The sequence below is a fragment of the Nerophis ophidion genome, linkage group LG18, assembly GCF_033978795.1.
Source record: "Nerophis ophidion isolate RoL-2023_Sa linkage group LG18, RoL_Noph_v1.0, whole genome shotgun sequence".
Lineage (NCBI taxonomy): Eukaryota > Metazoa > Chordata > Actinopteri > Syngnathiformes > Syngnathidae > Nerophis > Nerophis ophidion.
This window is the reverse complement of record NC_084628.1, coordinates 33,405,977-33,478,065: the sequence shown is the minus strand read 5'-3', so window position 1 is coordinate 33,478,065 and position 72,089 is coordinate 33,405,977. Positions and strand designations below refer to the sequence as shown.

At 41.0% G+C, this 72,089-nt stretch overlaps 2 protein-coding genes, 5 non-coding genes and 1 pseudogene across 7 annotated transcripts; all 8 read left to right on the top strand.

The window, feature by feature from the left end:
* Positions 1 to 33,854: 33,854 nt before the first annotated feature.
* Positions 33,855 to 38,069, top strand: LOC133537388 (E3 SUMO-protein ligase ZBED1-like). Its single transcript, XM_061878401.1, has 2 exons — positions 33,855 to 33,913; positions 36,046 to 38,069. Exon 2 carries the CDS (start codon positions 36,090 to 36,092, stop codon positions 37,569 to 37,571), a length of 1,482 nt encoding a protein of 493 aa, XP_061734385.1. The 5' UTR covers positions 33,855 to 33,913; positions 36,046 to 36,089; the 3' UTR covers positions 37,572 to 38,069.
* zgc:112970 (uncharacterized protein LOC541543 homolog) lies at positions 38,004 to 42,133 on the top strand. The gene is made up of 7 exons (XM_061878444.1): positions 38,004 to 38,011; positions 38,269 to 38,471; positions 38,598 to 38,694; positions 39,882 to 40,044; positions 40,315 to 40,449; positions 40,552 to 40,680; positions 40,968 to 42,133. The coding sequence occupies exons 1-7, from the start codon at positions 38,004 to 38,006 to the stop codon at positions 41,307 to 41,309; spliced, it is 1,077 nt and encodes a 358-aa protein (XP_061734428.1). The 3' UTR covers positions 41,310 to 42,133.
* Positions 42,134 to 47,059: 4,926 nt separating this feature from the next.
* On the top strand, positions 47,060 to 47,223 carry LOC133537620 (U1 spliceosomal RNA). Its single transcript, XR_009802742.1, has one exon. It is a non-coding gene; the product is annotated as a U1 spliceosomal RNA (small nuclear RNA).
* A 1,261-nt stretch (positions 47,224 to 48,484) lies between these two features.
* LOC133537624 (U2 spliceosomal RNA) lies at positions 48,485 to 48,675 on the top strand. The gene has a single exon (XR_009802747.1). It is a non-coding gene; the product is annotated as a U2 spliceosomal RNA (small nuclear RNA).
* A 2,626-nt stretch (positions 48,676 to 51,301) lies between these two features.
* LOC133537619 (U1 spliceosomal RNA) lies at positions 51,302 to 51,465 on the top strand. Its single transcript, XR_009802741.1, has one exon. It is a non-coding gene; the product is annotated as a U1 spliceosomal RNA (small nuclear RNA).
* Positions 51,466 to 52,352: 887 nt separating this feature from the next.
* LOC133537623 (U2 spliceosomal RNA) lies at positions 52,353 to 52,543 on the top strand. The gene has a single exon (XR_009802746.1). It is a non-coding gene; the product is annotated as a U2 spliceosomal RNA (small nuclear RNA).
* Positions 52,544 to 55,163: 2,620 nt separating this feature from the next.
* Positions 55,164 to 55,327, top strand: LOC133537621 (U1 spliceosomal RNA). The gene has a single exon (XR_009802744.1). It is a non-coding gene; the product is annotated as a U1 spliceosomal RNA (small nuclear RNA).
* An 890-nt stretch (positions 55,328 to 56,217) lies between these two features.
* Positions 56,218 to 56,398, top strand: LOC133537625 (U2 spliceosomal RNA; annotated as a pseudogene).
* The last annotated feature ends 15,691 nt before the right edge of the window (positions 56,399 to 72,089 follow it).

Genomic DNA, 72,089 nt, shown 5'->3' with positions numbered 1-72,089 from the left:
GTAAGTCTAAGGTTAAGTTTATCATTGGATATTAGTGTGACCTCTCCACCCTGGATGGGCAATATGTGCACTCATATAGTTAGGAAGAGATGCCTCATTAGGTGGTAAAAATTCCTCGGGTTTTAGCCAAGTTTTGCTGAGACCAATGACCGTATCTGTAGTACTGATATTGATAACATTAAAGTTTATTTTATGTACTGTGCCTTAAATAATTTCGATCACATCTCGGAATTGATATGATGGGGATCTTGAGATTATTTGCTTGGTACTGCTATGTGTGTAAAAATTTTCCAGCCTGGCACTGGTTAGTTCTAGCTTAACTGACTCCTCATCTGGACTAACAGACAATGTCATTGCCTGTGTCCGAGCTTGCTCTCGTGTAGTTATTCAAATTTGATTCAAATAATAGTCTATATTTCTGGAAAGAATGATGGCACTTTCCCGGTTAGGGTGAAGGCCGTCTCTCCTCAGCAAGCCTGGTTTGCCCCAGAAGGAGGGCCAATTATCAATGTTAGTCCCTGTTCTCTACAAAGACTAGTCAGCCATTTTTTAAGCGAGATTAATCTGCTATCTTTCTATTCACTACCTCTCGCAGGCAGGAGGCCAGACACAAGTACTAGATGTCGAGACATCTTTTTAGGGGATTACAAGTCTGAGCTATGTTCATCTTTGTATACTCCAACTGTCTCATCCTGGTGTCATTAGAGCCGACGTGTACAACTATGTTTGTGTAGCCAGTGGTGCGATTAACCTGTCGTACGTGTTTACTATGCCTGATGCAAGTCAGCTCCCTAAGACTAGCTTAAATGTCGGGTGATCTGGGCCTGGGAATACACTTAATTACGGCTGGTTTACTAAGCTGTATGTTTCGGGTGATGGAGTCCCCCATGACCAAGGTGTGGTGTCCGGTAGATTGGGGTGTAGGACTAACTAAAAGGCCAAATATTTTATGCGTCTCAGCCAGTTCACCATGGCTTGCAGGCCACTTAGGGCTGCTAGTCAACTCGCTGCAGCTAACACTAGTAAACGTGTATGCGGCGTCTAAAGTTACAAAATTACTCTGCTCTAACTGGCAGACACGGTCCTCAACCTTTTTTCAGTGATGAACCCCCTGTGGATTTTTTTTTTTCATTCAAGTACCCCCTAATCAGAGCAAAGCATTTTTGGTTGAAAAAAAGAGATAAAGAAGTAAAATACAGCACTATGTCATCAGTTTTTGATTTATTAAATTGTATAACAGTGCAAAACATTGCTCATTTGTAGTGGTCTTTCTTGAACTATTTGGAAAAAAAGATATAAAAATAACTAAAAACTTGTTGAAAAAAAAAACGAGTGATTCAATTAATAAATACATATTTCTACACATAGAAGTAATCATCAACTTAAAGTGCCCTCTTTGGGGATTGTAATAGAGATCCATCTGGATTCATTAACTTATTTCTAAACATTTCTTCACAAAAAAAGGAATCTTTAACATCAATGTTTATGGAACATGTCCACAAAAAATCTAGCTGTCAACACTGAATATTGCATTGTTGCATTTCTTTTCACAGTTTATGAACCTACATTCATATTTTGTTGAAGTATTATTCAATAAATATATTTATTAAGGATTTTTGAATCGTTGCTATGTTTAGAATATTTTAAAAAAATCTCACGTACCCCTTGGCATACCTTCAAATACCCCCAGCCGTACGCGTACCCCCATTTGAGAACCACTGCTCTAGTAGAGCCAACCTATCCATGAGAAAGATGCACGAAGAGCAGGGAGCCATACTCACGTTATTTATTTCAGCGAGTTGAGTCCTTTCTGTCTTCGGCGCTATAGGCGAAGAGTAGCAGCAGCGTGAAGGATCAGATTCTTTCAGAGCATAGTTGCTTGGACCGCGACTAGCTTAGCTTCTTAAGCTAACTAGCTAGCTGAGAGAGAGGTGGTGAAACAGAGAGTGGGTGTTTTGTAAGTTTGAATAGACAACTAGACTGGAGGAGGTGCGGATGAGGGGACAGGGCTGCGGAGCTAGCACTGAGCGCTGGGACGGAGAGGCTTCGCGGTGTCTCGACTGGGTGAGCAGGTGTCGGACACCTCAGTCACCTTGGACGTATCCTCGCTCATCCATGCGGACTGGACACTGGCCGAGAGTGGAGTCGGCTGTCTTGGTTGCTTTGTTGGGTCTGCTCCTGTCTCTGGCCATGCTCCCTCCTCCCCAGCGGACGATGGCGTGGAACACCGCAGAGGCCACCACAGTGTATATGTTTATTTTACTTTTTATTCATAGCTGTATGTAGAAGTGTCTGGTTGTATCTGCTGCTTTAATTTCTTTAATGTCCTCTGTGTTCTTTGATGTTTGATGTTTCCCTCTTACACACATGTAAGAGGGATGTGTACTATGGCTATGAGTTGTTTTTTTTGGTTTTTTTCCCTTGGCCTCAGTTTGCACCCCCACTCCAGGACCCAGGCTAAAAACGATGTTTTTAATTTTATTTTAATCTTCTATTCTTTTCTCCCCCCCCCTTGTTTACCTGTATGTCATCTTTTTTGTAAGGGGCGCTGGAAGCCGGCAGACCCGTCAGCGATCCTGTTCTGTCTCCCTGTAATGTTTGTCTGATCTTGAATGGGATTGTGCTGAAAATTGCAATTTTCCTGAAGGAACTCTTCTGACGGAATAAATAAAGTACTATCTATCTAATCTAATCTAAATATGTCTGAGAAGAAATAACTTTCTTATGTGGAAACTTCAACATTGACCTCTCAAACCCTAACAACCAAAAGTCCATTGATTACTTTATTGACACAACGTATAGCCTGAGTTTATATCCTAAAATCACAAGGCCAAGTAGAATCTCAGGACACAGTGCCACGCTTATTTATAATATTCTTACTAATTTTGAGTGGTCTGCTAATATCTAACATCAGTGATCATCTGCCAGTTTTTATAATCTATGACGGAAACTACAAGAAGAGGAACATGGATGACGAAAAGACATTTTGAAGAATATGTACAGAACAAAGTATGACAGTTTATAAGAATGATCTGGGAAATCAAAGTTTGGACAATGTATAAAGTGAAAATGAAGTAGATGACGCATTTGGTATTTTCTTTAATACTTTTGCGATTTTATGACAAACATTGTCCATTGAAACAATTCAGTAAGAAGCAAAATAAAAACAATCAACCATGAATGACAAAAGTACTGACAAATGCTTTCAACAAGAAAAATACATTAAATAGAATATTTATACCACAAAGATCTACAGAAAACAAGTACAAAACGTTTAAGAACAAGCTCACTGGCATACTACGAACACGTAGGAAAGCATATTACAATCAATTATTGGACCGGAATAAAAAAGATATGAGAGCAACATGGGGCATCCTAAAAAGCATTAGTAAACATGGTGCTAAAAAGGATGAACCTAAATATTTCTCAAATGGAAATGTAAAAAATGACAAAATCAACAAAGAAGTTGAAAGTACTTTGTGAACATTGGACCAAATCTGGAGGGAAATGTTCCAGATCCCGAATCAGTTGAGGACTTGAATGACACTGTTTCAGCTTGTTCTGTCTTTCAATGACTATGCAAACTGGACGGTTGAGCATTACCCTACTCACAAGGAACTTTTATGCAACAGTTGCCATTCATCAATACGACACACTTCTCCCGGTGCGTCTCTCTAAACCAGGGGTCTCAAACTGAATTTACCTGGTGGCAGCCACGTCGCCAGACAGATTTCACTGGGGCACGTGCCCTAGTATTGATCTGCAGTGCCCCAGTAAAAATTTCACCAATAAAAAAAAAAACGCTTCAGAGTTTCAAGTCTACATAACATAGACTACAGCGCTCATAATACTTAGTATGGTAATTGATTGCTACCGTATTCACTCCAAGTAACAATGTGCACATGGCTAATTAATTTGGTAACTTATTCACGTGTGGAGACTTCAGGAGAGAGAGAGAGAGAGAGAGAGAGAGAGAGAGAGAGAGAGAGAGGATGAGAATCACTGTGTGAAGTAGGTAACGTTAGCCAACAACAATTTGTTAATTATATTATTTTGATTTTGATTTGACTCAATCTGTAATTCCTAGATGGATTTAAGAAAGTTATTCGCCCACAGCAGGGAAGAAGCAACGAGGAATGGGAGATGTAAGTGAAGTCCTAGCTAGCTAGGCAACATAATTATCTTAAGTTCATGCTAAATTAGCTAACGTTATTCCTTGTATCAAGACAAACATATTCATTTGCTGTACGAGCTGTCGGGGGAATTTCCAATGAACATGAAACATAATGTTGGTTATTGTCTGCTGGTTCTGCTCAGGACCTCTGCATCAATGATGATTTGGAGTAAGCATGTGTGAGGTGAGTACTTCTCAAATGGTTTATCTTCAGGAAGAAAAACATTTTTCCATATCATCAAGTCATGAGCCAAATTTTTAAATCATTCAAGTTTATTTCACAGAAAAATAGCACAGTAGACTTGTCTTGTTAATCGGAGTGTCTTTGACTCAAATAATTTTGTTTTGTCACCAGAAAAATGGCTACAGCTAAAGCATTTGGTTTTGTTTCCAGAAAAAATAGTAACATTTCTGTATTTGTTACCAGAAAGATGACTGAAAATATCGGGTTTTGTTGCCCCATTTGGATTTTTTAAAAATATATTTCCATGTCTGTCTTGAGTCCTCCTCCAACTTGTTAGTCAGTTTGCCTTTTGCTAAAATACTCACTAATAGTCACTAGAAAAATGACTAAACATATCTGGTTTTGTTGCCACAATTTGATTTTTTTCTCCCTAAACTTTTTTTTTTTTCATGCACATATCTGACTGCGACTGCGCAGTTGTGAACGGACGTTCAGTGTGCTGAGACGGCTCCACACTTGGCTGAGAAGCACAATGGGGCAGGATAGGCTTCACCATCTTGCCATCATGTCAGTTGAGAGGGAAGAACTTTCCAAGTTAAGTCAGACTGAAGTTATTGACCACTTTGCAAAAATGAAAACGAGACCTTACAGTTGATTCTCAGAAAAGTATTCCCTGAACAGACACACAACAGTTGTTCATTTATTGTACTACTGTGGCTTTTTTGTTTTGTGTATATTTTATAGTTTTGTGTATCTGAAATAGGATGAGCCACATCGCCATAAAGGGAAATTAAATAAAATAAAAGAACCCAGAGTTGTAGGGGTGCTTAATTTTTTGTTTTACATTTGTAGATGTTAAATTTCCCGATGATTACTGCAATAAATGTTTCAAAAATATTAATTGCTCTTCCTTTTTGCTTTTACCAGTAGCAGTTTAGAAGTCTGGAGTAAAAAAGTGCACAAGTAGGCCAAATGCATTAGTTAATTTCAGGTGGTTAATCAAAGATCCATACAACATAATCTGATATGATCTCATAGTTTAAAGCACTATTTATGTATTTTTTATGATAAATAAGTGCTAAAAATGTTTTTGCTTGCGCGCTTTGCACACTCACATGAATTATTTGTGCCCCAGGTGTGCCCCAGTACAGTATTAGGTCTAGTGAAGCCCCTGCCTGGGGGCCACTGGATGCAGAGTCTGGGTGAGGCTTGGCCACAAGAAAACATTGTACATTACCAACACATTGTCAGAGTCCTCCAGTTTCCCATCTGAATTCAGCAGGTTGATTGGAATGACGTTGCAAGTAGCCCCGCAGTCAATCTGGAAGTTCACAATGTTTTCCTTAATCTTCATCCACGCAAACAGTTGCTCTGTTGTGCCGTTTTGTTTCTCTATTTGGTTCACTTCTGCTGCTTTTGTTGTTACTGCTGTGACTGTCATTATCTCTTCACATGAATCTGAATCAGTCTCTGGTATTGTGTGAACGTTTTTCTTGTTGTATTATTTTATACCTGTACTGCTTCTGCATGCCACTGCAAAATGATTGTCTTTGCCGCATTTCTTAGATTTTTTTCCCAAATGCTGGGCACTTTTGCTTTTGTGTTTTTCCACGGTATTTGCAAGATATTTCATTAATCCTGACTTTTCTTGTTGCATGTTTCACTGCATGTAAATCTTCTGCGCCATGTCTTTTGCTGTACTCTCGTGAAATATCCATTGACCTGTAAATTAATAAACATTTGTCCAGATCTAACTTGTTCTCTCTGAAATCTCTTTCTCTTCAACTTGAACTGTGCGTGCCGCAAACAATCCTGTCTCTTATTAGTGAATGTTTTAATTGCCCAAAGTTGCAGGAACTTGCCAGCGATCTCAAGTCGGTCACATACGTGTCGATTGATTCTCCCGTAGCTTTGTTTCGTGCAAAAAATCTGTATCTTTCTACGATTTCATTCACTTTGTGGCTGCAATGTCCATCTAGCTTAGTGATCAAACTGGAAACATTCACTCTTGTGTCCGAGCCTATCAGCGTTTCACATAGCTCTTTGCCCCGTTCTCCAACGAGGTAGTAAAAAAGTTTTACACACGCGGTTTCTTCTGCATCTGGCATTGCTAGCTCGATATACAGCATACATTCTTCTTTCCAGGTCTTCCTTAACTTGGCAAGATTCACAGAGTCCATACACCATTGTTGAGGGGGATTTAATCCATCCATCCTCGTACCTCTTGAGCTTGTATCTTCTGCCTGCTCAGTGGTCATGTCGCGTAGCTCACTCTCACCTTCAGTCTAACAGCACTTACCTTCGTTTAGCTTCAGTCTAAAAAAATCAGTTTTTTCGGTACCGGCACTCGCTCAAGTCTTTACCCACCTTTCCCTCCTGTCTTCCCCGCACCAGTCAAGATACTCACAGGGACCATTAGCGGATTAATTTGAGAATACATAGAGTTGAGAGACAGTTGTGATAGCCAATGAGATCACAAGTTATTGACAGTAGCCTATATAGGTAGCTTGTTGTTAAGATCGGATACGCACTTGCCATTCCAAAGTAAGTATCCATTCGCTAATTTCAATTTAGCAGAAAGCAGGAAGTGTTGCTCCGTAGCCAGACCGGGATAGCAGAGAAGGAGAACAAAACGTTGATTAGGTGGCAGATATATATTTTCAAGAAGGATATTTAAAGAGAAACTACATCTTGTGAGACCAACCCCGGAAGCTAACTCAGCTGTTCTGGCGATGAAATGGTGAAATGCCCGCCATTTCCACTCGAATAATCCGACGACGAGGGTACCACTGGCTTATACGGCGTCAAATAGGTCCTAAAAATTGTGAGTTCAAATATTTTATATTTTCCACTTTGAATATGCTTTTTGCAATTTTAATTTAGACAGTATCATTTTTAGCCATTTATTGAATTGGTAATCTCTTCCGTTATTTTGATTAATGCCATTGATGTTAAGATGTTGGCTGTGATTGTTTAATTTTTATTCATGAATTTGTCCAATCTGTTTAACTGTTTTTCAATAATTTAAGAAAATTGTGGAAGTAGAGAAACAGGTCTGTAGTTTGTAAACTGGTGTTTTTCTCCAGTCTTATACATTAGTACGACTTTTGCTACTTCATTTTATCTGGTAATTTGAAATGATAGGTGTCAGGATGGGTATAACTGGTGGACCCAAATGCAGAAATGACAGGCAAAATCAAAGTTCAAGGGTTTTTTTGAAAAACCAAGAGAAAAAGGAGGGAGCTTGTAGTTCTTGGCTTTTGTGGTCCAGGAGAGCAGGCTGATGCAGGCACACACTGTAGGTAGAGTATTGAAACAGGGGTAAGTCGAGGAGCAAAAAACACAAAAACATCAAATCAGCAAGATCATCAAAAATGTTCTATTTCTAGGAAAACTGGCAGAAGCGTTCCCACGTGTAGAACTGTGAACAATCGGGCAATCACGCTGAAACATATAAAGGCTGCAGGTGATGAGTTCATGGCAGGCAGGTAAGTTGAATAGGGGACTGGGATCAGACAGAGTTGGAGCCAAGCCTACGCCCAAAACACAGCCACTTTCACATAGACAGACTCTGACAATAGGTTGCCGATATATGTTAAAGGTTCTGAAATCTCTACAATAACCTTTTTTATTGTTTCCATATAAATTTTGTTACAATCAGTTGAGGTCTTGGATTTACATTTTTTCACAATAATGATTATTTCCTCTTTTGTCACACCTTCAAGGAACATTAATTGGGGATTTCTGTCTCTAGTTTCTGTAGGGACGGCGTGGCGAAGTTGGGAGAGTGGCCGTGCCAGCAATCTGAGGGTTACTGGTTGAATCCCCACCTTCTACCATCCTAGTCACGTCCGTTGTGTCCTTGAGCAAGGCACTTCACCCTTGCTCCTAATGGGTCCTGGTTAGCGCCTTGCATGGCAGCTCCCACCATCAGTGTGTGAATGGGTGAAAGTGGAAATACTGTCAAAGCGCTTTGGGCTACTTAAAAAGGGGTAGAAAAGCACTATACAAGTACAACCCATTTACCATTTACCATGTAGCAATAGGAATTGCTTGTATCTGTGGTGTCCCTACCCAGAGGGTTTAGACTTAGAGAGACGCACCAGGAGAACTGTGCCGTATATGATGAATGGCAACTGTTCAATAAAAGTTCCCTGTGAGTAGGGTACTGCTCAACTGTCCAGTTTGTATAGTCATTGAAAGACAGAACAGGCTGAAACATGGTGGCAGCGGATCGTTTTGACCGGTACCGAGATAGTTGAAGACATGTTATTTATGTTTGTTTCATTAAAGTTGTCATTGATTTACCATCTTGTCATCAGCCTTTTAACTGTACTTTTAACAATAGTTCACGTCCATTCAAAAACATCACAATCGGGTGTGATTTGTAACTTCAGTCAAGATGTTGGTCGACAATACCCGTCCGGAGAACATGGAAGAGTTGGCAGGTTTACCAAAGTGCTCCCATACAGCAGACTAGTGTGGTCCCGATACCAATATTTTGGTACCAGTACCAAAATTATTTCGATACTTTTTGGTATTTTTCTAAATAAAGGGCACCACAAAAAATTGCATTATTGGCTTTATTTTAACAAAAAAATCTTACTGTACATTAAACCTGTTTATTACTGCAAATTTGTTCTTAAATAAAATAGTGAACATACAAGACAACTTGTCTTTTAGTAGTAAGTAAACAAACAAAGGGTCTTAATTAGTCTGCTGACATATGCAGTAACATATTGTGTCATTTATCATTCTATTACTTTGTCAAAATTATTAAGGACAAGTGGTAGAAAATTAATTATTAATCTACGTGTTCATTTACTGTTAAAATCTGCTTACATTCTCTTTTAACATGTTAGATCGATAGATAGATAGTACTTCATTGATTCTTTCAGGAGAGTTCCTTCAGGAAAAGGAATCAATAAAGTGCTATCTATCTATCAATCTAACATGTTAAAATGTTCTATCTATATGTCTGTTAAAATGTAATCACTTATTCTTCTGTTGTTTGATACTTTTGGAGATACAACAAATTTGGCAGACCATTACTTTTCAGAGGCGGTATAGTACCGACTATGATTCATTAGTATCGCCGCACTATACTAATACCGGTATACCGTATAACCCTACAGCAGACCTATGCTAGTCAATGCTACGTACGCATTCTCATTTTTATGTCTTTTCCTTTCACAGTGTCTACCATAGGAACACCGCCACAACTAAATATGTTAGTTCGCCTCAAATTGCACAAGGTGCATGCGTATGAACTGAGTCATGTCAACCGAACAATTCAGATATTTGTCATAAACCATTCAATCCCTGATTCCTTTTATGCTAGACCTCTGCTGGCCCACACTGGCCTGCTCTAAAATTGACGCGCCATCATTTGTGCACTGATGTTCTACTACACGGACTCTGTGGAATTTTATTTGAAGTCATTCTGTTTGTTTTCTTTGAGTATTCTCATTTCTTTATACTATCAAACATGGCTGTTATCAGTAAGTATTGGAACATTCCAGTCATTATCTTACATATTCAATCGTACTAAAGAAGAGTGTACCGAACTTAAAGGGTCAGATCACCCCCACGAGGAAAACATGTCAGACTAAAGCCACCTTGTATCCTTTCCAGAGAATGATCCACCACCAGTGGTCATGACCTTGACTTTGTTGTGGCTCCCTTCGCAGAGTTCTGAGGTTTGTTTTTTAACAACGCAGTAAGGCTAGTGTCCATTTTGAAAGAGTTTTACCATTTCCAAAAATCTGTAAGACCCTGAAAGTGAACTGTGCAAGTTCTGACTCGTGATTGGATGCATGTGACAAAGGCAAGGGAAGGGGAGGGAAAAGTGTGTGTTTTTGTATTTCTACGAAAACACGGCGTGGCGAAATTGGGAGAGTGGCCGTGCCAGCAATCTGAGGGTTACTGGTTCAATCCCCACCTTCTACCATCCTAGTCACGTCCGTTGTGTCCTTGAGACAAGGCACTTCACCCTTGCTCCTGATGGGCCCTGGTTAGCACCTTGCATGGCAGCTCCCACCATCAGTGTGGGAATGTATGTGTAAATGGGTGAAAGTGGAAATACTGTCAAAGCGCTTTGGGCTCCTTAAAAAGGGGTAGAAAAACGCTATACAAGTACAACCATTTACCATTTACCATTATACCCTTCTTGAGACATCAACAAGTAAAATTGCCTTCCATATGAGGACCGGTGAACAAGTTAGGACATAAATCATGGTCCCGATATGGAAAACCATTGCATATAATAGAAAATGTCTCACTGCATCCCGGATGGTGAAATCTATCAAAATTAGGGTGGTCCCAAAAAGCAGGGATTTTTCAAAAGGACTGTGTGTCGATTTTAAAAGTGCTCCCCCTAAGTGCTCACCCAAAATGAATGAAAACAAAATATATGTAGACACATACTGTAATAACTTGAAGTAAATAATGAATATTAAAAAACAATTACAAACCAAAAAAAAAAAAAAATAGAAATTACTAAAAGTTTTCCATTTTTATATATGCATCGTATGTATTAATGTAGTAAATGCAAATCTGTATACACCTAGAAAGGGTGGTCCTAAAGAGGAAGGCATTTTTAGGAGGTCCCAAGAAGGTCACAAATACAAGAATGTGTGTGTATGTGCGTGTTGATTGATTGATTTAAACTTTTATTAGTAGATTGCACAGTACAGTACATATTCAGTACAATTTACCACTAAATGGTAACACCCGAATAAGTTTTTAAACTTGTTTAAGTCGGGGTCCACGTTAATCAATTCATGGTAATGATGAATGGTGTGAAGCATGAAGTGACTGTTGGCTTTGTAAAGAGAGAAAAACTCCAACAGAAAATACGGTTTAGTTATGCATAAAACATTTCCTTAGTCTTTACTACAAATGACGCTGGCTTATCTGTGTAACTGGTGTGTGGCCAGAAATAGGCAAACAAAAAACATTTTTAGCTCTGATGGGCTCCAGCGACCCCGAGCGAGACAAGCAGTACGAAATGGATGGATGAATGGCAAGTCTACTGACGGATATATAGTTAACGAAACTGTACGCTAAGGTTGTACGGTATTCCAGTACTGGTATAGTAATGGGATACTAATGAATCACATTCGGTACTATGCCGTCTCTAAAAAGTACCGGTTCCCACCCCCCTTTTTGTAACGAGCATGACGGCGCATGGTCGTCACGTCGTGTCATTGCTGGTTTACTAGCAAAGGAGCATGTTCGGCAGCGCACAGCCACAGAGTACTTATAAGCAGACGCAGTGTGTAGACAGAAAAGGGAGAACGGACGTATTTTGTCTTAAAAACTAAAGATAAAGGAGAAGTTATAACGCTGAAACACCCACAGGAAGAAGTGCTTTAAAACATGGCTAGCTAGCTAGCGACTAACGTCCAGCCGCAGTTGGCAGTGTTTTAGCTACTTCTTAATCACTATTCCTCACCTCCATGGCGACAAATAAAGTAAGTTTCGTACAAGTATCATCCCTGCAGGACAAGGAATAGCTAAACATGTTTCAGTACACACCATAGTTCTCCGGCATCACAATGTAAACAAACAAACGGTGGATCTACACCTGACATCCACTGTAATGATACCAAGTACAGGCGCTTATCGAGTCGGTACTATTATGATTCATCAATATTTTTTATCGTCACTAAATCTTTTTTTCCTTTTTACAATTTATATTATATTTATAAACTCAGGAAATATGTCCCTTGGACACATGAGGACTTCGAATATGACCAGTGTACCAACTACTCGGTATCGGATCAATACCTAAATTTGTGGTATCATCCAAAACTAATGTAAAGTTTCAAACAATCACAAAAATGATTTCTGAGCGTGGCCACCGCTGCTGCTCACTGCTTCCCTCACCTCCCAGGGGGTGAACATGGGGATGGTCAAATGCAGAGGATAATTTCACCACACTTAGAGTGTGTGACTTTTTTTGTGAGTTTAACTTTAACTTAACAGAAGTGGAGATAGAACATGTTAAAAGAGAAAGTAAACTAATATTAACAGTAAATGAACAAGTGGATTAATAATCACTTCTTACAGTTCGTCCCTCATAATGTTGAAAAAATAACAGAATGGAAAATGACACAATATGTCAGCAGACCAATTAGGAGCCTCTGTTTACTTACTACTAAAAGGCAAGTTGTCTAGTACGTTCACTATTTTATTTAAGGACACGATTGCAATTATAAACAAATGTTTAATATACCGTAAGATTTGTTGTTAAAATAAAGGCAATAATGCAATTTTTTGTGGTCCCATTTATTTAGGAAAGTACCAAAAGTACCAAAAAGTATTGAAACACAAATTTGGTACCGATAATGGTATCAGGACAGTGTACGCTACTTTTTATTAGAAATGGCAAAAGCGGAGGACGCATGTGCATTTATGAGCCAGTCTGCCCAAAACAAGACGACAGAGAAAAAGTAGAAGCTTACTGACGACAGTGGTGAACTCGTGCAAAGCTCTCTGGGTAAAACTTTATGATATATGTACAGTATATATCCGCTAATCCGAAAAAACCTCACAAATGGGGCAAATTCGAAGCGGCTCATTCGGAAAAAGTATGAAGGGAGGCAAGATTGTTATATATCTCTGCCACGCATCCATATTTTCATTTAAAATTTTCAAGACTTACGCAGGTCCCAAATACGCAAAAACAGGTACCAATAGGTAATAAAAGTTGGTTTCGCATAAGTGGATGAGATCATAAGCGGAATCTGAGCAGCATGAATCAGCTCAATTGCGCACCTTTCTTCAGTTAAGCACCTGGGAGAATAGGGCCTCATGTGCAGACTGAAGGGGCAATCAGCAGTTAATTTGCAGCCAGCAGGTGGTACTAGAATTTTCAATGAGCCCATGATGTTTTGCTATTAAAAAAGTGCTGACAGCTGCAGGTCGAGCAGGTCAAAGTGATTACTGCCACATTCGTTTTGACTTCATTGCGATGATTATGTCCAGGCTTAATTTGTTTATGTCGTTTCCTCAGTCGAACCCAGACCTGGGCAAATTAAGGCGTTTCGATTTGGCCCGCCGGACGTTCCCGAATAATTTTTTTTAGATCTTTAAGATGGAAACTGTAGCTGCCATTATGATGTGCAGTGATGTTTTCTAATGACCGTAAGTCTTGAACTATACAACGTATTTCAGTGGTTGGAATCTGCCCTTTTGGATTAGATTAGATTAGATAGTACTTTATTTATTCCGTCAGGAGAGTTCCTTCAGGAAAATTACAGTTTTCAGCACAATCCCATTCAAGATCAGACAAACATTACAGGGAGACAGAACAGGATCGCTGACGGGTCTGCCGGCTTCCAGCGCCCCTTACAAAAAAGATGACATACAGGTAAACAAGGGGGGGGGGAATAGAAGATTAAAATACAATTTAAAAATCGGTCTTAGCCTAGGCCCTGGAGTGGGGGTGCAGACTGAGGCGAAGGGGAAAAAAAAAAAAAATAAAAAAAAAATAAAAATAAATAAACAACAACAACTCATAGCCATAGTACACATCCCTCTTCCATGTGTGTAAGAGGGAAACATCAAAGAACACATAGGAAATTAAAGACATTAAAGCAGCAGATACAACCAGACACTTCTGCATACAGCTATGAATAAAAAGTAAAATAAACATATCCACTGTGGTGGCCTCTGCGGTGTTCCACGCCATCGTCTGCTGGGGTGGAGGGAGCATGGCCAAAGACAGAAGCAGATCCAACAAGGCAACCAAGAGAGCCGACTCTACTCTCAGCCAGTGTCCAGTCCGCATGGATGAGCGAGGATACGTCCAAGGTGACTGAGGTGTCCGACACCTGCTCACCCAGTCAAGACACCGCGAAGACTCTCCGTCCCAGTAGCTTCACAGTCCTGTCCCCTCATCCGCATCTCCTCCAGTCCCTCCAAACAGACTCTGGTGTAGCAGAGACCCTGCAGCTGGTCTCCATGGCCAAAAGGCTCCCGGGAGGCAGATCCAGAAGTCCACAAAAAAAGCACCACAGAGGTCACGAAAGTGCCACCCCTTGTCACACAGTCCCAAAGGGTCCCGGACCAAAATGCAAAAAAATATAATAACACATGAAAACAAGAGGGAAACACAAAAGGATGACACAAGAGCACAGAGCTCCTGCCTACAGCAGCCACTACAGCAGCGCCATCTTGGAAAAAAAGCATGATATACTAGTTACTATGGTAATCTAATTAGTTACTATGGTCATCTATGTCACAGCAGCTCAGACTAGGCACCAAGCAGTGTGGGTGGGGAGCGTTTCCACACAGTGTTTTTGGAGAGGCCAGCCTGAAATATGGGTGTCAGTGACAGACGCAAAGGGAGAATTTTACAACAAAGTTCTAAAGTTTACTGATCTATCAGATTGTAGGTGGGTTTTTTTCTCCGTGTTCATATTTCGCTGTTTGTTGCATTTTTGTTGCATTTCACTTGATTGTAAAATATGTCAATGGAGAGGGGGTGTGACATTCATGTGTTGTCAATATTCCGTGTTTTGTCATTCATAGTTATTATTGTAAATCCCGCATTTTTTATTTTCATGTATGTACATTCTGGGTGTCTCATTCACTAAAAATTTTTAAAAATTCCATCCGTTTTTAAGGCGGTCCGTCATAATGTTTTTAGCATTCAATCTGACATTATTGTGATGTTTTGTATTAGTGTTCCTGAAAATAGATATATCGGCCCCCAGACACATTTGTTTCTCTAAATTTTACCCCTCAAGGCAAAATGATTGCCCAGGCCTTGTTTAACCATATATTATATATAATCCAGATTACAATTAAATACTTTTCGTCCGTACGTGATATTTGTGCCAACGATGGTGAGTGAAAGTTTGAGTTAATTTATTTTTGTTCTGCTTTAAAATCCAAAATGTCCCTGTGGAGAGACGGAGCCGACAGCGGGATAGGACAAACGCCGGTCCTACCCGAGATGGCGTCCAGGAGGCGGGGCGTGTGGTGGAGAGAAGAGGCAGGACGCACTCGGAGCGACGATGCAGCCAGCCAAGTCAGGTGCGTACACGACACACCTGCGCTCAATCTCTCTATCTTTTCCTGCAGTATGAAAGGAGAGAGGGAGGAACGATCGGCCCAGAAGTAGGCGAGGAAACCATGGCTACAAAAGACCACGAGCACGACAAGTGAGACCCAGAGCGAGATGAGCCCCCACAACAGACGCATCCAGCGGACACCGAAAGGTGTGCCGCGACTCAGAAGCCGGACACTGAAAGGTGTGCCGCGATCAGCAGGAAGAGCCCGCGCGCTGGAAAGTGGCGCGACCGAATGGCCAGAGGACATGTTTGTTGAAAGAATAAACATAAGTCAAATCTGCTACGATGCGTCATGTATCGAGTGTCACAGCAACCCACACGACGACGGCTGGAGTCCCTTTACAGTCCCTTTCTCTGTGAAAGCAATAATATTAATCATAAACGATCCTCAGAAGTACTTCTATTGCTCTAAAATTGTCTATTTCACTTTCATCACAATTTTAGTTAGCAGGATGAGGCAATAACTATCTTTTATGGAGGTGGAGGCCAAGGGAGATCTCATCAAATTCCAGAGTCGAATTGTTTGGCTGCTTTTCTGAAACATGTTGTACACTTCCCTCACATTCTTAGTGGGTAGCACAGGGATTCCGATGACAACATTCAGCCACATGCTCGTGCATGGGAGGTGTGCAATTTGTCATTCTCTTTTCTCTACTTCTTCCTCTTTCAACGTTAGGTTCAAGAAAGGGAGCCTGTGATGTCTGGTAAAAAGAAGCTGAGCGACATTTACTCTTCCCCATGTGGCAGAGCACACTTGCTATTTTTAGTAGAAAGGAGGATTTTTCTTTGACAGCAGCCAAACGGCTCATTTCTTTTGCAGCTGGATGGGGGCAGGTTTAAAAACATTTAAATTGTGACTTGTTAAGATGTCGGATGCTGGCTTTGGATGTCCAGTCGTGGTCAAAAGTTTACATACACTTGTAAAGGACATACATTGCTGTCTTGAGTTTCCAATAATTTCTATAACTCTTATTTTTTTGTGATAGAGTTATTGAAGCACATACAAACCCCATTTCCATATGAGTTGGGAAATTGTGTTAGATGTAAATATAAACGGAATACAATGATTTGCAAATCATTTTCAACCCATATTCAGTTGAATATGCGACAAAGACAACATATTTGATGTTCAAACTGATAAACTTTTTTTTTTGTCCAAATAATCATTAACTTTAGAATTCGATGCCAGCAACACGTGACAAAGAAGTTGGGAAAGGTGGCACTAAATACTGATAAAGTTGAGGAATGCTCATCAAAACACTTATTAGGAACATCCCACAGGTGTGCAGGCTAATTGGGAACAGGTAGGTGGGTGCCATGATTGGGTATAAAAACAGCTTCCAAAAAAGGCTCAGTCTTTCACAAGAAAGGATGGGGCGAGGTACACCTCTTTGTCCACAACTGCATGAGCAAATAGTCAAACAGTTTAAGAACATCGTTTCTCAAAGTACAATTGCAAGAAATTTAGGGATTTCAACATCTACGGTCCATAATATCATCAAAAGGTTCAGAGAATCTGGAGAAATCACTCCACGTAAGCGGCATAGCCGGAAACCAACATTGAATGACCGTGACCTTCGATCCCTCAGACGGCACTGTATAAAAAAACGACATCAATCTCTAAAGGATATCACCACATGGGCTCAGGAACAATTCAGAAAACCACTGTCACTAAATACAGTTCGCCGCTACATCTGTAAGTGCAAGTTAAAGCTCTACTATGCAAAGCGAAAGCCATTTATCAATATCATCCAGAAACGCCGCCGGCTTCTCTGGGCCCGAGATCATCTAAGATGGACTGATGCAAAGTGGAAATGTTTTCTGTGGTCTGACAAGTCCACATTTCAAATTGTTTTGGGAAATATTCGACATTGTGTCATCCGGACCAAATGGGAAGCGAACGATCCAGACTGTTATCCATGCAAAGTTCAAAAGCCAGCATCTGTGATGGTATGGGGGTGCATTAGTGCCCAAGGCATGGGTAACTTACACATCTGTGAAGGCACCATTAATGCTGAAAGGTACATACAGGTTTTGGAACAACATATGCTGCCATCCATGCGCCGTCTTTTTATGGATGCCCCTGCTTATTTCAGCAAGACAATGTCAAGTCACGTTCAGCACGTGTTACAACAGCATGGCTTCGTAAAAAAAAAGTGCGGGTAATTTCCTGGCCCGCCTACAGTCCAGACCTGTCTCCCATCGAACAAGTGTGGCGCATTATGAAGCGTAAAACACGACAGCGGAGACCCCGGACTGTTGAACGACTGAAGCTCTACATAAAACAAGTATGGGAAAGAATTCCACTTTCAAAGCTTTAAAAAATTAGTTTCCTCAGTTTCCAAACGTTTATTGAGTGTTGATAAAAGAAAAGGTGATGTAACACAATGGTGAACATGCCCTTTCCCAACTAGTTTGGCACGTGTTGCAGCCATGAAATTGTAATTTAATAATTATTTGCAAAAAAAAAATACGTTTATGAGTTTGAACATCAAATATCTTGTCTTTGTAGTGCATTCAATTGAATATGGGTTGAAAAGGATTTGCAAATCATTGTATTCCGTTTATATTTACATCTAATACAATTTCCCAACTCATATGGAAACAGGGTTTGTACTTATTGGTCACAAAAAACATTCATGAAGTTTGGTTCTTTTAAGAATTTATTATGGGTCTACTGAAAATGTGACCAAATATGCTGGGTCAAAAGTATACATACAGCAATGTTAATATTTGGTTACATGTCCCTTGGCATGTTTCACTGCAATGAGGTGCTTTTGGTAGCCATCCACAAGCTTCTGGCTGGATTTTTGACCACTCATCTTGACAAAATTGGTGCAGTTCATTTGTTGGTTTTCTGACATTGACTTGTTTCTTCAGCATTGTCTACCATGCTTGATGGTAAAAATGGTGTTCATGGGATAAAAGGCCTCACCTCTGACCGCAGAACTTTACTCCAAGAGGTCTTGTCTTCGTCCATGTGATGTCAGATGAAACAAAAATTGAGCTGTTTGGCCACAATACCCAGTAATATGTTTGGAGGAGAAAAGGTGAGGCCTTTAATCTCAGGAACACCATTCCAACCGTCAAGCATGTTGGTGGTAGTATTGTGCTCTGGGCCTGTTTTGATGCCAGTGGAACTGGTGCCTTACAGAGAGTACATGGGACAATGAAAAAGGAGGATTACCTCCAAATTCTTCAGGACAAGCTAAAATTATCAGCCCGGAGCTTGGGTCTTGGGCGCAGTTGGGTGTTCCAACAGGACAATGACCCCAAACACATGTCAAAAGTCATAAAGGAATGGCTAAATCAGGCTAGAATTAAGGTTTTAGAATGGCTTTCCCAAAGTCCTGACTTAAACCCCATTGAGAACATTTGGACAATGCTGAAGAAACAAGTCAGAAAACCAACAAATTTAGCTGAACTGCACCAATTTTGTCAAGGAGTGGTCAACAATTCAGCCAGAAGCTTCACAGAAGCTTGTGGATGGCTACCAAAAGCGCCTTATTGCAGTGAAACTTGCCAAGGGACAAATATTAACATTGCTGTATGTATACTTTTGACTCTGCAGATTTGGTCACATTTTTCAGTAGACCCATAATAAATTCATAAAAGAACCAAACTTCATGAAAGTTTGTAAATTAAGTGCTCCAAATACGCTATCACAAAAAAATAAGAGTTGTAGAAAATATTGTAAACTCAAGACAGCCATGACATTATGTTCTTTACAAGAGTATGTAATCTTTTGCCAAGAAACCAATTAATCAATGTAATATTTGTCTCTGATGTTTGTATGTAGAATCCTAACATGTTGATCACATGGCACTGGCTCATGAGAAATAATATAATTTATACACAGTTTTGGTGAGCTAATAAGTCTTCTATTCCAGAACTGCAGTACACATAAGACTGAACATTTGTCAAAACACGCACCCCTGTTGTGTTGCTTGTGATATAATCAGACAAATACACCCCATGGAGGTGCTGTTATAAAACCCGAAAGTTTGACCCCGTAAGTCGGGTTGACTTGAAATTTCCCACACGGCTGAATGTGCTCTACAAAACAAACCACCCACTTTAACTTTACAGCTTCTCCGACTCTCTACAAAACTAGAGACTGAAAAGCACAAAAAAATGTTGCAAAACTGGATGAAAAAACCATCTGCCATTAAGAAAATGTCTTTGCAACCTATCATCCATTTGTCTGATGGTTATTAAAACTTTGTTGTAGAATTGATGTGATCAGAATTTGCCAGGAATTGATTGATTGATTGATTGAAACTTTTATTAGCAGATTGCACAGTACAGTACATATTCCGTACAAATGACCACTAAATGGTAGCACCCAAATACGTTTTTCAACTTGTTTAAGTCGGGGTCCGCGTTAATCAATTCATGGTAAGACACGGGAGTCAAGAATAGAATGGATATAATCACGTTTGTGGTTCTATGACGGAGCTCTTAACTGTAAACACATGAAAACACATAAAAGCATACAATCATTTTACCGTATTTTTGGACTATATAGCGCACTTAAAATCCTTTGATTTTCTCGAAAATCGACAGTGCGCCTTATAACTCGGTGCACCTATTGTACGGAATAAATCTGTTGTGCTTACTGATCTTGAAGCAATTTTATTTGGTACTTAGTGTAATAATTTTGGCCGTCACAAAAAGGAGATATGTGTAGACTGCAATATGACGCCAGTAAACAACACCAAAAGTTTAAATGTTCTATTTAAAATAAAGATCATTACACACGGCGCTCAAAAATCTGTAATATATATATATATACATATATATATATATATATATATATGTATATATATATATATATATATATATATATATATATATATATATATATATATATATGTGTACACATGTACATATATATATATATATACACATGTACATATGAAGAGTTCATATGCAAAAGCAGATAAATCCATTTTGACTGATTCTGTATATTAACGATTTTCTGCCTGCTGGTGTTGCCAGTACATGTACAAGCGTACAATGGTTTATTTAATATCAACATAAGCAAGTCATGAAAGCCTAAACTTTTAAGAAATGCTGATGTAATGAATGGCTTTCAAGTAAGAGTGGTTGATGTGGTTTTACGTCAAAAGCAGATATATCCAAATTATGATATGTCGCAAAAACAGATATCTCCAAAATCGTTTTCTTTGCGGTCGTTATTTCGCATAATATTCAAGATAAAGATAGAGAGAAAAACAGAACGTGAAATTTATCGAAAGCCACATTTCAACGTAACAACTGTTCACATTTATTTACTTCATTATTTAACAGTTTCGATCCCTTGGTACGTATAAATCTAGCTGTCCTTGCGAACATTGTTTTTTCGTACTTGCTAACCGGACATGCTTTTTTGGAACTGTGACCTCACATATTGTGCTTTTCAGCACAAAATGAAAAAACAGAAAAAACAGTGTTGCAATGAAGACAATGTTTTATTAATAAAACAACCACAAATGCTCAACCTGGTTTGCCTATCAAAAACACTCCTGTGCAGATAACAGCTCACTCGTCATCGCTATCGACATTAGCTCCATGCTCGACAACATCGTTTAACGCAGCGGTGTAAAACTCACGGACACGCGTGCTAGCGCCAACATCAAATAATAACTTCAACACGTCAGTTTTTTTCGCTGGCTTAACAGTGTTCACAGGAGAAGCTTCCAAATTATTCATGCGTGGATAACAACACTGAGTGACTCCGTGCGCGCCATTTTGTTTGTCACGTGATCCCGTACTGCAGCGCTGGTTGGGCAAACGGATATATCGGCTTTTGTGGTAGATGATCCATGGCGCTTATCGGCCGTTGCAATAAATCGCTGAACTAAATGACGTTAAAAGCGGCATTTGTCCGCATTTGCAAACAAATTGATTTTGGTATACCACAATAGAAGTGTCGGACAATATATTACCGAGGCTGGGCTAAACTTTATCAAAATGGCGTTTATCAGTTTTTGCGTATGAACTCTTCATATATACATACACACAGTACAGGCCAAAAGTTTGGACACACCTTCTCATTCACAACACAACTGATGGTCCCAGCCCCATTGATAAAGCAATAAATTCCACTAATCCACCCTAATAAGGCACACCTATGAACTGAAAACAATTCTAGGTGACTACCTCTGGAAGCTTATCAAGAAAATGCCAAGAGTCTTTTTTCCCAATATGGCTGCTGGTGGAAGGAGCTCTGTTCTCTTGTGTCATACTTTTGTGGTCCTGATGTTTCCCTCTTGTTTTCATGTGGGATTTTTTTTGCCTTTTGGTTCGGGACCCTTTGGGACAGTGTGACAAGGGGTGGCACTTACGTGACTTCTGCGTTGCTATTTTGTGGGCTTCTGGATCTGCCTCAAGGGAGCCTTTTGGCCATGGAGACTAGCTACTGGATCTATGCCACACCGGAGTCCGTTTGGAGAGACTGGAGGTGATTTGGATGAAGAGACAGGGCTGCGGAGCTGGCGCTGATAACCGGGACGGACAAGCTTCACAGTGTTTTGGCTGAATGAGCAGGGATCGGACACCTCGGTCTCCTTAGACATATCCTCACTCATCCATGCGGACTGGACACTGGCCGAGAGTTGGTTTTCCTCTTACACACGTTTATGTGTGCTATGGCTATGAGGTTATTTCTCCCCTTGTCTCAGTCTGGAACCCCTATCCAGGGGCTTAGACTTGTTTTTTTTTGTTTTTCACCCATTAACTTTTTTCTCACCTTTATTGTAAGGGCCGCCGGAAGTTGGCAGACCCGTCAGCGATCCTGTTCTGTCTCCATGTAATATTTTTCTGTCTTGAATGGGATTGTGCTGAAAATCTTAATTTCACCTCGGGGATTATTAAAGTATTTCTGCTTCTGAGTGTGCAAATCAGTAATCAGATTAAATAGATGCTAGTTTGAAGAAACTATAATATAAAACATGTTTTCAGTCATTTCACCTTTAATTGTTAAGTATATTACTCCACATGTATTCATTCATAGTTTTGGTGCCATCAGTGACAATCTACAATGAAAATAAAGAGAAAGCATTAAATGAGAAGGTGTCTTTTAATTTTTGGCCTATACTGAGTATGTATGTATACATATATATATATATATATATATATATATATATATATATATATATATATGTTACTTTACATGCAGTCAGCTTTCGGCCCTTGATCAACAATTTTTAGCCCAATGCGGCCCCCAAGGCATAAACGTTTGGACACCCCTTTTTCGTAAACCAAAAAGGATGCAAATAGAAGCGTCTGTAAAGTCAAAGTTCCACTGTATCTCCTTCCAGCTGCATCTCTGTCAAACACACAACATGAGCAGCTTCTCTATATTTTCATCTATACATGTCCACTGTTTAGCTATTGTTTTAACCCCTTGCGTTACTCATTCTGATTCAGTACGGTGCAGACCAACGGTGATACAACCGTGCCGCTTCGCCACATTGGCGACACACTCTGAAATACTTTTGATGATTTCTTTCTTTAATTTATTGAATATTTCTTCCTCACTTCTTCTCAGCACTGTCCTTCACACTCACTTTCTTCCTTCCCACGGTCGGAAAACAAAGTTATACCAGTCTCTAGCTTTAAGCTAACGCTAGAGAGTGACAAACATTTTTGCTTGCAGAGAGAAGGCTCTCATCTCAAAACACTCTTAAATTGAGATAGCAGATGAAATATTTAACTCAGCTGAGGGTCCTGTCCCTTCATCTCAGTGAATGTTTCAGGAAGAGCAACACAAATTGTATACCTGGATTTGGTTGGTGGGCATATTTTCTGGTACCAATCGAGCTCCTTTCTGAAATCTTCTTTTTTATTGTAAAACAAGAACTAGTATCTATTATTATCATAATTTTTTTACCTTGTTGCGATACCAATGTTCTTGTGAATCTATGTGTATGTTTTAATTAGTGTGGTGTGGGCATTAACAGGGTATTAATTGTACCGTATTTTCCGGACCAAGGCACACTGCCGATGAATGGTCTATTTTGGATCTTTGTTCGGTACACTTCCTTGTGGTCTACGTAACATGTGATGATGGTTCTTAGGTCAAAATGTTGCATAGATGATGTTTTACAGATCATCTTCAAGCTAGTCTGAAAGTCGCTTCAGGATGCGCCGTTTTGTGGCTCACCTTCGACAGCGTCTTCTCTCCGTCATCTTTGTTGTAGCGGTGTAGCGTGCAAGGACGAGAGTGACAGAAGTGTCACAAGATGGAGCTAACTGTTTGAATGACATTCCGACTTTACTTCAATCAATAACGGAGCAGTTTCTCCTCACCTGTGGCTCACTAGTGCAATAACTATGACTACTAATAAAAACGTGTCCCGTGCAAAAGCGTTCGACCTGAACTTTCTAATAACTAAAGTTCTTTGGGTGAATAATGTAAATTCACTACACTGGTATATTTTAGCGCATTCATTGCGAGTTTACTGACATTTATAAGTAAGAACTTTACACTACTTTATATTAGAAATGGCAACAGTGGAGGATGAATGTCCCGTAACAAGAAGATAGAGGAAAAAGAAGAAGCTTATCAACAACGTAGTCTCCACGGACTACAAAGGACGACGCGCAAACATTTTCAAATACAGATCAGCAGGTACCAGAAGGTAAGAAAGGTTGCTTTTGCATTATGTTGCGAAACAAAACGCCAGATAATATGTCTTACGTTATACACACAACATAATAATACTCGTATGTTGAAGCACAGTCCAATCCATTAAGCGGTGCGGTGTCATTGCTTACCAAAGTAGTACAAAAACATTTTGATAGATTTTGAGCGCCGTGTGTTATGTTCTATATTTTCATTGGAACATATAAAATGTTGGTGTTGTTTACTTGAGTCATACTGCAGTCTACATGTATCTCTTATGTTAGACTGACATCTACTGATCACACTTGTCATTACACCATGTACCAAACAAAATAGCGTTGAGGTCGATAAGCATAACCATAATTATGTCGTACATTAGGCGTTAGAAGGCGTACTGTCGAGTTTTGAGGGGGAACAACAATATTTTATATGCGCCTTATAGTCCGTACGGTAACTTGTTCCTCCAATTTATTGAGAAAGACGTGTACTGATAATTCCTCACTGAAGACCTGTTTAATGCTGCCGTGCTCTATATGCCGCATGATGTATTATCAAGCAGTGTCACAAGTCATTATAACTACCACTTAAACTGTTCATGAATCAGAAATGTCCCGAGTTACTTGTATTTTAGCATGTCTCCTAATTTGTCCCAAAGCACAATCGGTCAGAGTAGTTTTAAACAAGTACATTCTGTGGAGGCTTAATGATCATCTCCATCCCGCATCTTAGTGTACAGTAGAAGTATCAACCCCGCTAGGGAAAACAGACGCCCCAATGGGTTTGCTCACATGACCTCTGTGTTGTGCTTTCCTTTCATCACCTCCATGTTAGTGTTGCTTACCACAAGCTGGCGAGGAAACCAAATGCTGGGGTCGCCATGGTAACCCGCTACACAGCACGCTTGGTTGCCAGCAACTTTTAAGTCAGACTGGCTGTGGATGATGATGATGGGATGTTGGGAACTGTCTCTTCAACCTGTGAGCAGGTTCATGATGCTCATGGTGGAAAGGTTAAGGCAGGAAGTACTCCTGCAAATTACATTTATTACTGTTGAGTTTTTTGTTCAAAGTTAGCCAAAATCATATCACACTGTGAGCTGTTTCTTTCATTTTGCTAAAGAAGTAGGTCAAAATTTTAGAAGCAGCTTTCAGAATCATCCATCTACCCATTTTCTACCGCTTGTCCCTTTTTTGGGTCACGGGGGGTGCTGGAGCCTATCTCAACTGCACATGGGCGGAAGGCGGCGTACACCCTGGACAAGTCGCCACCTCATCACAGGGCCAAAACAGATAGACAGACAACATTCACACTCACATTCACACACTAGGGCCAATTTTAGTGTTGCCAATCAACAATATCCCCAGGTGCATGTCTTTGGAGGTGGGAAGAAGCCGGAGTACCCACGCAGTCACAGGGAGAAAATGTAAACTCCACACAGAAAGATCCCGAGCCCAGGATTGAATAGGTGATCTTTAAAGGGGTTGTAACAAGATATATATATTTTTCTACATTTAAAACATTACCTTGTGGTCGATTTTACGGTTCTTTGTTTAAAAGTTTGCATGGATTATATTTTACAAACCATCTTCAAGGAACTTTCTCGCCGTCAGCCATGTTGCACTGTGGGTTTTTCCTCTTCAATATCGAATCTACTGACAGATATGAGTTTCAACTACACGCCACTGTGTTAGTAAAATGGCAACAGTGGATGGTGCATGTGCATGTACGAGCCAGTCTGCCCCACAACAAGAGAAAAAGAAGGAATTTATTACTTACAACGTGAGACTACAGTGGCGAACTCGGGAAAATCTCTACCATATATGAAGAGATCCGCTGACGTCACATTTGGAATAAACGTCACAAATTGTGAAAATTCCAAATGGCAAGTTTAGAGGAAGTACAAAACCCAAACCCAGTGAAGTTGGCACATTGTGTAAATTGTAAATAAAAACAGAATACAATAATTTGCTAATCCTTTTCAACTTATATTCAATTGAATAAACTGCAGAGACAAGATATTTAATGTTCGAACTGGAAAACTTTATTTTTTTGCAAATATTAGCTCATTTGAAATTTAATGCCTGCAACATGCTTAAAAAAAGCTAGCACAAGTGGCAGAAAAGACTGAGAAAGTTGAAAAATGCTCATCAAACACTTATTTGGAACATCCCACAGGTGAACAGGCTAATTGGGAACAGGTGGGTCCCATGATTGGGTATAAATGCAGCTTCCATGAAATGCTCAGTCATTCATTAACAAGGATGGGACGAGGGTCGCCACTTTGTGAACAAATAGGTGAGCAAATTGTTAAACAGTTTAAAAACCACATGTCTCAACGAGCTATGGCAAGGAATTTAGTGATTTCACCATTTACGGTCTGTAATATCATCAAAAGGTTTAGAGAATCTGGAGAAGTCCCTGCACGTAAGCGATGATATTACAGACCTTCGATCCCTCAGGCAGTACTGCTTCAAAAAACAACATCAGGATACCACCACATGGGCTCAGGAACACTTAAGAAAACCACTGTCAGTAACTACAGTTTGTTGCTACATCTGTAAGTGCAAGTTAAAACTCTACTATGCAAAGCAAAAGCCATTTGACAACAACACCCAGAAACGCTGCCGACTTTACTGGGCTCATCTAAGATGGACTGATGCAAAGTGGATAAGTCTTCTGTGGTCTGACGAGTTCACATTTCAAATTGGAAACTGTGGACATCGTGACCTCCGGAACAAAGAGGAAAAGAACCATGTGGATTGTTATGGGCGCAAAGTTCAAAAGCCAGCATCTGTGATGGTATGGGGGTGTATTAGTGCCCAAGGCATGGGTAACTTACACATCTGTGAAGGCATCATTAATGCTGAAAAGGTACATACAGGTTTTGGAGCAACATATGTTGCCATCCAAGCAACGTTATCATGGACGCCCCTGCTTATTTCAGCAAGACAACACCAAGCCAAGTGTTACAACAGCGTGGCTTCATAGTAAAAGAGTACGGATACCAGGCTCGCCTGCCTGTAGTCCAGACCTGACTCCCATTGAAAATGTGTGGCGCAATATGAAGCCTAACATACCACAACGGAGACCTGGACTGTTGTACAACTTAAGCTATACATCAAGCAAGAATGGGAAATAATTCCACCAGAAAAACTTCAAAAAATTAGTCTCCTTAGTTCCCAAACATTTACTGAGTGTTCTTAAAAGGAAAGGCCATGTAACACAGTGGCAAAAATGCCCTTGTGCCAACTTTTTTGCTGCCATTAAATTCTAAATTAATGATTATTTGCAAAAAAAAAAAAAAAAAAGTTTTTCAGTTCGAACATTAGAAAGTTTGTCTTTGCAGTCCATTCAATTGAATACTAGTTGAAAAGGATTTGTAAATCATTGTATTCTCTTTTTATTTACCATTTACACAACGTGACAACTTCACTGGTTTCGAAAGGCAAGGTTGTTTCATAAACAGCTTAAAATTTATGCAAATCCCAAATACACAAAAACAGCTATATGTGTTCAAAAAAACGTATGTTTGCAAAGGTCCCCCTTTGAGTCCCCTACAAAGATCATTATATTGAAAAATAAACATAACTGTTGAAGACTATAGCCAGATGTTTTTTTGCCTGCGCAAATAATAATCCAGCCTTCATCATTTTATTTTCACAAGTCTTCTGCATGACTGCCTCTTTTCTTCTCCCCTGTAATTGATTACATTACACCAGGCAAGCTAAAGGAATTTCATTGTAATGATTAGTGTGACGAAGGATGTCGCAATGAAGGTTCAGAGTTCACAGATGGAGGTGAGCCCTTCAAAAATCTAATCTAATTTGCCTCATTTCTTCACAGTCTTGCTTTCTCCTCATAATTGTGGCGGTAAGTAGCTTTAGATTTGTGTGCCCTCACCTAACATCTTTTGACAAACACATGCGAGTCTTTTGAGACAATAGATTCTTAGATTTGTATACAGTGTAAACCAAGTTGGATGTTGTTTTGCAAGTGTGGATATTGCCACACAGTGCAATAGGTCCATCTGGTGGTCAAACAAGGAACGTACACCTGACATGCACTGCAGTATCTAATGAGATCAACTAACTATACAATACCATTTTGGCCAATTGTTTTTGACTAAATATGCTAAATCTGCCTAATTGAGTTGTTTTTCCCTGCAAGTATTAAACATGAGCTTGAATCATTATTATTATAATTATTATTATTATCAGCTGCTGATTTGTAGCTGAGATAGGCGCCAGCGCCCCCCGCAACCCCAAAAGGGAATAAGCGGTAGTAAATGGATGGATGGATGATTTGTTTTACCCCTTAGGGCAGTGGTTCTGAAATGGGGGTACGCGTACCCCTGGGGGTACTTGAAGGTAATCCAAGGGGTACGTGGGATTTTTAAAAAATATTTTACAAATAGCTGCAATTCAAAAATCATTTATAAATATATTCATTGAATAATACTTCAACAAAATATAAATGTAAGTTCATAAACTGTGAAAAGAAATGCAATAATGCAATATTCAGTGTTGACAGCTAGATTTTTTTGTGGACATGTTCCACAAATATTGATGTTAAAGATTTATTTTTTTGTGAAGAAGTGTTTAGAAATAAGTTTATGAATCCAGATGGATCTCTCACAAGTTACAATCCCCAAAGAGAGCACTTTAAGTTGATGACTACTTCAATGTGTAGAAATAACTTATAATTGAATCACTTGTTTATTTTTCAACAAGTTTTTAGTTATTTTTACATCTTTTTTTTCAAATAGTTCAAGAAAGACCACTACAAATGAGCAATATTTTGCACTGTTATACAATTTAATACATCAGAAACTGATGACATTGTGCTGTATTTTACTTTTTTATCTCTTTTTTTCAACCAAAAAGGCTTTGCTCTGATTAGGGGGTACTTGAATTAAATCACTGAATAAAGGTTGAAAACCACTGCCTTAGGGGACAAAGCCTGATATACATACATACATACATACCTACATACATACGTACATACATACATAGAGTCAGTATCCATCCATCCATTTTCTACCGCTTATTCCCTTTCGGGGTCGCGGGGGGCGCTGGCGCCTATCTCAGCTACAATCGGGCGGAAGGCGGGGTACACCCTGGACAAGTCGCCACCTCATCGCAGGGCCAACACAGTATGTACTATATAATCAGTATACACTATATACTGTATTTACAATATGTACGTATCAGAATCACTTTATTAATCCCAGAGGGGAAATTAATATTTTCAGCACAATCCCATTCAAGAGCAGACAAACATTACAAACAGGGAGACAGAACAGGATCGCTGCCAACTTCCGGCACCCCTTACAAAAGAGGTGAGGAACAGGTAAACGCTGGGGTGAGGGTGAGAAAAATAAATAATCAGTCCAAGCCTGATTATCAGACTGAGGCCAAGAGAAGAAACAACCTCATAGCCATAGCACACAAAAGCATGTGTGTAAAGGGAAACATCAAAGAAGAAAAAGGACATTAAAGACATTAAAAGAGCAGAGCTGATGGAACCAGCCATTTCTACATACAGCTACAAAAGTGAAACAACAACAAACAAACAGAAAATTACAAAAACATATACACTGTGGTGGCCTCTGTGGTGTTGCACACAATTGTCTGCTGGAGTGGGGGGAGCATGGCCAGAGACAGGAGCACACCCAACAAAGCAACCAAAAGAGCCGACTCCACCTTCGGCCGCCCACTTACTCTCAGCCAGTGTCCAGTTCGCATGAATGAGCGAGGAAAATATTACATATATGTTATACTTTATATTGCTACTATGGTACATTTTTTAGTGTACTTTACACCAGCATTACCCTTTCCGTCCGTACCCTTTCCATTATTTGTAACTGAGCTACTGTGTGGAACAATTTCCCTTGTGGATCAATAAAGTTTGTTTAACTGTCTTTTCATTAAAGTTTGCTGTATTTTTGCTTGTTTGTATTAGTTTTTCATGTTTAATATTCAAATTTCAACAAAGTCATTGCATGATGTTTACATGCCCTTCAACTGTCTGTGCAGTACATATAAATATACACTGTTTGCACCTTTCCTTTGGAATATCCATCCATCCATCCATCCATTTTCTACCGCTTATTCCCTTTGTGGTCACAGGGGTAGCTGGTGTCTATCTCAGCTACAATCGGGCGGATGCCTATCGCAGTCTTTCAGAATAGTTAATTCTAAATAAAAAGGGAAGAAAAGCTTAGTCCAGGGGTCGGCAACCCAAAACTTTGAAAGAGCCATATTGGACCAAAAATACAAAAAACAAATCTGTCTGGAGCCGCAAAAAATAAAAAGCTGTATATAAGTGTTATAATGAAGGCAACACAGGATGTACAGTAAGTGTCTATATTAGTTATAATAGCCTACTATCAAAATGACCATGTGTCGCAGGCTGAATCAAATCTTCATTGACAGAAATGTTGAAATGTAATATTTATTGTACACATTTTTACAACATTGGAAACCATTAGTAAATAAGAGGCTACTCAGAAAGTGAGATAACTCCTGGAAATAACTGGCTTTTAATGGGCAAAAGGTATAGATGTGTTTGTCCAAGTTAAAGGAAACTGCAGGCTGTCTTCTTTTAATAGATTTATTACAATCTTTGGCAGGCTAGGTGACGTTTGCTGTGGTCTGGAACAACACAGCACACAAACAACTATCAGAAATGCAGCCAATATTACATACAGATAATGTGTCGTGAGACATGGTGGGGCGGCATAGCTCGGTTGGTAGAGTGGCTGTGCCAGTAACTTGAGGGTTGCAGGTTCGATTCCCGCTCGTGCCATCCTAGTTACGGCCGTTGTGTCCTTGGGCAAGACACTTTACCCACCTGCTCCCAGTGCCAACCACACTGGTTTAAATATAACTTAGATATTGGGTGTCACTATGTAAAACGCTTTGAGTCACTTGAGAAAAGCGCTATATAAATATAATTCACTTCACTTCACATGCAAAACTAAATTATTTACAAAGAAGATACAAGTAAGGGAAATTAAATGAGCTCAAAAATACCTACAAATGAGACATACTGATGCAATATGTAAATACAGCTAGCCTAAAATAGCATGTTAGCATCAATTAGCTTGCAGCCATACACTCACCAAATATGCCTTATAAGCACTCCAACAAGTCAATAACATTAAAAAAAAGCTCACCTTTGTGCATTTACACACAGCATAAAACGTTTGGTGGACAAATTGAGACAAAGATAGTGTGGCATGAAACACGTCTTTCTGTGGCAGAATCGGAGAAAGTTGTACATGTAAACAAACAACGATGAGTTCAAGGATCGGTGAAATTACTAGGACAAAACGGTGCTTGCCAAATACTCTCATCAGAGAATCATGTTTAATATAAACAGTGGGATTTCTAAGAATTAGGAAGGTTTGTGTCATGTTTGTAGTCCTATAGAAAATATATTCATACAAAAAAAAAAAAGTTATTTTCATCTTTCTCCATTTTCACACATCTCTGAAAGAGGTCCAGGTGGGCACTAGAGTGGAGCTAAAGAGTCGCATGCGGCTCTAAAGCCATGTGTTGCTGACACCCAGGCTAGTCTAAATAGCCTGCTTTCAAGCCCTGGTCCACAGTCAGCAGTCATTGCTGACAGAAGTAAGCTAGGATGCTGTGCAGTGTGTCCTGTGCTTTTTCTCTGGCAATCTAAAAAAGGCAACATTTACTGATGTACTCGTTACCTTTGGAGATAAACTCTTACAGGGTGATTCCATAACTTCTTCCTCAGAATTTAATGACTACATTTTTTTTTTTTTAACTTTTTTCCATTTAAAATTAAAACTGCCATATTTTTTCCGGACCTTAGGGCACACCGGATTATAAGGCGCATTGAAGGGGTGATATTATTGTATATATTTGTTTCTAAATGTAAAATACTTCCTTGCAAGGGCGGTTCTAGGCATGCTTATATGAGGGGGCAGTCAGAATTGTGAAGGGGGCATCATGTGTACACATCATGCTCCAGCACTTTTTTTTCTGTGCTTATAGTAACGATACTTTCTTCATTGAAATGGGTCTTTAGCTATGTGTCCAACCCCAACCTGGAGTAGTGGATTGCACTTTGTCAGGCCTCTACCTTCAGACCTGTCCAACTTGGGTGTCCCACCTGAAGACTAAGCTCCTGCTGGTATAGCTCTTACGGTCACTGAGGCACACAAACCTCCTGACCACAATAAGGTAGCAATCCCTCAGGGGGGGGGAAACTGAAAAATAAAAATAAAATAAATGAATAAAATAAAATAAAACATCCTTCATCCAGATTTTATCAACCAACAACATAACATTTATCCTAACTGGATGGCCTAACTCTCAAATAAATTTTGACCCAAAGTAGGACTTCACACACTACAGTCAATATTTACAAAACTGAAAGGTAGTCTGATGAATAATGATAAAAAAGAATCTCAAACTAATTTATAAAACAGAACATGGGCACACATCTGGGCACAAAATTCATTCACTCCAATGTATGTGTGTTGCCCACTTGCTTGTAAATTGGTGGAAACGGCAGTGTTTTTGTTTTTAGGTGTCTTGGTGATATCAAATTAAACTTATAATTTGTTTATTTCAAAATGTGGATTATAACATTAAAGGTTGACAATGTAGAATTACAAGAAAAACAACAGAAAAATAATTCCAGCAGTCAATTGCCAGACCGTTGCTAAGTAAAACGGGCCATTGCTAGGGACTCCGCTCTGAACAGAGGACAGCAGAGGAGGACTGCTAAGCAGGATATATACCTTATGTTTCATTTTTACCGTCATTAACAGCATCATAAATGACTTGTAGCTTGTTACAGGGACAGTGGAGGCTCTCTGCCTTCCAATCCACTGCTGCTCAGAGCCTCCGCTGTCACTGCTCTCGTCAAGTTGTAAAAAAAAAAAAAAAAGGAACTCCGTAGCACCGAAAGTCCGCGACGATAAACGTCTTTATGACAGATAAGACTACACAAATACACCCATCCTAACAAGTATATGATAAATGTAGACGACTTTTCCTTTTCTTTTACTTTCATACTGCAAAAGTGACTGGATGTTTACTGAGAGCTGAGGTGTGTGTGCGGGTGTGTCTGCTGCGCAGCCTGTGGAATGGTGAATACACGCACAGCGGAGGGAGGGATGAAAGGGAAGCCGACACTACTATATCGTGTGTGTCCCTTTTTCGGCTGATTTTTCCGCTAGTGCAGATAATTTTGTCAACTTGTAATGTAGTAATTTTGTGAGTTTATTAAAATTAGTTTTCTCAAATTTTGATTTGAGGGGGCAAGACATTTATTTAAGTGGGCTCTGCCCCGTCTTGCCCCTGCGTAGAGCCGGCCATGGTTCCTTGTAGTCTAAATAACATGTAATGGTGGTTTTTTGGTCAAAATGTTGCATAGATGATGTTTTACAGATCATCTTCAAGCCGCTTTCTGACAGTCGCTTCAGGATGTCCCGTTTGGTGGGCGGTCTTATCTATTGGGCTCACCTTCGACAGCGTCTTCTCTCCGTCATCTTTGTTGTACCAGTGTAGCGTGCAAGTGTGACACTTATAATTAGTCACAATTGTTTTATAAAATTAATGTGTAAACAGAGTATCCTAATTTAGTTGAAGGTATTTTCATATCTAAAGTCACAGTTAGTGTTAGGTTCCAAGCTGAATGCCACAAACATGTTATTCCGCCACGCCAGCAGAGGGAGCACTCGTATAGGAAAGGAGGGAAATGGTAGGTGCTCATTAGTGCTTCCGTGTCTCAGTCAGGCCACACCCTGCGATGAGAACGCAATCAAGCACTTTGTGTCTTCTTTTTATCCCTATAAACAGGTCGGTAAAGTGTGATAATATTAACACATTTGTTTCCAAGCAATTATAAGCGTTTGTTAATATAGAAATATCGAAGTATGTTTTTTAAATGTGTGTATTTGTGATGACATTTGTAACATTCAATAAGCGATGTCTCTTTGTGTGTGAGCGCGTGGTTGGGCGGGAATGGTGGCGGCAGTGGACTTGTTTAAGATAAACTGATTGTTGAGAAGTTTTATAGGTATAGTCAGGTAATAACATGTGCTATTGTAATTGATTTATAATGACAGTGACAATATAGAAAAAACCTTTCAAGAAAGCAACAATATTAAAACGAAGCAATGTCAGAATACAGTGCAAACATGTAAAATGAAGAGGTTTATTAAAGCAACAGTGTATGGCGTCACATTAGTGCCAAAAATCCAAGCGCATAAAACTGTTATCGCGCGCTGATTCTCCACTTGGCGGGCGCGCGCAACACCCTATGCGCGCGGTGCCATTTTGCGCGCGCGCGGTGCCTATATGTGCGCGCTCCGTCTCGGTCTGGCATCTCTCGCGCTCTCATGTTTGTTTTGGCACTTTGAGTGGGGGAATGGTTTATACGGCCCCTTCTTTCTGATTGGCTCTGAGCGCTGTCAGTCAATGGCAACGTACCTAAATGATAAATGGGTTGTACTTGTATAGCGCTTTTCTACCTTCAAGGTACTCAAAGCGCTTTGACACTACTTCCACATTTACCCATTCACACACACATTCACACACTGATGGAGGGAGCTGCCATGCAAGGCGCCAACCAGCACCCATCAGGAGCAAGAGTGAAGTGTCTTGCTCAGGACACAACGGACGTGACGAGGTTGGTTCTAGGTGGGATTTGAACCAGTGACCCTCGGGTTGCGCACGGCCACTCTCCCACTGCGCCACACCGTCCTTACCTCAGGCAGCTGGCCACTAGGGGTGTGCGTATCGATCCTGTGGTATTGATATATCGATACTCACACGCTACTCATTTGGCATCACTTTTCTGAAAAAAGTATCGATATAAACCAAAAAACGGCGTGTGTGGGGTGCAAGCATCACTTTCAGATATTTTTGATTACTTACTTAACTTACTATGTGCTGGGACACCCCTGTACCTGGCAGAGTATAGAGCTGACCCAGTCACGTCACAGGAGACAGCGAATGAGCGTCGTCAACGTGCAACACACACATAGCCAGCCGACAGCGATGCAGCCAGGCCAGGAGGTCAGCGCGGCCACAGATGCGGGAGCCGGAGGAATGGAAAAGCCAGAGACGCGATAATGGGAGACAAGAAACGAAGCGTGGTGTGGTGTTATTTTTTACCAGTAGACAAAGCCACGGCACGGTGCGAACTGTGTGACAACAAGTGCCACACAGCAGCAACACCAGCAATTTATTTAAACATATAAAGACCACACATCCCGAGAGCCACAGTGAGCTGGTAAAAAGACAGGCTCACGCTGCTGTGAAAGACCCTGCGCCGCCACCCGCAGCCCGGCAGAAGACCCTGCACGAAAGTCTGCAAAAAAGCCAAGTGTATCCAGGTAGCCTAGTTAGTGTCCGACCTTTGACAGTGTAGTGATAAAGTCTATAAATATTCCGATCACAATCTACTAATAACATACACTTCAGGTGAAGGGGGGAATTATATCCAGTGTTGTCCAATTGTTGACTTAAAACAGGTATTGTTTTTTGTTATTTTTAGTAATGTTTACTGAATATTTGTTTTTTAAATGATTATCCTAAATTCAAATAATTTCCACACAGGGGAATTTACTGTTAGTTGAAAATTGCTTGACTATTTAAAACAAGATAAGAAAGAGATAACATTTGGAGATTCTTCATCTTTGCATTACAGTTTTATTTTTTTTCCAAGAAAATCTTGATATATATGATTGAATGTGATTTAGGTTTTAATCTGTAGCATGATTTTTTCCATTTCGAAAACATTAGCCTATTTTATATTTCATTAATTGCTAATTATATCACAAACTTTAAAAAATAACTGCAGCTTCTTGCGATTCGGATTCGACAGTTAATTGGAAAGCCCTAATATCTCATTAAATCCTCAATATCTTTTATAACAAATACATTTTATCTTCCCTATTGTGACATGAAAATGTTATTCTTTTCAGATGAGTCTCATAGAGCACGTGAGATCACAACAAGCCTTGCCAAAATGATTGTGAAGGACTTGCAACCCATTTCAATAGTAGAGGACCAAGGTTTCCGGCATTTTATGAAGGTGGTAGATCCTCGATACCAGATCCCTAGTCGGAAATCCATGATGACAGGTGAAATTCCCAAACTGTACGAGCATGCACAAAAAACAGTAAAGGACTCCATGCAATCAGCAAGCAGTGTGGTTTTAACAACCGACATGTGGACTGCAAGAACCACTGAAGGTTATTTGACTCTGTCAGGACATTTTATTGACAAAGACTGGCAGATGCAGTCTTGCAACCTTGCAACAATCCATGTAGCTGTGCAGCACACAGCAGACAATATATCTGAACTCCTCAAAAAAACAACTGATGAATGGGGCATCACCAGTAAGGTTCATGCGGTTGTTACAGACAATGGAGCCAATATGGTCTCTGCTGTGCGTAAAACTTGTTGGAAACATATTCCTTGTTTTTCTCACACACTCAACCTCATTGTGAAGGACTCCATTAAGGCTGACACAAGTCTTGAGTCCAGGTTTGAGAAATGCAGTGCCATTGTTCGGTTCTTCCATCACAGCACCAGAGCAATTAACAAGCTAAAAGAAGTACAAAATCAGTTGAATTTACCACAGCATAAACTAATCCAAGCAGTAGATACTAGATGGAACTCTGTGTTGTACATGATTGACAGACTGTATGAGCAACAACAAGCCATCACAACAACACTTTGTCTTCTCGGAAGAAACAACATGTGCCTATGTGATGAAGAATGGTCCCACATCAGGCAGGCCAGTGATGTCCTCAGGCCTTTTGAAGAGGCCACCAAGGAGGTTTCAGCAGAGCAGTATGTCACGATTTCCAAAGTCATACCTCTGGTCTGTCTTCTTCTCCAGAAAGTAACCACATCTGCTGACCAGGGTAACAGTCTGGCTTCACAACTTGCTGCACAATGCAAGCGAAGGTTCCAAAACATTGAACACAACCACACTCTTGCAGCCAGCACCTTTTTGGACATTCGCTTCAAAAACATTGTGTTCAGTGATTCTGCAAATGTGGATATGATTAAATCACGGATCATCACAGAAATGCAAGCCCTGGCCTGCGCTGAAACACAGTCAACAAGACATGAGGCTGACGCGACTGCATCAACTGTGACACAAGAGTCACCTGCTGAGTGCTCATCATCCAAGGGAATATGGCAGGAGTTTGACAGTCATGTTCTGGCTTTTCAGAGCAATCGCACAGCAAACACATATGCGTATGTTGAAATGAGAAGATACATGGAGGAAAAGGTGATCCCAAGGATTGAGGACCCTTTGGTTCGGTGGAAAAAAAATGAGAACACATTCCCAATGCTGAACAAAGTTGCGAAAAAATACCTTGGAACTATTGCAATGTCTGTTCCAGCAGAGAGACTCTTCTCTAAGGCCGGAGAAATAATCAGCCAGAGGCGTAATCGCATCAAAGCAGAAAACGTGAACATGTTACTTCAATAAAGTGTGACGTGTGATGACATATCTCGAGTACACTAAAGGTGTGATGGTGTCAGACATTTTTGTAGATCATTTTTCCAAGTTCATTTTCTCAGGGAACTGTCTTTCGTATGCAGGTTTATAGGACAAGAAAATCCTAGTTTATTGTGATAAGGAAATTATTGACTTTGCTTCAGAGAAGTGTTATAAGTTTACTTCCACAAAGAAGTTTGAAACATAACATTGTTATAAATAATTTTTTAAAGCTTTTTCTACAAATATTTTTTTTTGAGAAAAGTGAAAATGTGTATATTTTTGTTGACCATAATAAATGTGGTATGAATGGTCTGTATTTGTCTTGTGATTTGTCTTAAATAATAACAATAGTAATAAAATTTTTGACTGACAAAAATTGCCAATAATAAATTAATGGTATCGGTATCAGTATCGGTATCGATGAAAATGTAAGAAAAAGTATCGGTATCGTATCGAATCCTAAAAGTGTGGTATCGCCCATCCCTACTGGCCACGCCCAGTACATAGTTTTCAAGTAACATGTACTATTTAAATAACCATAATTTGCTCAATTTTCAACTCATTTCCAAACGGTTTGATTTGTTATAAATGTCAGGTTTTCATGGGGCTATCATGGCTGAACAAGTAAGTCTTACACTATTATCTCTCAGATTTAATTTGCCTAATATCCCCCCAATATTATAAGCATTGCTGACATCATTCAAAGCATAGCTGACAAGGTGGATGCAGCAACAACCTTCAACATCTGCGTCACGAGGGACCAGATGCTGGAAAGAGGCATGAAACTGTGGCAAAGACAAAATAAATCTTCCCCCAAAAACCTTACAGTTTCATTCATAGGAGAGGCTGGCATTGACAGTGGTGCCCTGAGGAAGGAATTTTTAACTGGTATGTTTTATTTGTTGACCTTCTAATTAAATGTGCTGTGACATGTCATCAGTCTTACACATTTTGGTTATATACTGTACTTCTGTATTCTATAGTAACCAATTTGCATCTTCCTTTTCCAAACAGAAATGCTGGCAGGGATCGAGAGGAGGTTTTTTGAGGGGGGAATTGATGGCAAAGTACCAAAGTACTCAATGACCGACTTTGAAAAATACAACTTCAGGTAGGTTGTAAAAAAAGGCAGATGAAGTGAAACTATAGCAATGCTTTTCTTTACACTCTCTCATGCACACAGATACTCATGTTATAAGAAGTATATTGTTTCAAAAATATTAACATTAATTCCGCCCGATTGTAGCTGAGATTGGCGCCAGCGCCCCCCGCGACCCCGAAAGGGAATAAGCGGTAGGAAATGGATGGATGGATGGATGTTATTTTAAACATCTTTCAGATTACATTGCTCAATATCAAAAAACACTTTACTACACAAATATTAGACCCAATGTGCAGGATTATTCTATTAGTATTAGTTAATTTTGTTTTATCATATCTTAGCTTATTTTTATGTTTTATCATACCTTAGCTTATTTTATATGGTCTTATTATATTTATATTTCAGTTTTTATTGTATTTTATTTTATAGTTTTTCATATTGTAGTTTATTTTTATGTTTGATTATATCTTATCTTATTTCATACTATTTTTAGACTTTTACCTGATGTGTATTTTAATTATTTTTAATCCATTTATTTTATCATCTAGTGCAGGGGTAGGGGAACCTATGGCTCTAGAGCCAGATGTGGCTCTTTTGATGATTGCATCTGGCTTTCAGATAAATCTTAGCTGACATTGCTTGAATGAATAATTCCGCTTGTAATCACAATGTTAAAAATAACGTTGAAAATATAAAACTTTCTCATGCATTTTAATCCATCCATCCGTTTTCTACCGCACCTGTTCAAGAAATAAAAATGTTATTAAAAAATAATTAGAGACTAATTATACTCTGAAAATGTTGATTTTACATAAAAAATGCACACATTTAGTTGTATTCAGTGTTAAGAAATATGATATGGCTCTCATGGAAATACATTTTAAAATCTTTGCCTTTCATGGCTCTCTCAGCCAAAAAGGTTCCCGACCCCTGATCTAGTGTTTCCTCAAAGAGCCCTCTGGATCTCCACGTCCAGAGGGTTCCTGTGATTGGCTCTTCTCGTTGGAGCCTCTGTATCCATGCATGTGCCATTGTCATTGTGTTATTATTATTGTTGTTGTTTGATTTCTCATTTTCTTTTTAACTATGTAAAGCACTTTGAGCTGCATTTTAAATGTATGAAAAGTGCTTTATAAATAAAAATGTATTATTATTATTATTAGTAATAGTATTTTTCTTTTCTTTTGGGATCACAGGACTATTGGAGAAATATTTGCTGTGAGTCTTGCACAAGGGGGACCACCACCAAACTTTTTAATGCATTGGTGTTACATCTACATATCCACTGGTGAATTTGACCTGGGATCAATAACTGAAAAGGACGTTGTGGACCTGGAGCTCATCGAACTTATAAAAGAGGTAGCACATTTAATTGCGTGGGCAAAATGTGTTTCGAATAATTTCTTGTTTGGGTTTCATGTTGTTTTGATATCATTACTTTTCAAAGATTCAGGCAGCTGACAGTGAACTCCTGATGGCATACACAGACAGGATTTTGTCATGTGGATACACAGAGCCTGTGTCCATTGAAAAAAAGGAAGACATTGTGCGGTAGGACACGTCCCTCAGTGTTGCTTCATTTTTTGTTGCTAATGTAATTGATTCACTATTTTTGTTGTAGCTCTTTAGTTCTACACTATAGTGAGGTTACTGCCCATGCTCCAACAAACCTCCTCTGGAATGAAACTGTATGACCTCCTCACCTTAGTCCAGCAGGAAAACAACATCTGCAGACAGCTTTTTGTTCCAGGATCTTTTGGCAAGGTAAACATTTCATAATGTCAATTAAAAAGTAATCTGCATTTAATAATTTACAGAATATCCACAATTAAACTGTCATGACTTTCTTCCTTTTATAAACTCAAGGTGGATGCTGATTTTCTCGTGCAGTCCCTATCCCCTGTCTTTAGTGAGATTGGCACAATGAGACATCAAAGAGAGTCCACAGTGGTCAACTTTCTCCAAGACTTTGTACAGGCTATGGAGGATGAAGGTGTATATTTTCTTTTTAATTCAAATGTTGTTGCTTCACCTTAAAAACAATTACAAAGCACAGTTTGTTAGTAGTGATTTATTCTTGAAGATAAAGCTATTAATTTGGTGGATTACATATATTTGTCCTATATAGTCCTTTACAAAGCAGTCAACATCAACACTTACATTATAATCATACTGCCTTTTAATGCTTGAACTGATGTTTGTTTTGTATCATCAATGCCATCATAAAACTTCCTGTTTCAAAATAAAAAAACTAAACTAAAAACTTTTCATCACTTTTTCAGAAGAGGATGAACACAACTCAGAGACCAGAGAAGAAGATGAGGTCAACAAGGCTGAAAAACAAAACAATGAGACATATTAATGTTGGCAAGTTCTGCCAGTGGCTAACAGGACAATCTCATATTCCTTTAAGTTATGCAGAACGTAAACACTTTAAAATGGTCATGGAATTTGACCATGACTGTGAGGTTCGTTATGGTGCAAATCATACCATCTGCTATCCTGTGGTTAATGCATGTTCCTGCTCAGTTTCATTCCCAGTTGCACACCTGAGAACATATGCAGAGTTCAAAACGGTACTCTCTCAGGCCATTGTCAATGGCTTTGAATTTAGCCGGTATTGAGGGGTTTAAATTTAAGGAGGAGACCCACTGTGCAATGAGTGGTCCACGACATGTGTATAAGGCGTCATCAATAAAACCTACAGGAGATGTCCTCAGGGAGGCCACAGTGAAAGCTTTACTATGTCTTTCCATGGAGGTCTTGTCTTGATGTGAAATGAATAGGGGTAGGGGAATAAAAATTGTGATTTCACATTGAATCAAATCTAAACCTCCTGCATGACAGGTGAGATTTCTACCATCTGGACCACCAGTGCATCCGAGGTAACATTGAGTCTTGTAAGCATCACATCACAGGTATGAGATGGTTACTAAGGTATTGTAATACTCAATATTACTAAGGATCATGCACTGGTGGGCGAGTAGTAAGAGTCCCACTTGTCATGCAGGAGATTTAGGTTCGATTCAATGTAAGTAGAGAGATGATGCCTTGGAGAGGTGTTTTGGATCAGTCTTTGCTCAGTGGGGATGAATGAACTCCAAACTCATTGTATGCGCAGTGATTTCACATGTTCATGGCAGACAATGTATAGTTGTTCATTAGTCAAGTTTGGGTCAGTCGGATCAATGAGAGTTTGGAGTTCATTCAGCTCCTCCTCAGTTAGAGGGCAATCATATTCAGGCACCACAATGCCAGTTTCAGGTTCCGAGTCGTTGCCATTGTAATCAGCCGCAGTCTCCCAATCAATGTCCAGCTCTTGAAGATCCTATGTGCCAAAAGAGAGTATTTTAGTTTGCACAGATCATTACAGTGTATGGTTGTTATTTATTTTCAAGGTGTTCCATTCTTCCTGGATCTTTGTTCAATAAACACTAATTCAATCCTCGTGTTTTGATTGTTTTCTTTTTTTTTGCCACAAAAATACTGTCGACAAAACACTTACTGCGATGTTTTCAGAATGAGCATCGCTGTTGTTCAACATCTGTCCACATTCCCACATCTGCATCAGACTTCTGTTCCCCTCAGTGCGCATTGGATGGTGGTTCCAGCCTTCAGTGAAGATCTCCAAATCTTTTTTGAGTCTTGGAAGAAATGCCTAGTGGACACAGAATATGTCGTCTATGGACGAGATGTCCAGTATGTCATTTTCTTCAAGAGAGTACAGAAGGTTGGAATACTTGAACGATACAGAGATCCACAAATCTCGCCATAACCGCTTTATCCTATTGAGGGTCACAAAAACATAAAAATGGAATTTCCATGAAGGCAAACATGATATTGTGCTAATAAGTGAAAGCTAGAGGAATTGTACCTTTGATTGTGGACACCCTTTCCCGAGATGAAACTTCCACAATGGTTGCCACGGACTGTGAACATAAACCGGGCGATGTACACGTTCTCTACTCCCTGGTCAGCTCGTACCCTGAAATTGGTTAAAATGGAGGAATCAACAGAACAATGTATTTGTAACTTTAGTACATGAGTACACTATCCAATTCGTATTTTCAACATTAACAAATGTGTCCAGTAATAATAGTATGCATATAAAGTCCCCTTTTTGGTTACAGCTAAAAACATGCAGCGAGACAATGGCAAGGAATCATGAGCAAAGAATATGAACTGTGTGGAGAAATGGCATAAAATATGTTCCTGTCTTTGTTGTTCAGCCAAAGGATGGGGTAAATAACATATTTGTATCTGTCATTTCTGACTATTGCCAATATGCATAGCATTGTAATAATCTGAATAACACTACCTTGAGGGTAAACCATGTTGTTGAGTTGCCTCCAGAAAGAAGTGAAATGCTGTTGAAGCACAATTGTTGGTCGCTGCATTTAAGTACAGTATCTACAAAAGTCAAATAAAATGTAAACCAGTTTAAAGGCATGCGTGTGCACCTGCACCAAGATTACACTTGGAAACTAAAAAAAAGTAAAATAAACAAGATGGCAGTTTGAATACAATATGTGGGCAACTGCCAAATGTGAACAACTGCTTTGGATAAGCTGCCTCAATAATGTGAGATTCTGGCATATTGGCTACAGGGAAGGCGAGGGTGAAATTCAAAATTATGTACAAAATCCTGTCCTGTGAGGCTTAAGTACATGGAACAATTGGATTGAGAATGGTACTATTGTAGCCTTTTTTTAATGAAACAATCCACAGAAAGCCTAATTATTATAATGTAATTTATAAAAAAAACTAAAATTAGGTTACCTTTCTCGAAAAACCATCGATTCCTCCAAAAATGACAATGTTGTATCTGAGAAGCAAACATACAACTTGAATTTAGTCATTTACGATTTGTGTACTATACAGTGTACAAACAGTATGATTCGGTCTAAGTGGGTTAAGGTCCAGAATAATGCATACAAATAAAAATATTCCACATATTATGTGAAATTACATATCCCCATGATGGATAGTCACTGTACAAATGAGAACTGGTTGATTATCAGATTACATATATAGAAACAACTTCAATACAAACCTGATCAACTTGTGATTTGTGTCCACATGTACCAGGGACAAGGGCCCTGGTACAGAGTAAACTCAGCATATGACACAGCCAAGAATGGACAGTCTTGAGATGATACCCATGGAATCAACTCTGTGCATGCAGGCAGCAACTCTTCTCCATGGAACTCTGTGTCCCAGAGAATCCAGTCGGCCTTTTACCATCCTGTAGCCTGCATTTGGTAAATCACGCTTAATGTCAGAAACCAAATTGTCAAACTCAGCATCGGTGATGGGACTATACATGGCCCTGACAGAAAGCTCATTCTCTCTCATCCTTCGATAGATTGTCCTTCTTGAAACACCCATCAGTGTGGCTATGCAAGGCACAGGAAGGTGTACGCCAAGCAGTTCCTTCAAATGCTGTTCATCAACCAAAACTTTAGGGCGTCCTTTGTATCCTGTCTTCTCCACTGTGACATCTGGGGCTGGATGTTCCAGTTGTGCTTTCACAAGTTCAAATAGTTCCTGCAAAGTCTGGATAATAGCAGCTGGTACTTGAATGTGGTTGGATAGGGCCTGCAGAAGATACAGCTCCTGTCGACAAACAAATTCTAAAAAGTCCAAATTTGGAGGAGTTGTGGAAAATGCCAATTGAATTTTATCTAAAAGTTTTTGAAGAAGGTAATGTCTCATCTGTTGAGTGAACATCACATAGTTAATGAAGTGTCAAGATCAATATCTCTCTTTTCATACACATACAACCAGTCCACAGAAGTCAGTCAATGATGGAAATTATATTTTCAAATATGTTTTCTTTCCTCACTTGTCTGTTTTTAAAAATATTTTTATTGATTTAATATTTGTATATATAAATATTGAATGTATGCCACAATGTGGGACTATAAATTTATTTCCTCTATCTACTTTAAGTTTACACCAGAGTCTACCCGAACCCACTTATCTATGCGTACTTCATATCAGGACCAGATGATTAGCATATGGGCCTAATTATTGATGTTCTGATTGCAATTGCTATTTTAGTAGAATAATGAATGACAGGTTATCACTACAATTAATGAATATGGTTTTAATATTACTATAAAAAGTATTTACGTTTCTGCAAACAACTCAAACTATGGAAAATTAGATATCAGTCTAGATGGCAGAGTTAAAAATATGTATTTAAAAAAACAACAAAAAAAGCTAGCTCCATACATTAAGCAAATTAAATCTGAGAGATAATAGTGTAAGACTTACTTGTTCAGCCATGATAGCCCCATGAAAACCTGACATTTCTAATTAATCGAACCGTTTGGAAATTAGTTGAAAATTGAGCAAGTACAAGGCGTGGCCAGGTGCCTGTGGTAAAATGGCTGTCACGTTGCTCTTCCACTGACTGACAGCGCTCAGGGCCAATCAGAAAGAATAGGCTGTCCAAGCATACCCGCCCCCAAAGTGCCAAAACAAACATGACAGCGCGAGGAGAGATGCCAGACCGAGACGGAGCGCGCACATATAGGCACCGCGCGCGCGCACAAAGGCACCACACGTGCGCAAAAGGGTGTCTCGCGCGTTTTTATGCGCTTGGATTTTTGGCATTAATGTGACGCCATAACATTGCCGCTACGTGATGCATATGTCAGAACAAAAGTGTTGGGATATGTGACGATCAATCCTCGATGTTTTTGTGGAATTGTTTTATCATTTCAAAAGTAAAGATGTAATTGTCTAACGATGTGAATGAACAAATGTGGAATTGAAATTTCTTCATTTCTTTACTCTCATTTACATTTTTATTGTGCTTTTAATCACATCCAAATGGTTTCAATAATGTAAACCACAATAAAAATGTAAATGAGAGTAAAGAAATGAAGAAATGCTTAGTAAAATAGTCAGGCCACACCCTGCGATGAGAACGCACTCAAGCACTTCGTGTCTTCTTTTAATCCCTATAAACATGTCGGTAAAGTGTGATAATGTTAACACATTTGTCACCAAGCAATTATAAGCGTTTCTGAATGTAGAAATATCGAAGTATGTTTTTTAAATGTGTGTATTTGTGACAGGGGCGGTTCTAGGCATGCTTGTATGAGGGGGCAGTCAGAATTGTGAAGGGGGCATCATGTGTACACATCATGCTCCAGCACTTTTTTTTCTGTGCTTATAGTAACGATACTTTCTTCATTGAAATGGGTCTTTAGCTATGTGTCCAACCCCAACCTGGAGTAGTGGATTGCACTTTGTCAGGCCTCTACCTTCAGACCTGTCCAACTTGGGTGTCCCACCTGAAGACTAAGCTCCTGCTGGTACAGCTCTTACGGTCACTGAGGCACACAAACCCCCTGACCACAATAAGGTGGCAATCCCTCAGGGGGGGAAACTGAAAAATAAAAATAAAAATAAATGAATAAAATAAAATAAAACATCCTTCATCCAGATTTTATCAACCAACAACATAACATTTATCCTAACTGGATGGCCTAACTCTCAAATAAATTTTGACCCAAAGTAGCACTTCACACACTACAGTCAATATTTACAAAACTGAAAGGTAGTCTGATGAATAATGATGAAAAAGAATCTCAAACTAATTTATAAAACAGAACATGGGCACTCATCTGGGCACAAAATTCATTCACTCCAATGTATGTGTGTTGCCCACTTGCTTGTAAATTGATGAAAACGGCAGTGTTTTTGTTTTTAGGTGTCTTGGTCATATCAAATAAAACTTAGAATTTGTTTATTCAAAAATGTAGATTAAAACATTAAAGGTTGACGATGTAGAATTACAAGAAAAACAACAGAAAAAGAATTCCAGCAGTCAATTGCCAGACCGTTGCTAAGTAAAACGGGCCGTTGCTAGGGACTCCGGTCTGAACAGAGGACAGCAGAGGAGGACTGCTAAGCAGGATATATACCTTATGTTTCATTTTTACCGTCATTAACAGCATCATAAATGAATTGTAGCTTGTTACAGGGACAGTGGAGGCTCTCTGCCTTCCAAACCACTGCTGCTCAGAGCCTCCGCTGTCACTGCTCTCGTCAAGTTGTAAAAAAAAAATAAAAAAATAGGAACTCCGTAGCACCGAAAGTCCGCGACGATAAACGTGTTTATGACAGATAAGACTACACAAATACACCCATCCTAACAATTATATGATAAATGTAGACAACTTTTTCTTTTCTTTTACTTTCATACTGCAAAAGTGATTGGATGTTTACTGAGAGCTGAGGTGTGTGTGCGGGTGTGTGTCCCTGCGTAGAGCCGGCCATGGCGTGTTTACTAGTGTGCACGCGGTGAGTCCATCATGGTGTGTGTGAAGCACTTGTGTGTGTGAGCCATGTACAACTCATATTTACCTGGCAGGGGAGATACCATGATCATGAAAGTGGTTCACCTAGGGTGAGGCTCAGCCATTGCACTCTGACTGTGTTGACCCTTATGAATTCCCCAAATGTGGGAATTTCGACTGCATAATTTGTGGTAGTGGGGGACTGCGTGTGTGCCCTCCCCTGATCATCTGTTAATGACAAAACACACTAAATGTCTCATGTCCCCGGAGTGATTACATGTTCTGTTATTGAAATGAACACATGGCAATGTAGCCACCATTTAGTGGTGAGTAACACATATTACAATGTTGAAGAATTTCACTGAGTTTAAGTTTCAAACAAAGCAACAATTCAACCTGACTAATTATGCAGTGAGTGCACGGAGAGCTGGTGTTGTACTGCCACCTAATGGTGACACCTATGCTGGCTATGCTTTTAACAACACAACCTGTGTTGTTTATCAGTACAGGTACTGAGAAATGACTCATGAATGATTTCTAAGCGGGCTTCACGGTGGCAGAGGGGTTAGTGCGTCTGCCTCACAATACGAAGTTCCTGCAGTCCTGGCTTCAAATCCAGGCTCGGGATCTTCCTGTGTGGAGTTTGCATGTTCTCCCCGTGAATGCGTGGGTTCCCTCCGGGTACTCCGGCTTCCTCCCACCTCCAAAGACATGCACCTGGGGATAAGTTGATTGGCAACACTAAATTGGCCCTAGTGTGTGAATGTGAGTGTGAATGTTGTCTGTCTATCTGTGTTGGCCCTGCGATGAGGTGGTGACTTGTCCAGGGTGTACCCCGCCTTCCGCCCGATTGTAGCTGAGATGGGCGCCAGCGACCCCGAAAGGGAATAAGCGGTAGAAAATGGATGGATGGATGATTTCTAAGCATTTTACATGGGTAATTGTTATACAATTTATTACGCATTAGTTACAAGTAATGCTAAAGTCTTATCTGTTGCCTTCATTTCCGGTTTTAAGTGTTGTAGGTACCCCTCCATGTCACTTGGTGGTGGAAAAGTTTGTCTCAATGGCACAAGAATTAAGCCGGAAGTAGTTTGGTCATGAGGCGGGCTCGACGATTAAATTGGTGAAATGTTGATTGTACAGCTACTTTGCGTTTTGCTAAAATATTCTACCAACCACCAACATTTATGTATTTTATATTGAAGTTTGTTTGTTTGGTTTAATGAGACTGGGGCGATAAGAGTGTTGGAAAAATGTATTTCGCCACTTACTATTGGACTGAGGTGTACGACGTGAGGAGTGATCAAACACTTCCGTTCATTAAAAGTCTTTGCAGCTTTGAAAATAATGCAGTCATTCATAAAGTGCATGGTTGTTGTTTGGTGTGTTGATATGTGACGTTGTTTTTGATCAATGTGTGTAACCCTCACTTTAGGTTGTTGTGTCCGGAATGACATCCTCCCTTCTGACAACCCAGTGGCATCACTTCTCTGCCTTTTGGCTAAGATCAAGTGTAGTATCTGTTTTTATCAGATTAATATCTGATACATACCTAATCAGGGTACCATATATTAATTTGATTTTTGAACCAGGGTGATGGAAAAGGAGCTTGCTTCACCCACTCCATGCATTGACCTGGTATTGCAGTGTCTCCAGGAACGGCGCACTCTTTCTCTTGTCCAAAGCAATTTAAATGTCTGTAAAAATATCTGAAATACAGTTGATCTTAGAACAAGTTGTTGAGTTCTACAGCACAGAAATTGCATGGGCTGAGTTAATACCGTTGTTGTTGCATACATGAACGTCGGACACAACACAATTACCACCCGGGGTAATTGGTGTCTTGCAGGTAAAGTCGTCCTCTTCTTTGCATCAAGTTTTAAACATCTATACTTTAAACGGATTAAACCGAACTTTGTTCAAGATGTTTCAGACGAGATACGAACAGAAAAGTGAACCATGTTGTGTGGAAAAATTGCAAACAGTTGCGTGTCTTTGGGTCTGTTATTACCGGTTTTGCACATCGAGAGAGTGACATGGTTGCCCATTCTTCTGCGCAAAACATTTCCAACTAAGTCGAATTAGAAGGAAGGTGTTTGTGAACGGCATTTTTTAGATATTGCCCAATATTTTGTATTGGAATTAGGTTTTTTTTTTCAAGCTAATTTAAATGTGATTTGTTATGTTCCATTATGAAGTTGTTCAAGTTTGATGTCAGTGAAAATCTTATTCGGTGTAGTGTGTGCTACTCACCACTAGATGCTGACAGTGTAACATGTGTTACTGTCCCAAACAAAGAAACAGGAAGTGGCTGTAACGGGAGGTAGGGACACCCAGACCCTTCCAGTACAGGCTCGGCGTAGTAGTGTAGATTGAGTATTGGGAACAAATAATTGTGTTCAAGTGTAATATCAATAGTGATAATAATGTAATGATCAAACAATGTTGTGTAGTTGAGTCTTTTACATGTGCAGGCTTGTTGAGTGTGTGTATGTTTCAGGGGCGGTTCGAGGCATGCTTATATGAGGGGGCAGTCAGAATTGTGAAGGGGGCATCATGTGTACACATCATGCTCCAGCACTTTTTTTTCTGTGCTTATAGTAACGATACTTTCTTCATTGAAATGGGTCTTTAGCTATGTCTCCAACCCCAACCTGGAGTAGTGGATTGCACTTTGTCAGGCCTCTACCTTGAGACCTGTCCAACTTGGGTGTCCCACCTGAAGACTAAGCTCCTGCTGGTATAGCTCTTACGGTCACTGAGGCACACAAACCCCCTGACCACAATAAGGTGGCAATCCCTAAGGGGGGGAAACTGAAAAATAAAAATAAATGAATAAAATAAAATAAAACATCCTTCATCCAGATTTTATCAACCAACAACATAACATGTATCCTAACTGGATGGCCTAACTCTCAAATAAATGTTGACCCAAAGTAAGACTTCACACACTACAGTCAATATTTACAAAACTGAAAGGTAGTCTGATGAATAATGATGAAAAATAATCTCAAACTAATTTATAAAACAGAACATGGGCACACATCTGGGCACAAAATTCATTTACTCCAATGTAAGTGTGTTGCCCACTTGCTTGTAAATTGATGAAAACGGCAGTGTTTTTGTTTTTAGGTGTCTTGGTCATATCAAATGAAACTTATAATTTGTGTATTTCAAAATGTAGATTAAAACATTAAAGGTTGACAATGTAGAATTACAAGAAAAACAACAGAAAAATAATTCCAGCAGTCAATTGAAGGACGGCGTGGCGCAGTGGAAGAGTGGCCGTGCCCAACCAGAGGGTCCCTGGTTCAAATCCCACCTATTACCAACCTCGTCACGTCCGTTGTGTCCTGAGCAAGACACTTCACCCTTGCTCCTGATGGGTGCTGGTTGGCGCCTTGCATGGCAGCTCCCTCCATCAGAGTGGGAATGTGTGTGTGAATGGGTAAATGTGGAAATAGTGTCAAAGCGCTTTGAGTACCTTGAAGGTAGAAAAGCGCTATACAAGTACAACCCATTTATCATTTATCAATTGCCAGACCATTGCTAAGTAAAACGGGCCGTTGCTAGGGACTCCGCTCTGAACAGAGGACAGCACAGGAGGACTGCTAAGCAGGATATATACCTTATGTTTCATTTTTACCGTCATTGACAGCATCATGAATGACTTGTAGCTTGTTACAGGGACAGTGGAGGCTCTCTGCCTTCCAAACCACTGCTGCTCAGAGCCTCCGCTGTCACTGCTCTCGTCAAGTTGTAAAAAAAAAAAAAAAAAAAAGGAACTCCGTAGCACCGAAAGTCCGCGACGATAAACGTGTTTATGACAGATAAGACTACACAAATACACCCATCCTAACAAATATATGATAAATGTAGACAACTTTTCCTTTTCTTTTACTTTCATACTGCAAAAGTGATTGGATGTTTACTGAGAGCTGAGGTGTGTGTGCGGGTGTGTGTCTGCTGCGCAGCCTGTGGAATGGTGAATACACGCACAGCGGAGGGAGGGATGAGAGGGAAGCCGACACTACTATATCGTGTGTGTCCCTTTTTCGGCGGATTTTTCCGCTAGTGCAGATAATTTTGTCAACTTGTAATGTAGTAATTTTGTGAGTTTATTAAAATTTGCTTTCTCAAATTTTGATTTGAGGGGCAAGACATTTATTTAAGTGGGCTCTGCCCCCTCTTGCCCCTGCGTAGAGCCGGCCATGGTTGTTTACTAGTGTGCACGCGGTGAGTCCATCAATTAACATGGTGTGTGTGAAGGACTTGTGTGTGTGAGCCATGTACAACTCATACTTACCTGGCAGGGGAGATACCATGATCACGAAGGTGGTTCATCTAGGGTGAGGCTCAGCCATTGCACTCTGGCTGTGTTGACCCTTACAAATTCCCCAAATGTGGTTATCTCGGCTGCATAATTTGTGGTAGTGGGGGACTGCGTGTGCGCTCTCCCCTGATCATCTGTTAATGACAAAACACACTAAATGTCTCGTGTCCTCGGAGTGATTACATGTTCTGTTATTGAAATGAACACATGGCAATGTAGCCACCATTTAGTGGTGAGTAACACATATTACAATGTTAAAGATTTTCACTGAGTTGAAGTTTCAAACAAAGCAACAATTCACCCTGACTGATCATGCAGTGAGTGCACGGAAAGCTGGTGTTGTACTGCCACTTACTGGTGACACCTATGCTGGCTATGCTTTTAACAACATAACCTGTGTTGTTTATCAGTACAGGTACTGAGAAATTACTCATGAATAATTTCTAAGCATTTTAAATGGGTAATTGTTATACATTTTATTACGCATTAGTTACAAGTAATGGTTAAGTCTTATCTGTTGCCTTCATTTCCGGTTTTAAGTGTTGTAGGTACCACTCCATGTCACTTGGTGGTGGAAGCGTTTGTCTCAATGGCACAAGAATTAACCTGGAAGTAGTTTGGTCATGAGGCGGGCTCGACGATTAAATTGGTGAAATGTTGATTGTACAGCTACTTTGCGTTTTGCTAAAATATTCTACCAACCACCAACATTTATGTATTTTATATTGAAGTTTGTTTGTTTGGTTGAATGAGACTGGGGCGATGCGAGTGTTGGAAAAATGTATTTCGCCACTTACTATTGGACTGAGGTGTACCACGTGACCATGACAAGCAGGAGTGATCAAACACTTCCGTTCATTTAAAGTCTTTGCAGCTTTGAAAATAATGCAGTCATTCAAAAAGTGCATGGTTGTTTGATGTGTTGATATGTGACGTTGTTGTTGATCAATGTGTGTAACCCTCACTTTAGGTTGTTGTGTCCGGAATGACATCCTCCCTTCTGACAACCCAGTGGCATCGCTTCTCGGCCTTTTGGCTAAGATCAAGTGTAGTATCTGTTCTTATCAGTTTAACATCTGATACGTCCCTTATCAGGGGGCCATATATTAAATTGATTTTTGAAACAGGGAGCTGGAATAGGAGCTTGCTTCACCCACTCCACTCATCGACCTGGTATTGCAGTGTCTCCAGGAACGGCGCACTCTTTCTCTTGTCTGAAGCAATTTAAATATCTGTAATAATATCTGAAATACAGTTGATCTTACAACAAGTTGTTGAGTTCTACAGCACAGAAATTGCATGGGCTGAGTTAACATAGCTGCTGTTGCATACATGACTGTTAGACACAACACAATTACCACCCGGGATAATGTGGTGTCTTGCAGGTAAAGTCGTCCTCTTCTTTGCATCTAGTTTTAAACATGCAAACTTTAAACGGATTAAACCGAACTTTGTTCAAGACGTTTCAGACGAGATACGAACAGAAAAGTGAACCATGTCGTGTGGAAAAGTTGCAAACAGTTGCGTGTCTTTGGGTTTGTTATTACCGGTTTTGCACATCGAGGGAGTGACATGGTTGCCCATTCTTCTGTGCAAAACATTTCCAACTAAGTCGAATTAGAAGGAAGATGTTTGTGAACGGCATTTTTCAGATATTGCCCAATATTTTGTATTGGAATTAGTTTTTTTTTCTCAAGCTAATTTAAATGCGATTTGTTATGTTTCATTATGAAGTTGTTCAAGTTTGATGTCAGTGAAAATCTTATTCGGTGTAGTGTGTGCTACTCACCACTAGATGTTGACAGTGTAACATGTGTTACTGTCCCAAACAAAGAAACAGGAAGTGGCTGTAACGGGAGGTAGGGACACCCAGACCCTTCCAGTACAGGCTCGGCGTAGTAGTGTAGATTGAGTATTGGGAACAAATAGTTGTGTTCAAGTGTAATATCAATAGTGATAATAATGTAATGATCAAACAATGTTGTGTAGTTGAGTCTTTTACATGTGCAGGCTTGTTGAGTGTGTGTGTGTTTCAGGGGTGGTTCTAGGCATGCTTATATGAGGGGGCAGTCAGAATTGTGAAGGGGGCATCATGTGTACACATCATGCTCCAGCACTTTTTTTTTCTGTGCTTATAGTAACGATACTTTCTTCATTGAAATGGGTCTTTAGCTATGTCTCCAACCCCAACCTGGAGTAGTGGACTGCACTTTGTCAGGCCTCTACCTTCAGACCTGTCCAACTTGGGCGTCCCACCTGAAGACTAAGCTCCTGCTGGTATAGCTCTTACGGTCACTGAGGCACACAAACCCCCTGACCACAATAAGGTGGCAATCCCTCGGGTGGGGAAACTGAAAAATAAAAATAAAAATAAATGAATAAAATAAAATAAAACATCCTTCATCCAGATTTTATCAACCAACAACATAACATTTATCCTAACTGGATGGCCTAACTCTCAAAGTAGGACTTCACACACTACAGTCAATATTTACAAAACTGAAAGGTAGTCTGATGAATAATGATGAAAAAGAATCTCAAACTAATTTATAAAACAGAACATGGGCACTCATCTGGGCACAAAATTAATTTACTCCAATGTAAGTGTGTTGCCCACTTGCTTGTAAATTGATGAAAACGGCAGTGTTTTTGTTTTTAGGTGTCTTGGTCATATCAAATGAAACTTATAATTTGTGTATTTCAAAATGTAGATTAAAACATTAAAGGTTGACAATGTAGAATTACAAGAAAAACAACAGAAAAAGAATTCCAGCAGTCAATTGAAGGACGGCGTGGCGCAGTGGAAGAGTGGCCGTGCCCAACCAGAGGGTCCCTGGTTCAAATCCCACCTATTACCAACCTCGTCACGTCCGTTGTGTCCTGAGCAAGACACTTTACCCTTGCTCCTGATGGGTGCTGGTTGGCGCCTTGCATGGCAGCTCCCTCCATCAGTGTGTGAATGTGTGTGTGAATGGGTAAATGTGGAAGTAGTGTCAAAGCGCTTTGAGTACCTTGAAGGTAGAAAAGCGCTATACAAGTACAACCCATTTATCATTTATCAATTGCCAGACCGTTGCTAAGTAAAACGGGCCGTTGCTAGGGACTCCGCTCTGAACAGAGGACAGCAGAGGAGGACTGCTAAGCAGGATATATACCTTATGTTTCATTTTTACCGTCATTGACAGCATCATAAATGACTTGTAGCTTGTTACAGGGACAGTGGAGGCTCTCTGCCTTCCAAACCACTGCTGCTCAGAGCCTCCGCTGTCACTGCTCTCGTCAAGTTGTAAAAAAAAAAAAAAAAAAGGAACTCCGTAGCACCAAAAGTCCGCGACGATAAACGTGTTTATGACAGATAAGACTACACAAATACACCCATCCTAACAAATATATGATAAATGTAGACAACTTTTCATTTTCTTTTACTTTCATACTGCAAAAGTGATTGGATGTTTACTGAGAGCTGAGGTGTGTGTGCGGGTGTGTGTCTGCTGCGCAGCCTGTGGAATGGTGAATACACGCACAGCGGAGGGAGGGATGAGAGGGAAGCCGACACTACTATATCGTGTGTGTCCCTTTTTCGGCGGATTTTTCCGCTAGTGCAGATAATTTTGTCAACTTGTAATGTAGTAATTTTGTGAGTTTATTAAAATTTGCTTTCTCAAATTTTGATTTGAGGGGGCAAGACATTTATTTAAGTGGGCACTGCCCCCTCTTGCCCCTGCGTAGAGCCGGCCATGGTGTGTTTACTAGTGTGCACGCGGTGAGTCCATCACTTAACATGGTGTGTGTGTGAAGGACTTGTGTGTATGAGCCATGTAAAACTCATACTTACCTGGCAGGGGAGATACCGTTATCATGAAGGTGGTTCATCTAAGTTGAGTCTCAGCCTTTGCACTCTTGCTGTGTTGACCCTTACGAATTCCCCAAATGTGGGAATCTCGGCTGCATCATTTGTGGTAGTGGGGGACTGCGTGCGCGCTCTCCCCTGATCATCTGTTAATGACAAAACACACTAAATGTCTCGTGTCCTCGGAGTGATTACATGTTCTGTTATTGAAATGAACACATGGCAATGTAGCCACCATTTAGTGGTGAGTAACACATATTACAATGTTAAAGATTTTCACTGAGTTGAAGTTTCAAACAAAGCAACAATTCACCCTGACTGATCATGCAGTGAGTGCACGGAAAGCTGGTGTTGTACTGCCACTTACTGGTGACACCTATGCTGGCTATGCTTTTAACAACATAACCTGTGTTGTTTATCAGTACAGGTACTGAGAAATTACTCATGAATAATTTCTAAGCATTTTACATGGGTAATTGTTATACATTTTATTACGCATTAGTTACAAGTAATGCTTAAGTCTTATCTGTTGCCTTCATTTCCTTTTTTAAGTGTTGTAGGTACCACTCCATGTCACTTGGTGGTGGAAGTGTTTGTCTCAAAGGCACAAGAATTAACCTGGAAGTAGTTTGGTCATGAGGCGGGCTTGACGATTAAATTGGTCAAATGTTGATTGTACAGCTACTTTGCGTTTTGCTAAAATATTCTACCAACCACCAACATTTATGTATTTTATATTGAAGTTTGTTTGTTTGGTTGAATGAGACTGGGGCGATGCGAGTGTTGGAAAAATGTATTTCGCCACTTACTATTGGACTGAGGTGTACGACGTGACCATGACAAGCAGGAGTGATCAAACACTTCCGTTCATTTAAAGTCTTTGCAGCTTTGAAAATAATGCAGTCATTCAAAAAGTGCATGGTTGTTGTTTGGTGTGTTGATATGTGACGTTGTTGTTGATCAATGTGTGTAACCCTCACTTTAGGTTGTTGTGTCCCGAATGACATCCTCCCTTCTGACAACCCAGTGGCATCGCTTCTCGGCCTTTTGGCTAAGATCAAGTGTAGTATTTGTTCTTATCAGTTTAATATCTGATATGGGGTACCATATATTAAATTGATTTTTGAAACATGGAGCTGGAACAGGAGCTTGTTTCTCCCACTCCACGCATTGACCTGGTATTGCAGTGTCTCCAGGAACGGTGCACTCCTTCTCTTGTCTAAAGCAATTTAAATATCTGTAATAATATCTGAAATATGGTTGATCTTACAACAAGTTGTTGAGTTCTAGAGCACAGACATTGCATGGGCTGAGTTAACACAGCTGTTGTTGCATACATGACTGTCGGACACAACACAATTACCACCCGGGATAATGTGGTGTCTTGCCGGTAAAGTCGTCCTCTTCTTTGCATCTAGTTTTAAACATGCAAACTTTAAACGGATTAAACCGAACTTTGTTCAAGACGTTTCAGAAGAGATACGAACAGAAAAGTGAACCATGTCGTGTGGAAAAGTTGCAAACAGTTGCGTGTCTTTGGGTCTGTTATTATCGGTTTTGCACATCGAGAGAGTGACATGGTTGCCCATTCTTCTGTGCAAAACATTTCCAACTAAGTCGAATTAGAAGGAAGATGTTTGTGAACGGCATTTTTCAGATATTGCCCAATATTTTGTATTGGAATTAGGTTTTTTTTTTCAAGCTAATTTAAATGCGATTTGTTATGTTTCATTATGAAGTTGTTCAAGTTTGATGTCAGTGAAAATCTTATTCGGTGTAGTGTGTGCTACTCACCACTAGATGCTGACAGTGTAACATGTGTTACTGTCCCAAACAAAGAAACAGGAAGTGGCTGTAACGGGAGGTAGGGACATCCAGACCCTTCCAGTACAGGCTCGGCGTAGTAGTGTAGATTGAGTATTGGGAACAAATAATTGTGTTCAAGTGTAATATCAATAGTGATAATAATGTAATGATCAAACAATGTTGTGTAGTTGAGTCTTTTACATGTGCAGGCTTGTTGAGTGTGTTTATTTTTCAGGGGCGGTTCTAGGCATGCTTATATGAGGGGGCAGTCAGAATTGTGAAGGGGGCATCATGTGTACACATCATGCTCCAGCACTTTTTTTTTCTGTGCTTATAGTAACGATACTTTCTTCATTGAAATGGGTCTTTAGCTATGTCTCCAACCCCAACCTGGAGTAGTGGACTGCACTTTGTCAGGCCTCTACCTTCAGACCTGTCCAACTTGGGTGTCCCACCTGAAGACTAAGCTCCTGCTGGTATAGCTCTTACGGTCACTGAGGCACACAAACCTCCTGACCACAATAAGGTGGCAATCCCTCGGGTGGGGAAACTGAAAAATAAAAATAAAAATAAATGAATAAAATAAAATAAAACATCCTTCATCCAGATTTTATCAACCAACATTATAACATTTATCCAAACTGGATGGCCTAACTCTCAAATAAATGTTGACCCAAAGTAGGACTTCACACACTACAGTCAATATTTACAAAACTGAAAGGTAGTCTGATGAATAATGATAAAAAAGAATCTCAAACTAATTTATAAAACAGAACATGGGCACTCATCTGGGCACAAAATTCATTCACTCCAATGTATGTGTGTTGCCCACTTGCTTGTAAATTGAAGAAAACGGTAGTGTTTTTGTTTTTAGGTGTCTTGGTCATATCAAATGAAACTTATAATTTGTTTATTTCAAAATGTAGATTAAAATATTAAAGGTTGACAATGTAGAATTACAAGAAAAAACACAGAAAAATAATTCCAGCAGTCAATTGCCAGACCGTTGCTAAGTAAAACGGGCCGTTGCTAGGGACTCCGCTCTGAACAGAAGACAGCAGAGGAGGACTGCTAAGCAGGATATATACCTTATGTTTAATTTTTACCGTCGTTGACAGCATCATGAATGACTTGTAGCTTGTTACAGGGACAGTGGAGGCTCTCTGCCTTCCAAACCACTGCTGCTCAGAGCCTCCGCTGTCACTGCTCTCGTCAAGTTGTAAAAAAAAAAAAAGGAACTCCGTAGCACCGAAAGTCCGCGACGATAAACGTGTTTATGACAGATAAGACTACACAAATACACCCATCCTAACAAATATATGATGAATGTAGACAACTTTTCCTTTTCTTTTACTTTCATACTGCAAAAGTGATTGGATGTTTACTGAGAGCTGAGGTGTGTGTGCGGGTGTGTGTCTGCTGCGCAGCCTGTGGAATGGTGAATACACGCACAGCGGAGGGAGGGATGAGAGGGAAGCCGACACTACTATATCGTGTGTGTCCCTTTTTCGGCGGATTTTTCCGCTAGTGCAGATAATTTTGTCAACTTGTAATGTAGTAATTTTGTGAGTTTATTAAAATTTGCTTTCTCAAATTTTGATTTGAGGGGCAAGACATTTATTTAAGTGGGCTCTGCCCCCTCTTGCCCCTGCGTAGAGCCATGTTGTCACTGTCATTATAAATCAATTACAATAACACATGTTATTACCTGACTATACCTATAAAACTTCTCAACAATCAGAGTTTATCTTAAACAAGTCCACTGCCCCCACATACCCGCCCAACCACGTGCTCACACACAAATGGAGACATCGCTTATTGAATGTTACAAATGTCATCACAAATCATGGCCGGCTGTCCAGTGGGACGTCGGTGACAATGATGACCCAGTGGGACGTCGGTGACAATGAGGACTATGAGAACCTTGGAGAGGACCACATATGTGAGCAACCCCCCCCCCACCCCCGTCTAGGGGACCGAAAGCAATGGATGTTGAGCGTGTCTAACATGATACTGTGAAAAGATCAGTCTATAGTGGATCCAACACAGCCGCGAGGGTTCAGTCCAAAGCGGATCAAACACAGCAGCGAGAGTCCCGTCCACAGCGGAGCCAGCAGGAAACCATCCCAAGCGGAGGCGGATCAGCAGCGCAGAGATGTCCCCAGCCGATACACAGGCGAGCGGTCCATCCTGGGTCCCGACTCCAGACGAGTGGTCCATCCTGGGTCCCGACTCTGGACAGCCAGAACTTCATCCATGGACATCGGACCGGACCCCTTCCACAAGGGAGAGTGGGACATAGGAGAAAAAGAAAAGAAATGGCAGATCAACTGGTCCAAAAAGGGAGTCTATTATCAGCCCTTGTGACCCTCCTACGTGGAGCCTTAAGCATTGACAATGACACAGCAAAAGCACTTGTCAGTCTGATTCAGACACATGCCTCTCATGATAATGATGTCAGAAATGGTATGCTTAAAGTGGGATTTCATGATGTTGTTATTCCAGCCGGTGCGGTCAGACAAGTAAAGTGCAGGATTCCCCCTATGTTTGACATATCAAACCCCGTAGTGCTCTTTGAACCCAATGAAAATAACCCACAGTTACAGCAGCTTGATGTCGGTGACAGTCTCTTAGATATTAACCACGCAAAAGTACGATGCTTGAGAATCCCCATAGGTAACCACAACAAGCATGAGGTCACTTTATCCTGTAAAAGAATAATAGGCAGCCTTGAGCCTGTTGTTAAGATAGTATCAACTGACGAACCACAGCGGACTACAACAAAAGTAAATTTGGAGTCCCCAAATGCTGAGTCTTAAAACACCAAACAGGATACAGGGTCTTGTGTGGTGAAGTCATTGGACCCACCTGTTAACATTGACCACCTGACAAAAGAAAACAACAGGAAATAGCCAAACAACTCTTGCGAGAGGAGGCAGGAGCATTTGCTCGAGATGACAATGACATGGGGTGTATCAAGAGTTTAGAATTGTCGATTGCACTTAAAGACAATACCCCTGTTCAAAAATCTTATGCATCCATTCCGAAACCCTTGTACAAGGAGGTCAAGGAGTATATTGAGGATCTCCTTGCTAAAGGATGGATTGTTAAGTCTAAATCCCCCTACTCCGCACCAGTCATTTGTGTGCGTAAAAAGGATGGGACACTTAGACTATGTATTGACTATCGCCTATCAATAGTCAACTATCGGGGGGGGGGTATAATTGGTTCTCCATTTTAGATCAGGGAAAGGCATACCATCAAGGGTTTATTGCAGAAGGTTCACATCATCTGACCGCCTTTATCACCCCATGGGGTCTATTTGAGTGGGTACGCATACCATTCAGCCTGACAAATGCGCCAGCTGCATTTCAGCGCAGTATGGAGGAAATGCTTGCACCCCTGAGGGATGAGTGTTGCATCCCGTACCTGGATGCCATATAGTGTTTTGCAAAGAACTTTGAAGATCACATTGAAGTGCTCAGGAAAGTTTTGAGAGCCCTGCAGACGTATGGACTGAAACTCAGGCCCACAAAATGTGACCTATTTAAAAAAGAAGTGCGATATGTCGGTCGCTTGGTGTCAGCCGAAGACGTGCGCATTGACCCCAAAGACTTGGAAGCAGTGTATGCCTTGAAGAATGACCCTCCAACTACAATCAGAGATGTGGGAAATATTGTAGGCTTTTTGAGCTACTACAGGTCCTATATACAGGATTTCTCCAGAATGGCAAGCCCCATTTATGAACTCTTCCAACCAGGGAGAAGTTTGAGACAACCATTGCTGAATAGATCAGGAGCTCGAAAAGGTGCTCAATTGCCATCCAAAACCCCAATTGAATGGACCAGGACGCATCAAGAAGCCTTATGCAAACTGATTGACCAGTAGGTACAGCCCCCTGTGCTGGCATATCCAGATTTTGAACTGCCTTACATAGTCCACATGGACGCTTCTGACAAGGGACTTGGAGCTGTTCTTTATCAGAGACGGAATGGAATGCTCAAAGTGGTTGCGTATGGATCGAGGATTCTCACACCAGCTGAAAAAAACTACAGACTACACTCAGGCAAGTTAGAATTCCTTGCCCTCAAATGGTCAGTCTGCAAAAAGTTTAGGGATTATTTGTATTATGCCCCACACTTTACTATCTACACTGATAATAACCCTTTAGCATATGTCATGAGCACTGCTAAATTAAATGCAGTCGGCCACAGGTGGGTGGGTGAACTGTCAGATTTTAGATTTGATATACGGTACAGACCAGGCAAAATGCTGGTACACTCTCACGTTGCCCCCTAGATATCAACAAATATGTCAGTGAGTGTACCCAGGAATTGACCCGGGAAGTTGTCACCACAGCATGGGGAGGGTGCAGAGCAGGCGAAAGGGGAGATGTAGCCTGGATAGCTGCTTTGGCTCTGGCCCAGGGTGACCAGTTTGAACCCAAGACCAAAGAAACACTGACACCATTTAGTCTCACTGAACTCCAACAAGCCCAGCAAAGGGACCCAGTGATTGGAAATATTCTACGATTACTAGAGTCAAATGCGACACTGACTGACAGCATGAAGCGGAGTCAGCAAGGGTTAGGCAGAAAAGTAATGCATGAGTGGACAAGGCTGCACATCGAAGATGGAATCCTCTATTGTAGAGTCGCAGAGCGACGTCAACTAGTTTTACCTGCTAGCCTCAAAGCATTGGTTCTTAAGCACTTGCATGACGACATGGGACATGTAGGCACTGAAAGAGTCCTTAGTTTAGCAAGGCAGAGGTTCTACTGGCCTTACATGAGGCGGGAGATTGAGACATATGTTACTAGACAATGCCAGTGCATAAAACAAAAAAAAAACCTGTGACACACGTACGAGCCCCCAATGAGTAGCATAACAACCAACTCTCCACTGGAGCTTGTCTCAAATGACTATTTGCATTTAGAACAGAGTAGAGGAGGCTACCAATATATTCTAGTGGTAGTTGATCACTTTACCAGATTTGCACAATGTTATGCGACCCGTAATAAGTCAGGGAAAACTGCGGCGGAGAAAATCTTTAATGATTATATTCCCAGATTTGGCTATCCCTTGAAACTGCATCATGACCAAGGGCGAAAATTTGAAAACAATTTATTCCGAACACTACGGCTACTGAGCGGAGAGGGACATTCCCGGACGACCCCATACCACCCTCAGGGTAATCCGGCCGAGCACTTTAACCGCACAGTGCTGGAAATGCTGCGAACCCTGAATGAGGAGAAAAAGAAAAAGTGGAAAGATTACATACCCCAGATTGTCAGTGCATACCACAGCACACGTCATGAAGCAACTGGTTACTCACCTTTCTTCTTGCTTTTCGGGCGTCATCCACGATTGCCGATAGACCTGCTCCTCAGGATGAGTCACCAGGAGGAACCGCAGACAACCAAAAGGTATGCCGAGAAATGGGCAGAACGCATGACCGAAGCTTACAGGATAGCTTCAGAAAACAGCAAAAAGTCAAGTGCCCGCGGTAAGAAGTACTATGACAAGCATGCGAAAGGAGTAGTGTTGCAACCGGGAGATCGAGTGCTTGTGCGCAACCTAAGTGAAAGAGGTGGCTCTGGGAAGTTAAGGTCCTATTGGGAAAACAGCACTTATGTTGTGAAAGACCAGGTTGGTGATAATCCCGTGTATAAGATAGTTTCAGAAAAAGATGGCAGCGAGTCACGCGTTTTGCATCGTAATTTATTGCATCTGATTAATGACCTACCTGTCAACCTACCTGTAGAGGAAGAGAGAGGAAAGAAGGTAACAGCAAGGAGACCAATAACAGATCACAGAAATTTTCCACCTGATTCAAACAGTGACACAGGCTCTGGTGATGATGGAAGTTCTTGCTATTATGAGCTAAGATATACCATTTGTACAGAAGAAAGACCAGACGTGGAACCCTCCTTGGTCCCCAAAATCCAATCAGGCCCTCGGGAATTGAGCCAAATCGCCAACCAAGGACCAACTTTGAGGAAAAGGGACTCAGCAAATAGGAGACATGCACCCAGGAATGGGACAGAAGGACCAGGAAAGAGGGATCATGTACGGGACAATGACGAACAGATTTTGGAGAACATCAGTGATGGGGATATAGAGAGGGATGAGGGAACTGAAGGATCTGAACCCAGAAACCTACCTGTCATGGAAGAGGGATGTGAACGAGAGCAGTCTTTTTCGCAAGACGAACAAGCGCAACTGAGCCCAACCCCTAACGCTGAGGGACAACCCCCAAGAAGGTCCACCAGAAATAGGCAATCGGCATCTCGATTTACTTATGACACCCTTGGTCAGCCTTCTTTTAATGTGCCCTCAGTGGTTAACAGTGCAGATGTGTATGCAGGCCCATCAATGGTAGTCTGGAGTATTCTAGAACACCCGTTGCTTCCCTATCCTGTGCCATCCCTATTTTTCAACACGTCATTCTGTTCGCCAAACGTGTACACCATACAAACATTTCCCCACATGCCAATATGCGTCTCATAAGGCACCTACATATATGTACAGAGTTTGTTATAGTTGTATTTTGAAGTCGTGAAATGTCGGGAGCCATTCGTTTTTTTTGTTGGGGTGTGTGTGACACTTCTAATTAGTCACAATTGTTTTCTAAAATGAATGTGTAAATAGAGTATCCTCATTTAGTTCAAGGTATTTTCATATCTAAAGTCACAGTTAGTGTTAGGTTATTCCGCCACGCCAGCAGAGAGAGCACTCGTATAGGAAAGGAGGGAAATGGTAGGTGCTCATTAGTGCTTCCGTGTCTCAGGCCACACCCTGCGATGAGAACGCAATCAAGCACTTCATGTCTTCTTTTTATCCTTATAAACAGGTCGGTAAAGTGTGATAATATTAACACATTTGTCTCCAAGCAATTATAAGCGTTTCTGAATATAGAAATATCGAAGTATGTTTTTTAAATGTGTGTATTTGTGATGACATTTGTAACATTCAATAAGCGATATCTCCCTTTGTGTGTGAGCGCGTGGTTGGGCGGGAATGGCGGCGGCAGTAGACTTGTTAAAGATAAACTCTGGTTGTTGAGAAGTTTTATAGGTAAAGTCAGGTAATAACATGTGTTATTGTAATTGATTTATAATGACAGTGACAAAAAAGTTCAAGAAAGCAGCAATATTAAAACGAGGCAATGTCAGAATACAGTGCAAACATGTAAAATGAAGAGGTTTATTAAAGCAACAGTGCCGCTTCGTGATGCATATGTCTGAACAAAAGTGTTGGGATATTTAACGATCAATCCTCCATGTTTTTGTGGATTTGTTTTATCATTTCAAAAGTAAAGATGTAATTGTCTAACGATGTGAATGACCAAATGTGGAATTGAAATTACATTATTGAAACCATTTGGATGTGATTAAAAGCACAATAGAAATGTAAAGGAAAGTAAAGAAATGAAGAAATGTTTAACAAAATAGTCACACCCTCCGATGAGAACGCAATCTAGCACTTTGTGTCTTCTTTTTATCCCTATAAACAGGATACACCATTACGAACACTGGGACCAGGCTACTCAGTGCGAGGCCTGTAACACAAGGACGGGAATGGAAGAAGTGTCAAAAGATGGAGCTAACTGTCTTAATGACATTCAGACTTTACTTCAATCAATCATGGAGCAGCATTTCCTCATCCGTGGCTCACTAGTGCAACAACAACGCCGGAAATGTGTACCGTAAAAAAACGTCCGACCGGAAGTCCCTGATGACTAGATGAGGCATTTCCTAAAGGAATTGAATGTGAATGCTCCAATGCTGACGGACTGCAATCCTGGAATTTTTTTTTAGAATTGTTGAAATAGAGCACACAATTCCCAAACAGGCTGAAGATTTTGAAGTTGGAACAGTGTGAATCAGATGAAAAATGTAGGCATTGGGAAACTTTGAAAAATGTCTCATTGATTTCCATGGGAATTTTAGGAAAAGCAGGATTTTTTTTTAATATGGTAAAACATTTGAATAGTCTGAATGAGTTGAAATGTTTTGTGTTGGAATTTTTCAAATCGGTCGAGAACTGTTGAAGTAGTTGGAAAGTTGAGAAATAGTATTAGGGAATTCCTGGAATTTCGGCAAAACCAGGAATTTTTCCATTTAAAAAAACAACCTTGTTTGTTGTCCTGATTAAGAGAAATGTTTTGACAGTAGAACGGTTGAAATGCATTAAAATGTGGGAGGAGTAGTCGCCAGAACAAAGGGTTCTTTTGTCATGAAAAAAGGAGTTTTTTGGGGTTGGTGCACTAATTATAAGTGTATCTTGTGTTTGTTATGTAGATTTAATAAAAAAAAAAAAAAAAACAACAAAAAACTATTGATAAAAAATTCTTCTGCGGCCCGGTACCAATCGAGCCGCGGCCCGGTGGTTGGGGACCACTGCTCTAGAACTTGTCACCCTAAACAACACGAGCAGGGCTCTTCAACATTTTCCAGACTGAGGATCCCAAACTGATGGAGAAACGGAGCGGGGAGCCCCGACCTGTCCATCCATCCATCCATCCATCCATTTATCCATCTTCTTCCGCTTATCCAAGGTCGGGTCGCGGAGGCCGCAACCTAAGCAGGGAAGCCCAGACTCTCTTCTCCCCAGCCACTTCGTCCAGCTCTTCCCAGGGAATCCCGAGGCGTTCCCAGGCCAGCCGGGAGACATAGTCTTCCCAACGTGTCCTGGGTCTTCCCCGTGGCCGTAGTTAGTACTGCCTGCTAGTAAGTGTTGGACTAGCCTGAACACTTCCTGATCCCTGATGTCCTGTGCTTGTTCAGAGTGAGAGCAAACAACAAACATTATTGTCTCATTCATCCATTCATGCGCATCACTAATTAGATGACGAGGCATTTAGCTACCTTAAGAGTCATAGTTACTCCCACCGTTTACCCGCGCTTCAATGAATTTCTTCACATTGACATTCAGAGCACTGGGCAGAAATCATATCGAGAACACCTGTTGCGGGCCATCACGATGCTTTGTTTTAATTAAACAGTCGGATTCCCCTGGTCCGCCCAATTCTAAGTCAGCTGCTAGACGATCAGATACCGTCGTAGTTCCGACCATAAACGATGCCAACTAGCGATCCGGCGGCGTTATACCCATGACCCGCCGGGCAGCGTCCGGGAAACCAAAGTCTTTGGGTTCCGGGGGGAGTATGGTTGCAAAGCTTATACTTAAAGGAATACGCTTAATGAATAAGCTTAAAGGAATAAAACATGAAAACCTCATCAAAATCAAACATCACAATCGTGACGACATATATTAACATTTCAACTTTCTTTACACAACTCTTTCCGAGTTGTGTCGGACATGCCCGACACAACTCCCTAGGGAGGCGTTCGGGTGGCATCCTGACCACATGCCTGAATATCCTCATCTGGCTCCGCTCGATGTGGAGGAGCAGCGGCTTTACTTTGAGCTCCTCCCGGATGGCAACGCTTCTCACCCTATCTCTAAGGGAGAGCCCCGCCACCTGGCGCAGGAAACTCATTTTGGCTGCTTGTACCCGTGATCTCGTCCTTTCGGTCATAACCCAAAGCTCATGACCATAGGTGAGGATGGGAATGTACAGGACTGTCTCAGAAAATTTGAATATTGTGATAAAGTCCTTTATTTTCTGTAATGCAACTAAAAACATGAAAATGTCATACATTCTGGATTCATTACACATCAACTGAAATATTGCAACCCTTTTATTATTTTAATATTGCTGATTATGGCATACAGCTTTTTTACTTGATCTAAGGAATTATTCAAATTTTTTGAGATAGGATTTTTGAGTTTTCTTAAGCTGTATGCCATAATCAGCAGTATTGAAATAATAAAATGCTTGCAATATTTCAGTTGATGTGTAATGGATCCAGAATGTATGACATTTTCATGTTTAGAAAATAAAAAACACAATATTATCATAATATTCAAATTTTCTGAGACAGTCCTGTAGATCGACCTGTAAATTGAGAGATTTGCCTTCCGGCTCAGCTCCTTCTTCACCACAACAGATAGATACAGCGTCCGCATTACTGTAGACGCCGCACCGATCCGCATGTCGATCTCACGATCCACTCTTCTCTCACTCGTGAAAAAGACTCCGAGTTACTTGAACTCCTCCACTTGGGGCAGGGTCTCCTCCCCAACCCGAGATGGTACTCCACCCTTTTCTGGGCGAGAACCATGGACTCGGACTTGGAGATGCTGATTCTCATCCCAGTCGCTTCACACTCGGCTGCGAACCGATCCAGCGAGAGCTGAAGATCCTGACACTGATCGTACAGGGAGCGGACCGCCACAATCAGAAAGTCCGATACCCCATACTCTCTGAGCACTCCCCACAGGACTTCCCGAGGGACACGGTCGAATGCTTTCTCTAAGTCCACAAAGCACATGTAGACTTTTTGGGCAAACTCCTGAATCCGAGGTTCGACTATCCGGCGTAGCCTCCTCTCCAGTACACCTGAATAGACCTTACTGGGAAGGCTGAGGAGTGTGATCCCACGATCGTTGGAACACATCCTCCGGTTCCCCTTCTAAAAGAGAGGAACCACCACCCTGGTTTGCCAATCCAGAGGCACCGCCTTCGATTTCCACACGATGCTGCAGAGTCTTGTCAACCAAGACAGACCCACAGCATCCAGAGCCTTAAGGAACTCCGGGTGGATCTCATCCAACCCCGGGGCCTTGCCACCAAGGAGCACTTTAACTACCTCAGCAACCTCAGCCCCAGAAATAGGAGAGCCCACCACAGATTTCCCAGGCACCGTTTCCTCATAGGAACACATGTTGGTGGGATTGAGGAGGTCTTCGAAGTATTCCCTCCACCGATCCACAACATCCGAAGTTGAAGTCAGCAGAACACCATCCTCACCATACACAGTGTTGAGAGCTGCTGGGGTGGTGATATTGTGTGTCAGCATGTCTGTGATGTTCTTTTAATTATTTTTTTTGTGTGTATATATATGTGTGTATGTATATATGTACATATGTATGTATGTATATATATGTGTGTATGAATGTATGTGTATATACAGTATATATGTATGTATATATGTGTATATGTGTATATGTATATGTATGTATGTATGTGTATATATATGTATGCATATATGTGTATATGTATGTATATGCGTGTGATTATGCATGTATATATGTATATGTGTGCGTGTGTATGCATGTGTATGTATGTTTGTGTATATATACATATATGTATATATGTGTATATGTATGTGTATATATGCATGTATGTATGTGTGTATACATACATATATATATATATATATATATATGTATATATATATATATATATATATATATTTATATATATATATATATATATACATATATATATATTAGGGGTGTGGGAAAAATCGATTTGAATTTGAATCACGATTCTCACGTAGTGCGATTCAGAATCGATTCCAACAAAACAATACAGAGCAATACCAATGCAATCCAATTCCAAAACCAAACCTGACCCAGCAACACTCAGAACTGCAATAAACAGAGCAATTGAGAGAAGACACAAACATGACACAGAACAAACCAAAAGTAGTGAAACAAAAATTAATATTATCAACAACAGTATCACTATTAGTTATAATTTCAGCATAGCAGTGATTAAAAATCCCTCATTGACATTATCATTAGACATTCATAAAAGAAAAAAAAAGAACAATAGACTTCTATGGATACACAACAAAATGGACTCAGATTTCCCTCGCCCGGACGCGGGTCGCCGGGGCCCCCATCTGGAGCCAGGCCCGGATTTGGGGCACGATGGTGAGTGCCTGGTGCCTGGGCCTGTCCCCATGGGACACGGCCGGGCACAGCTCGAAGAGGCAACGTGGGTCATCCCTCCAATGGGCTCACCACTCATAGGAGGGGCCATAGAGGTCGGGTGCATTGTGAGCTGGGCGGAAGCTGAAGACAGGGCACTTGGCGGTCCGATCCTCAGCTACATAATCTATCTCTTGGGACGTGGAATGTCACCTCCCTGGGGGGGAAGGAGCCTGAGCAAGTGCGCGAGGTAGAGAAGTTCCGGCTGGATATAGTCGGACTCACCTCGATACACAGCAAGGGCTCTGGAACCAGTTCTCTCGAGAGGGATTGGACTCTCTTCCACTCTGACGTTGCCGGCAGTGAAAGGCGACGGGCTGGGGTGGAAATTATCATTGCCCCCGGCTCAAAGCCTGCATGTTGGAGTTCAACCCGGTGGATGAAAGGGTAGCCTCCCTCCACCTTCAGGTGGGGGGGCGGGTCATGACTGTTGTTTGTGCTTACGCACCAAACAACAGTTCAGAGTACCCAACCTTTTTGGGTACACTCGAGGGAGTACTAGAGAGTGCTCTCTCGGGTGATTCCCTTGTTCTGCTGGGGACTTCAACGCTCATGTTGGCAACGACAGTGAAACCTGGAGAGGCGTGATTGGGAAAAATGGCCGCCCGGTTCTGAACCCGAGTGATGTTTTTTTATTGGACTTTTGTGCTAGTAACAGTTTGTCCATAACAAACACCATGTTCAAACATAAGGGTGTCCATATGTGCACTTGGCACCAGGACACCCTAGGCCACAGTTCCATGATTGACATTGTAGTTGTGTCATCAGATTGCAGGGACTAATGTTTTGGACACTCGGGTGAAGAGATGGGCAGAGCTTTCTACCGATCACCACCTGGTGGTGAGTTGGCTGCGATGGTGGGGGATGATGCTTGACAGACCTGGCAGGCCCATGCGCATTGTGAAGGTTTGCTGGGAACGTTTGGCAGAGTCTCCTGTCAGAGAAAGTTTCAATTCCCCACTCCGGAAGAACTTTGAACATGTCACGAGGGAGGCGCTGGACATTGAGTCCGAGTGGACCATGTTCCACACCTCTTTTGTCGCGGCTGTTTGGAGCTGTGGCCGCAAGGTGGTTGGTGCCTGTCGGGGGGTAATCCTAAAACCCGTTGGTGGACACCAGCGGTAAGGGATGCCGTCAAGCTGAAGAAGGAGTCCTATAGGGTTCTTTTGTCTCATAGGACTCCGGAGGCAGTGGACAGGTACCGACAGGCCAAGCGGTGTCCAGCTTCAGCGGTCGCGGAGGATAACACTCGGACATGGGAGGAGTTTGGGTAAGCCATGGAAAACGACTTCCAGGCGGCTTCGAAGGGATTCTGGACCACCATCCGTCGCCTCAGGAAGGGGAAGCAGTGCACTATCATTACAATGTATGGTGCAGATGGTGTTCTGCTGACCTCAACTGCAGATGTTGTGGATAGGTGGAAGGAATACTTCGAAGACCTGCTCAATCCCACCAACACGTCTTCCTATGAGGAAGCAGTGCCTGTGGAAACCTGTGGGGCTCTCCTATTTCTGGGACTGAGGTTGCCGAGGTAGTTAAAAAGCTCCTCAGTGGCAAGGCCCCAGTGGTGGAAAAGATCCGCCCGGAGTTCCTTAAGGCTCTGGATGCTGTGGGGCTGTCTTGATTGAAAATACTCTGCAGCATCGTGTGGAGATCGGGGACGGTACCTCTGGATTGGCAGACCGGGGTGGTGGTCCCTCTTTTTATAAGGGGGACCGGAGTGTGTGTTCCAACTATCGTGGGATCACACTCCTCAGCCCTCCCGGTAAGGTTTATTCAGGTGTACTGGAGAAGAGGCTACGCCGGATAGTCGAACCTCGGAATCAGGAGGAATAGTGTGGTTTTCGTCCTGGTCATGGAAGTGTGGACGAGCTCTATACTCTCTGCAATGTTCTTGAGCGTGCATCGGAGTTTCCCCAGACAGTCTACATGTGCTTTGTGGACTTGGAGAACGCATTTGACCGTGTCCCTTGGGAAGTCCTGTGGGGAGTGCTCAGAGAGTATGGGAAATCGGACAGTCCGCTCCCTGTACGATCAGTGTCAGGGCTTGGTCCGCATTGCCGGCAGTAAGTCGAACATGTTTCCAGACGGTCCTTTGTCACCGATTCTGTTCATAACTTTTATGGACAGAATTTCTAGGCGCAGGGGTTCCGGTTTGGTGGCCGTGGGATTAGGTCTCTGTTTTTTGCAGATTATGTGGTTCTGATGGCTTCATCTGGCCGGGATCTTCAGCTCTCACAGGATCGGTTCGCAGCCGAGTGTGAAGCAACCGGAATGAGAATCAGCACCTCCAAGTCCGAGTCCTTGGTTCTCGCCCGGAAAAGGGTGGAGTGCCATCTCCGGCTTGGGGAGGAGACCCTGCCCCAAGTGGAGGAGTTAAGGTACCTAAGAGTCTTGTTCACGAGTGGGGGAAGAGTGGATCGTGAGATCGACAGGCGGATCGGGGCTGCGGCTTCAGTAATGCGCACATTGTACCGATCCGTTGTGGTGTAGAAGGAGCTGAGCCGGAAGGCAATGCTCTCAATTTACTGGTCGATCTACGTTCCCATCCTCACCTATGGTCATGAGCTTTGGGTCATTACCGAAAGGATAAGATCACGGGTAAAAGCGGCCGAAATTAGTTTCCTCCGCCATGTGGCTGGGCTTTCCCTTAGAGATAGGGTGAGAAGCTTTGCCATCCGGGAGGAGCTCAAAGTAAAGCCGCTCCTCCTCCACATTGAGAGGAACCAGATGAGGTGGTTCGGGCATCTGGTCAGGATGCCACCCAAACGCCTCCCTAGGGAGGTGTTTAGGGCACGTCCAACCGGTAGGAAGCCACGGGGAAGACCTAGGACACGTTGGGAAGACTATGTCTAACGGCTGGCCTGGGGACGCCTCGGGATCCCCCGGGAAGAACTAGACGAAGTGGCTGGGGAGATGGAAGTCTGGGCTTCCCTGATTAGGCTGCTGACCCCACGACCCGACCTCGGATAAGCAGAAGAAGATGGATGGATGGATGGATGGATGGATGGATATTTATTTTTGTTAGTTGTACTAGAAAAAAATATCTTTTGTAAGGTTTGCAAAGACACAAGTTATTTTTTTTATTCGATATAACAGTATAACTGTCATACTAGATATGAAAGGTTTATAAACATAACTCCAAAACCAAACAAAAAATCTGTCTAAAAAGCCTGTAATATTGAATTTATGTGAGTTTTACCAGAATCAGGTCTTTTGGAAAGGTTCACAAATACAAACATTTGGTTTTA

Bases quoted from the DNA above. Each gene is read 5' to 3' on its own strand.
- LOC133537388 (XM_061878401.1), top strand. From the start codon at position 36,090: ATGATTGTGAAGGACTTGCAACCCATTTCAATAGTAGAGGACCAAGGT.
- zgc:112970 (XM_061878444.1), top strand. The intron at 38,695-39,881 runs GTAGGTTGTAAA...TTGGGATCACAG, and splicing joins TTTGAAAAATACAACTTCAG to GACTATTGGAGAAATATTTG. The intron at 40,681-40,967 runs GTATATTTTCTT...TCACTTTTTCAG, and splicing joins AGGCTATGGAGGATGAAGGT to AAGAGGATGAACACAACTCA.